Below are 72,089 nucleotides of genomic sequence, written 5' to 3'. Positions count from 1 at the left end.
CCATATTGTCACAGGCATGGATGTTGACTGGGGCTTCGGTGGAAGCTGCACTTTACTCTGTGCCAAGAGATGGACTCAAAAGTACTGTATCCCTCAAGAAATGACAGCAGGCATTCCAGCAAGATATAGCACATATTTTAGAGTCAGAAGGTCGAATGGTCTGTATCGCTATTGGCAAGGCTTTTGAATGGGTAGATCATGGAAGACTACTGACGAAAATGAGGGCTATTGGACTAGACAAAAGAGTGGTTGAATGGGTGGCTATATTTCTAGAAAATAGAACTCAGAGAATGAGAGTAGGTGAAGCATTATCTGATCCTGTAATGATTAAGGTGGGGGTGCCAAAGCTCAATACTTCTGGATTTTTATAATTTCTTATATACACTGACTGACAGAGCAAATGCAACACCAAGAAGGAGTGGTTCGAAAGGGATGAAAGTTGGGGAAAAAACAGAGACGGCACGGACGAATAATTGATGTTTATTTCAAACCGATATGCAGGTTACACAATGCGCACGGCATCGACTCAGTAGGATGTAGGACCACCGTGAGCGGCGATGCACGCAGAAACACGTCGAGGTACAGAGTCAATAAGAGTGCGGATGGTGTCCTGAGGGATGGTTCTCCATTCTCTGTCAAGCATTTGCCACAGTTGGTCGTCCGTACGAGGCTGGGGCAGAGTTTGCAAACGGCGTCCAATGAGATCCCACACGTGTTCGATTGGTGAGAGATCCGGAGAGTACGCTGGCCACGGAAGCATCTGTACACCTCGTAGAGCCTGTTGGGAGATGCGAGCAGTGTGTGGGAGGGCATTATCCTGCTGAAACAGAGAAACAGAGCATTGGGCAGCCCCTGAAGGTACGGGAGTGCCACCGGCCGCAGCACATGCTGCACGTAGCGGTGGGCATTTAACGTGCCTTGAATACGCACTAGATGTGACGTGGAATCATACGCAAAAGCGCCCCAAACCATGATGCCGCGTTGTCTAGCGGTAGGGCGCTCCACAGTTACTGCCGGATTTGACCTTTCTCCACGCCGACGCCACACTCGTCTGCGGTGACTATCACTGACAGAACAGAAGCGTGACTCATCGGAGAACACGACGTTCCGCCATTCCCTCATCCAAGTCGCTCTAGCCCGGCACCATGCCAGGCGTGCACGTCTATGCTGTGGAGTCAATGGTAGTCTTCTGAGCGGACGCCGGGAGTGCAGGCCTCCTTCAACCAATCGACGGGACGGGAAATTGTTCTGGTCGATATTGGAACAGCCAGGGTGTCTTGCACATGCTGAAGAATGGCGGTTGACGTGGCGTGCGGGGCTGCCACCGCTTGGCGGAGGAGGCGGATGCGCCGATCCTCGCGTGCTGACGTCACTCGGGCTGCGCCTGGACCCCTCGCACGTGCCACATGTCCCTGCGCCAACCATCTTCGCCACAGGCGCTGCACCGTGGACACATCCCTATGGGTATCGGCTGCGATTTGACGAAGCGACCAACCTGCCCTTCTCAGCCCGATCACCATACCCCTCGTAAAGTCGTCTGTCTGCTGGAAATGCCTCCGTTGACGGCGGCCTGGCATTCTTAGCTATACACGTGTCCTGTGGCACACGACAACACGTTCTACAATGACTGTCGGCTGAGAAATCACGGTACGAAGTCGGCCATTCGCCAACGCCGTGTCCCATTTATCGTTCGCTACGTGCGCAGCACAGCGGCGCATTTCACATCATGAGCATACCTCAGTGACGTCAGTCTACCCTGCAATTGGCATAAAGTTCTGACCACTCCTTCTTGGTGTTGCATTTGCTCTGTCAGTCAGTGTATATACATTATATGAGTATTCATATCACATTGTCATTGACCCCAGGGAAAAATGCTAATTTAGCAAAAATTCAAATCGCTCTCGCTGTGCATGAACCCCTATTGACGTTACTACTCACCCCATTACTTTTTTTTTTCAGCACAATCTTGAGGGGCAGGAAACAGTATGTAACTTATCAGCAATTTCTCTCTCATGATAACATAATTCTGAATCCCCTCAGGGTTCAAACCTCGGACCATTGCTAGTTTCAGCTTTTATAAATTACCTGCCTGAAAGGATTATGTACTCCCATAACATACCGTATGTCCATGCTTTCAAAATATTTAAGCCCATTCACTCGATTACAGACTGTTCTCAACTCAGAAATGATCTAAACAATGTAATGCAGTGGACCTTAAACATACCCAAGTGCGTGTCGATGTGTCTTACTCGTAACAAAAAATTCGTACAAATTAGGAGTGGAATCACTACAGCCAAAAACGGAATAAAGATCACTTGGAGTAATGTTTTAGCATGAGCTAACCTTCATTTCCCACATGAACAAATTAATTAGCGAAAGTTACCGAAACCTTGGATTTCAAACGAAAATTATTAAGTATTTCACGAAAATTATACATGTATTCAATATTATACAATGTTATTGTACGAAAAAACTCGAATATGCTAGCTAAATTTTGAATCCGGGCAGCAAAATTCTTATTAAAAGCATAGAATAAGTTTAGAAACCCTTTTTCATATTTATTTATTGAATGATGAACATAAAAGGCTTTCGCCCATATCCAATGTTCACAATATACAGTACAATACAATTAATAGTTACACTAATAAACATTAATTGAAAAAATAACAATACAAAGTAGGTAATACAATAAAAATACACAGTTAGTACATTAAAAGTTATTTTTCAGTGGTGACTAACACAAAGTAACACATTCAGTTATATAGTTCAATTATTAAGTCTTAGTCTTAAAGCGAGTAAGAAGTAAACATGACACATTATGCAAAATAATATTCTAAAAAGCGAAATAAAATGTGTAAAGCATAGGTCATTTGAAAACTGTGGATTCAAATACAGGAAGAGAAATGAAAGAACAACTATAAGAATGAAATAAAACATGTACAGAAAACGGAGATAATATTCAACAGTATGTGTATTATAGGAACGCAATGCACGCCAATTCAAAGTTGATTTGATTCATGAAAAAGATATCCAAATTATTCGTACGGTATTTGATTTATTAAGTTTCAGAATTTTACTAAGAAGAGATTTCTTATGGGCTTCTATCAGGCATTTCTTAATGTAAACATAAATTCTTGAACATGCCAGACTTCCTAGGAACCTAAAATGGTATACTTCCAAGTAACTATTCATCATCAATTTTACTATTCAATATTTTATACAAAAATAACATCATGTACTTTTTACGTCTTTGTTCCAAAGTTTTAACACCAAAGTGTGATAACATTGTGGAGTAGGACAGAAATATCGGGTATTCGTGTGACTGTTTCCAGTACACGTACTTCAAGAACTCCTTTTTTACTCTATCATTTAATTTGATGTACTTAGTGTCTGATGTACTCCAGATAATAGACCATATTCTAGTTTCGGTCTTACTAATGAGTGGCATAGAATAAATAACGCTGTACGTTGAAAATTGAACGAATTTCGAAGTATGAAACCCAAATTCCTATAGGCTTTATTAACTATATATTCAATATGAGTACCAAATTTCAAACTATTATTGAACTGAATACCTAAATCCATATTTTGTTTGACTTCTTTCAAGACGGAACTGTTGATGTAATAAATATACCCGATGTAAAAGACATTTTAACACGTTTATTTACATTGTATGATAATTTATATTCTTACTCCACAATGATATAGCATTTGGATCAATTTGTAAATTCTTACAGTCATCCGTGGTTTCAATTGAAGAAAATACTTTCAGAACATTGGCAAAGAGTAATACTTCAGACTTAGACTCGACATCTCCAAATTCAATAACATAAATTAGAAACAGTAAAGGTCCTATGTTTGAGCCCTGAAGTACACCTCATTTGGCTATAAAGTTGTGAGATGAACACCATTTATAACACACACATTGTTTTCTGGTAACTAGGTAAGATCTTATCAAGGAGTAAAAGCCCTGAGAGAAAATCAAGGAATCGATTTCATTCAAAAGTATATCATGATCTAGTTTGCCAAGAGGTTTTTGGAAGTCAGTAAATACAACATCAACTTGGCCTGTCTCATCCAAATGCCCTGAAATATACTCTGAAAACTGAATTAAATTTGTGGAGGTAGAACGCATTGGCATGAAATTATACTGAAGAATAGAAATAATAGGTTTTACATGGTTCAGTATACGTTCAAAAAGAATACTTTCAAATGGTTTTGAAGAAGTTGACAACATAGTTATGGATCTATAATTACTGATTAAGCTAAGGTCACCCGTTTTGGGAATAGGAGTAATTTTCGAATATTTCCAAGCATCAGGAAAATTCGAAGACCTAACAATCATATTGAACAGTATTGCCAATGGATGCAGTAGCTGATCTTTTCATCCCTTGAAAATAAACGGGGGAACACCATCTGGTCCTGACGATATCGTCGGCTTGAGTTTCGTTATTGCTTTTTCGATCTCATGGATTGTTATTCTACTCAAGAGAAGCAAATCCAACTGTGCGTTTGAGTTACCACTTGAACAGAACGGATTATATGATGCAGTATTTTATGTAAACACTTAAGAAAAATATTCTGCATAAAAATTCCCAATACATTCATTACTATTGAATACTTCAGCATATAATTTCATCACTGTACTTTTATTCCAGTTTTTCTTTTGTTTTTATAAAATTCCAGAATAAATATATGTTCGTTGGTATTTCTAGCTCAGTACTTTCAATGTATTGTTTGAACGCAATATTATTCTCCTTATTAATATTCGCTCTTAATTCTTTATACATAAACAAATTCATTTTTTTATTTTTTATTTTTTCTTTCAGCTTCAGTTTACGTATCAAATCCTTAGTGAACCATACCTCTGTTTTTAGTGCTTAGTTTTTGGAACGCATTTACTAAAAATTGGATCAACTTATCGTAAAATACATCTACAGCTAGATTTACATTATTACAATTCAGAATATCATTCCAGTTTTCTTCCCTGTGCAGAACAAAAGGTGTAAAAATTCTGCTCGTTTTAAATTAAATCTATTTTCACATCCGTGAATTTTACTTGTTTTATTTTCTCTATATTTCATAGGCGCTAACAAAGGAGGATGGTGTTGATCAATGGGAATAAGTATCTGGTCTTCGCTCAGATCAATTGTATCGAAAGCACAAGGTCAGGGATTCTTCCATTTTTATTACGTACATAATTGATTTTAAATTAAACAGGTGTAAATATTTTAGGACTTCTTTTTTTTTCGCTAGGGGCTTTACGTCGCACCGACACAGATAGGTCTTATGGCGACGAAGGACTTCTTTAACCTTATTGCTACCTTGACTCATATCATAATTACTGCCTGTTATTTCAGGTAAATTAAAATCCCCCATTATAATAAAATTCGGTGTACATATACCTTTGATTTGAATTAGGCTTTCAAAGAAGAAACTATAGTCCGTCAGGTCTGAATTTGGTGGAATATAAGCTACACAAATAATGTACCTTGTTGTGCATAGAGAATCCGCATTTCCTGCAACTAGACTTTTTCTTTCAGTGATGGTACTCTTCTTTACACCAATCAACACCCCTCCACCTTTGCTTGTACTAGTGAGTTGTATATTTCTGTCCTGGCGATATACATGATATCTATCGTCAAACACTTCTGAATCATAAATAGAATTATGGAGCCATGTTTCAGTTAATACAATAAGATCGTAAGCATTACACAGTACATTGTTGTATAATAAGTTTGTTTTTGACCTGAGACCTGTGACATTCCGATAATAAATATCTTAGAGCAAAGTTAACATTTAAGCTTATTTAAAACACTTTCGCCTTGAATTCTAATTAGTTGTGAGCCATCTTCTTTGCTCATAAAAATTTCCGTTTCTGATCCACTGTTATTTCACATTTTTGGAAATCTTGACCTCCCTAGCTTTTGAAAACAGTTTCCTAAGAGTAGGACGAAGACTTTCGTTTATATAGATAGGGTTACTGAATGTGTGACCAACATGCAGTGTAGAAAAGTTCCGTTTTATTCTCCTTTGACGGAGAAGTTCTTCCTTGAAGTACCTACGGCAGAATCGAACAGTTATGGTAGAGGAGTTTGTACTGTTGCTGTAAGGGAGCCTATGGCAAGCATCAATGTCAGTTTCTTCAATACTGACATTGTGTTCTCTACCACTTTTTCACTCATATTCTCGTTCTGTTGATGAGGAACTCCATGGATTTCTAAGGTGTTCGAATATTGTTCACAGCCAGTAATCCTCTCGCTTAAGTTTTCAATCCTTTTCTTTCAACTCATTATTTTCATTTTTCAGGTACTCGATCATGAGTAGAAACGAGTCAAATTTTCTCCCATGGTCAGCAATCATAGCAGAATTACAGTCTGCCCCTTTCCCTTTCCTGAATTTTCTTGGTGTCCTTAATTTGTTGAATTTCTTTCCTTATCAACCATTCCTTTTCTTACATCCTTCAGAATTGTTAACCCTTTCTTCAAAGTCTCAATGTCTTCATTTTTGACTTCTCATCTCTACTAGAAAAACATTCCGGCACAATTACCGGCCACCAACTGCTCTATCGTGCACAATTTCCCCTTTCTTCAAGCTTACACACTTAGCATGCGATGTTCTTTTGCATTCAGAACACTGTAATTTATCACATTTATCTGATTTGTTTGGGAGTTCCAAATTACACACACAGCAATCGCTCATCGTAATTTAGGTTTATGGGATATTCCCAAGTAATTTCTAATGTGCGTTCCTATTATTTAACGGAAATGCTTATTGAAGAACAAATCCCTAATGACAAGAAACACGTCACATGCAATGTAAGTTAGAGTAAATTTAGTAACACGGAGTATACATTGACATCTAGCGGGCATTCAGAACACTGTAATTTATCACGTATATCTCATTTTTTTGGGAGTTTCAAATTACACACACAGCAATCGCTCAATGTAATTTAGGTTTATGGGATATTCCCAAGTAAATTATAATATGCTTTCTTATTATTTAACGGAGATTTTTATTGAAAAACAAAGCTGTAATGGCAAGAAACACGTCACCTGCAATGTAGAGTAAATTCAGTAACACGGAGTATACAAAGACATCCAGCGGTAACAATTAATACTCTACCTTGCGAGAAAAATGACGTTTCAAAGGTGGTAGATTGCGCTAAGTTGGCAGAATGATCGCTGTCGATAGTCTTCCATTATCGAGATCATATAACCTCAAAAAATTACATTGTTACTACACAAGGCGAATTTTGATGTCATGTCTTTTTATATCGAGGTTAACCACATAAGCCGATTACATTAATTTGTTATGCACTACTTACAGCAGCAGAAGACATCATTTACAGCTAATGAACAGCACATGTTACATCTAAAGTATACATTTTAATCGGAGCACTACCCACATACGTCTTCACATCGCCATTGTTGCCTGCATCTCAGAATAACAGACTTTTCCCCTTCATGGTTTATGTTACGGAGTTATCCGTGGAAGTCAGAGGTGAAAGAAGGTGCGGGCTGGAATGGGTCTAACTACTAGTCATAAAGATGAATTTAAAATTTAAATAAAGGTTATATTTTCAACAGATAACAATGGCTAACAATTCTCACTAGGTGAAATAACAAAGAACAATCAGGTACAATGCAACTTTACAAATTTTGGGCTACGAGCCCCAAAGTCTGAGCTCTCAGCTCACAACCACAAATACCAAAGGGCAGAAAACCCTTAATTACAAGGAGCGTTTGCTCCCACCACGTAATGTCAAGCCTCCTGGAGGCACCTTTTAAAATACCACAAAGAGCTGACCCGCTCTCAATAGTTCAAGCCTATCAGAAGGCCATAAACAAACTTTACACTTGACTGCCCTTAAAGCATACTTCTAAATAAACAGAGGTAACTAGTACCCAAACCTACAGGGCCTTCGCATGAAGAAAAAATCCATCAGGTTAAGTTACTGGCCCAAAGTACAGAAGGGACTGGAGGCGTGAACTTGCACTCCTAAATACATATTTTGAAACCTTAAGTGACGCTAGGCCGATACACAGGGGCTAATCCCAAGCTAGGGAGGTGACTCGTATGAGAAACTTTAATACATTAAGGAAGAGAAGAAACGGTCACGAAAACGTAGTCACCTCAATTTCAAATGAAGGGGAGCTCGAGAGGGTAAAGCATTCTCTATCCCCGTATTAAAGTTCAAGAAAACTGAAGTTTAGCAGGAAAAAGGGTTTACATGTTTAATAGTTTACATATTAAAGGTTTCGAACCTTCCCCGAGAGTTACACTGCTGAGCTAGCAAGAAATAAAGATGTTAAAAGGCCATTACCTTGTTGAAGAGCTGCTGCTTGAAGAAAGAGGCGCTTCCCGCCCCCTGCTACATATTCACACACTGAGTTAGATGTTATACGGGTGGCCCGGAGACAAGAAAATCAGCAGTTGTTATACCCTGGTGGAAAAATCGAGACCTCTCAGGAATGAGTAGACACATCCACTCAATTTTTATTGGTTGACTTAGAATTGCACATGGAAATTCGAAGAAGAAAGCTATGATTGGAGGAAAATTAATTACAGAAATTACTGATTGGCTAAATTCAAAACAGGCGGAAAGAAAGGATTAATGTTGCCCACCCACAAACCACAGAACAAAATTTAGTTAAGACAAAACTTATGAATAAAACATTTCTCCAAGAAGGTTCATTCCTTTACACCAGAGTGCGTTATCATAGTGTTTGGTAGAGACATATGTTAGAGAATGTCCACACTTCTTGATCACTGAAAAACAAAAGCAAATCAAAAACACAGAGTGACATCTTCTGATAAAAAGGAGAGTTGATTCCGTTTTTAAAGTTGTGAGTTTCTCCTGTAGAGGAGTTTAAATTGGCGCAAGATTTGAACTTGCGTCGTAGAGGTGTACCGCCCGGTACAGACCTTCCCCCCCCCCAAAGTCCTTCCAACGGGTGACACAGAAGAAAAACAATTTTTTTTCCAAAACAGTTGAAGAAGAATTTCGAAGGGAAAAATACAACTTTTCAGTATACGGAGGTCTCTGAAGTTGATTAATATGGATGGGTAGCACTAGTTTAAATCCAGCTTTAGAGTTTCTTAGTTGTAGTAGAATTGCGAAACAAAAACATTAATTAATGGAAGTAATATTTTTCTAAGTCCACCAAAGGTTAATTTGAAGCAGAAAATTATTAATTGCAGAAATAGAGTATCCATGTAGCTGAAGAAGTACATTAGCTGTCAATTAATTTTGACGGCAGACCAGTCGCCCCTGCTAAAATTCTGTCGAGGTCGCCCGGACCCCTCAAGTACCCTGAGATACACCTCTCCCGCTACTATGAGAGGGGTAGTCGTGGTGAAGCACGCCGCAGATACGAAGTTTGTTTACAGTCCTCGAGTAACTTGCGGGTGGTGCGCCGCACATCAGCCTTGGCCGGAAGGAGGGCTCCGGCTCGCCGTACACTGGTTTACGTCACTGGAGTGGAGTGGGCCCGTACCCCACCTCAGTAGCGGTACGGCGCCGCACGGCTGCGGGGGCATTGAAACAGTAAGATCTCGGCGGCAGAATTTGTGTTGGACATTAATGTTTTAGGGTACTGTCTTTGTGGTGAGTCTGAGGGGCCAGCGGCGTGGAAACTTTATTTTATTTGCCACTGGTGTGGTTTAGCAGGAGACGGGAGCGTGGTAATGGCCGAATTGACAGGACAGCAGAGTAACCATGGGAAGGTTGTACAAGGTAAATGAACAAACACAGAGCAGAAGGCCTTAAAAATACCCCCCCCAAAAATATAATCCTTGGGGTTCTTACAAGATGTTAAAGATCCAATGAGCAAGTAATTTACACGGGTTTCACCTGAGACAGGTGAACCCTAAATGTTCTCTCGGTGGCTGGATTGCTCACTAACAATGTGACTGGCGTAAGAAAATCTAAAATAATGCACGGCCCATGAAATCTGGGGGCAAGCTTGCCCGCGGGAACAAAGTTCTTGACCATAACTTGGTCTCCTACCTTTAAATTGGTGGGCCTCCGTCCACGATCATATCTTTCCCTAACCTTTTCATGAGACACTTTAAGATTGGCCTTAGCCTTCTTCCAAAGATCTTTAATATTATCTGGATCTATTGTCTCAGGTAGAATATCACTAAGAGACCAAAGGTTAGAGAGCGGCGTGTTGGGTACAAACTTGAACATTAATGAAGCAGGGGTGAATTCATGCGATTCGTGAACCGCCGAGTTCAAAGCGAAGGCTAACCAATGCAGGGATGTATCCCATCTGGAGTGATCGTCGTGATGATAGGCAATCAGAGCCGACCTCAGATTACAATTGACCCGTTCAGCCAGAGATGATTGAAGATAGTATGCAGAAGTTGTTACATGTGAGATAGATAGATCAAAACAGAATTTACGAAAGGGATTAGAGGTAAAGGCTTTAGCATTATCAGACACAATATATTGACACGGACCAAAAGAAGCAAAGATAGAATTTAAACAAGAAATGGTGGACTGAGCGGTAGCCAGCTTAGTCGGAAATAACCAGGAAAATCTTGTGAAACCATCTACACATACAAAAATAAATTTATTGGCGTTCCCCTTTGATAGGGGGAAGGGTCCTACGTAGTTGATGTAAAGATGTTCCATGGGGCGCGACGCTTGATGAGAAGACAATAAGCCTAGCTTGGTGGACATAGTAGGGTTGCTAAGCCAACAAGATTTACAAGCCTTTACTAATTCACGAATTTCGCCGTCCATACCTTTCCAGATCAACATTTCTCGGATCTTTTCTCGAGTTTTAAAGATGCCTAAATGCCCCCCTAATGGGATCTCATGATAGTACTTGAAGATCATTGGTACAAGAAGAGCTGGAACTACAACTTTCATTTTTTGATCATGCCTCGACCGGCAACATAAAACACCATTCCTCAATACATAAGGGACGACGTGTTCCCCAGAAGAAAGGGTTTCCATAATAGGAGCCAGCACTGGATCTTCACGTTGATATTTTTCAAATATCCCTAAATAACATGGGAGCATCCGTGAGAATGGCATTTACACCAGGCGATATGGACTCGGGAAGAGAAGAACTGTCTTCCTGTTCAGGGGTCTCTACTTCATTGGCAAACATACTGCTAAGTCCGTCAGCCACAACATTTTTAGTACCTCTAATATGCCTAACGTCAAACTGGAAGGCAGAAATTCTGATGGCCCAGCGGGCTATACGACCCGTACGATGCGGCCTAGCCAAGACCCAGCTTAAGGCTTGGTTATCTGTTTCCAAGTCAAACTTGACATGTTCCAGATAGAGGCGGAACTTCTCTAATGCAAATAAGACAGCCAAACCCTCAAGTTCATAGATGGAATATTTGGATTCTTGAGCCGATAATATCCTGGAGGCATAGGCGATGGGTCACCTCCCTAGTTCAGTCTCTTGAAGAAGGACTGCAGCTACCGCCGACGACGACGCGTCGGTTTGGACGATGAATTTCTTCGAGAAATCCGGCATAGCAAGAACAGGGGCATTACAAAGAGCTAATTTCAGGTCTTCAAAAGCGGCTTGTTGAGAAGGCCCCCACTCAAATTTGACACCTTTCCTACGAAGTAAGTTCAAGGGTGCCGCTCTCTGAGCGAAGTTAGGAATAAATTTCCTGAAGAAATTCACCATACCAATGAATCTAGCAATTCTTTTGATGTCCTTAGGAGGTTGGAAATCACGGATGGCCTGTGTTCTAGAATGATCTACAGCGACACCATCGGGCGACACAATGTGCCCTAGAAATGACATGGAAGGTTTAGCGAAAGCTACTTTAGACAGCTTAACTGTTAACCCTGCCTTACGAAGGCGATTAAGGACCTCTTTGAGATGATCAAGGTGTTCTTCAAAGGTCTCAGAAAATACGACGACAACATCAAGATAATGGTATAGATACTCAAACTTGATGTCGGAGAAGACCCTGTCTAGCAGTCTCGTAAGCACGGCTGCTCCCGTGGGGAGCCCGAAAGGCACGCGGTTGTATTCATACAAGTTCCAATCAGTGGCAACGCTGTAAGATGTTTAGATTCTTCCGCCAGAGGGATCTGGTTATAAGCCTGATTGAGGTCTAAAATGGTGAAGAATTTAGCCTTTCGAAACCATGAAAAACAAGAGTAAAGGTCTGGAAGGGGCACAGATTGTAACACCACCTTCCAATTGAGAGCCCTGTAATCAATCACTGGCCTGAAGCCACCTTGGTGTTTCGGGACTAGAAAAATAGGCGAAGAATATGCCGACTTAGAGGGGCGAATAATACCATCTTTTAGCTTCTGATCTATGATTTCTTTCAGAGCCTTCATTTTAGGTGGAGATAGCCTATAAGGTGGAAAGCGGACAGGAATCGAATTCGTAACCTCGATCTTGTATTCGATAAGGTCAGTAACCCCAAGAGTATCAGAGAAAACATCTGGAAACGACTGACACAACTTACGAATACTCTCTGCCTGCTCCTCAGGTAGATGTCTAAGGTCTAACAACATCTCATCCTGGGTAGGCGAAACAGATGAACATGATACAGAGCTACATTTAAGTAAGGGAATTTTGAAATTACTAGCAAATTTTAAAGTGCACGACTTGCTCTGAAGGTCGAGCACTATACCAGTGTGGGACATGAAATCCGCTCCCAATATAATGGGGCAAGACAAGTGTTTTGCCACCAACAATTTAACTTTCCAAGTAAATTTAGAAATGCGAATTTTGTCATACAGAAAACCTAAATTTCTAATGGAGAGGAGTTTTCCGAAACGCATGGAACCAAAGACGAACAATAATCAGGAAGTTTACAAACAGATTTTAATTTGGAGTGCCACTCGGCCGAAATAATGGAACACACACTGCCAGAATCTAATAGAGCTGTTACAGGTTCATTATTTAATTCAATTTTGAGAAATGTGACCGGTGCGGGAGTATCCGCCGCAATCCTAAGACATTCCTTGGGACCTTCAAATGATAAATTAGAGGACTGAGTTTTCCCAGAGATTTCGGAAGGTTTACTTGGGGCTGAGCCTCGGAAAGAAGAGTTGGTCGACTCAGCCGAAGCCACTAGCCATTTTTGATTGTTGGTGGAAGTTGCACCCGAAGTTGAGCAGGAGGGAGTGCTATTCGAATTCGGGCAATTTTTGGTAATATGGGAGATAGCGCCGCATTTAAAACAGCCTTGAGATGACCCTACTCCATTCTTTGTCAAGCTAGATTTAACTAAAGGACACTTGTTGCGGGGATGATCGGCCGAGCCACAAGCATAACATTTGCGGGCAGTGGAAGTTCGGCGAGGAGGAGGCCGAAAATTGCTAGCGAACGGAGGGGGCTCCTTAGCGACCCGTAAAGTGTCAGCGTATCGAACTCCCTCGGCTGAGACAGCCGTAGCCTCTAACTCGGCAAAGGTTTGAGGACGCGACGCAAAGCACAAATATGACCTGTATGATGGAGAAATGCCTTCCACAATGGCTTGTACAATTTCATCTTCAGGAAAATGGAGGGCAAATACTCTGGTGTAGAATTTGATGTCTTTGATGAAGTCGGCAAGATTTTCATCCAGCCGCTGTACTCGGTAATAGTACTTCTGAATTAATGATGACCTAGCTCGAGCCGGAATAAAATTAGCTAACAGATGGGCGTGAAATTCTTCTATAGATGATTGATCAGCAATTGCTCTTACTATTTTGTCAGATAAAACACCAATTGAATAGGGATAAATGATCTGCAAAATTTGATACGGAGAAAGAGAAAAAACAAGAGCATGATCCTGAAACTCAACGAAAAATCTTAGAAAAGCAATAACATCACTGGTGGAATTAACGGAGAACTTCGAAATACCTCGGAGCAACATTGCTAAAGAATGGGGCAAACTGCTGAAGCCAGGTGACATAGTAGGTAGAGGCCTAAGTGGCGGAGAAGCTGTTTCAGAAGGTGCATTATTCAACGAGGTGCGACGTTCGGATTCATTGTCTAATGGGGCAGAGGTTTGTTGAACTCCTACAGATTTCCTATTTTCTTCTCCTTTAGAAGTCTTCCTCGCTAACTACGTTTACCAGAGTGAGTTGGTCGGTTTTGGGGGGTACAGCTCCAGTTAACAATAGGGTAACCTTACTGGACAGTTAAGAAACGTTTTCGAGAAGAGCACTAGCCTCCTTACCTTGAATGTCATTCAACTTTAGAGACAACAGATCATTAACTCTATTAGAAAAATGGTACAATCTGGCCTGTACTCTTTTGAGTTGATTTTGGGATGGATCCCCTCCTTCAAAAAACTAACTACGGAAGCTAGCCCAGTAGTATTGTCAGTGATCGTGGAGAGAGAGTCCTCAATCTCTTTCTCTCCCAAAGTTGGGGCGGTAATCGGCAAATCAAGAGAATCTTTAAGCTTAGAGGTATCAGCCGCAGCCGTGTCTCCAGATTGAACGTTTATAATAGTTAATTCATAGATCAGTTCCTCCTTGCGCAAATAGCCGGGATGGAGGACATCGCGAGGGCCGGGCATGATGACAGAGTTTTACAAATTTAGAAAAATCGAAAAATGCCAGCGACTGAGAAAATTGTTAGGGTTCAAAACAAAGCAAGGTTTAGAAGTCAAAAGGGGATAAATTGAGACCCATTCAACCACGCTCTGCTACCACTTGTTACGGAGTTATCCGTGGAAGTCAGAGGTGAAAGAAGGTGCGGGCTGGAATGGGTGTAACTATAAGTCTTAAAGATGAATTTAAAATTTAAATAAAGGTTATATTTTCAACAGATAACAAAGGTTAACAATTCTCACTAGGTGAAATAACAAAGAACAATCAGGTACAATGCAACTTTACAAATTCTGGGCTACGAGCCCCAAAGTCTGAGCTCACAGCTCACAACCATAAATACCAAAGGGCAGAAAACCCTTAATTACAAGGAGCGTTTGCTCCCACCGCGTAATGTCAAGCCTCCTGGAGACACCTTTTAAAATACCAGAAAGAGCTGACCCGCTCTCAATAGTTCAAGCCTATCAGAAGGCCATAAACAAACTTTACACTTGACTGCCCTTAAGGCATACTTCTAAATAAACAGGGGTAACTAGTACCCAAACCTACAGGGCCTTCGCATGAAGAAAAAAACATCAGGTTAAGTTACTGGCCCAAAGTACAGAAGGGACTGGAGGCGTGAACTTGCACTCCTAAATACACATTTTGAAACCCTAAGTGACGCTAGGCCGATACACAGGGGCTAATCCCAAGCTAGGGAGGTGACTCGTATGAGAAACTTCAATACATTAAGGAAGAGAAGAAACGGTCACGAAAACGTAGTCACCTCAATTTCAAATGAAGGGGAGCTCGAGAGGGTAAAGCATTCTCTATCCCCGAATTAAAGTTCAAGAAAACTGAAGTTTAGCAGGAAAAAGGGTTTACATTTTTAATAGTTTATATATTAAAGGTTTAAAACCTTCCCCGAGAGTTAAACTGCTGAGCTAGCAAGAAATAAAGATGTTAAAAGTCCATTACCTTGTTGAAGAGCTGCTGCTTGAAGAAAGAGGCGCTTCCCGCCCCCTGCTACATATTCACACATTGAGTTAGATGTTATACGAGTGGCCAGGAGAAAAGAAAATCAGCAGTTTTTATACCCTGGTGGAAAAATCGAGACCTCTCAGGAATGAGTAGACACATCCACTCAATTTTTATTGGTTGACTTAGAATTACACATGGAAATTCGAAGAAGAAAGCTATGATTGGAGGAAAATTAATTACAGAAATTACTGATTGGCTAAGTTCAAAACAGGCGGAAAGAAAGGATTAATGTTGCCAACCCACAAACCACAGAACAAAATTTAGTAAAGACAAAACTTATGAATAAAACATTTCTCCAAGAAGGTTCATTCCTTTACACCAGAGTGCGTTATCATAGTTTTTGGTAGAGACTTCTGTTAGAGAATGTCCAAACTTCTTGATCACTGAAAAACAAAATCAAATCAAAAACACGCAGTGACCTCTTCTGATAAACAGGAGAGTTGATTCCGTTTTTTAAAGTTCCGAGTTTCTCCTGTAGAGGAGTTTCAATTGGCGCAAGATTTGAACTTGCGTCGTGGTGGTGTACCGCCCGGTACAGTTTATTACGAGGAATTACTGCTAAACAGGCAGTGGCGAAAGAAGACACACCAAGAAATACGGAACATTCGAAATGCCTATCCGATAAGCAAGTTATCTGTATATCTCGATCTCTCCCAAAAGCAATACACCACTTTGAGGTTGGTCGTCAACAGCATTCATACAGACTGTTTCCCTAGCCTATATAGTGTAAGAAAAGCAAAGAAAGAACTTCTGTCCCATTGTATTTCAGTCACCAAAATATCTGCATAGGTAGACCTACAAGAACTTTTGTATAAAACTGCTGAAAGCATTTCCAAATCGTTGAATGTAGAACGGGATGTAACAGCCAGATTGATCTGTTAATGGGGATTTGACGGCAGTGGATATCACAGTATTTACAAACAGAAATGCAATGATTCGGGAGTGGAATACACACATGGTTTTGATTGCCTTCATTCCTATTCAGTTGATTGATATGTAATATCGGGAACGATTCTGTGGAGAAACGATCGTCCAGGATCAACATCGTACTGTAGAACTATTAGAAAGAAAGAAAGAATGAATCGCTGGAGTTCGTTTTACGAGAAGAATCTGACATGAAGACTCGTACAGTGCAACTTGTGATTTGTACCTTGGTCCTTGGTGCCTTATTAATTTTTACCATATTTTTAGTGTTATTACTTATGTTTACATGTGCCTTTTAAAGTATGATACACGACTCTCGGACGAGATAATACTTCTTCTTATTCTACCGCTTTTCCCGCACCTGCGGGGTCGTGGGTGCGAACTGTGTCCCACATATGTGGATTTGGTCCTGTTTTACGGCCGAATGCTCTTCCTGAAGCCAACCTTATATGGAAGGATGTAATCACTATTGCGTGTTTGCGTGGTGCTTGGTAGTGATGTGTGAAGTCTGAATATGAAGAGGAAAATGATGGAACAAACACTAACACCCAGAGCCCGAACCAGAATAATTAATCAAACACGACTAAAATCCCCGGCCCGGCCGGGAATCAAACTCGGGACCTCTGAACCGAGGGCCTCAACAATGGCCATTCAGCCAATGAGTCGGACCTCTCGGATGAGATAATATTTTCTATATATTTACAGTTGAAAAGTTCAACGACGGCAAACAGGTCTAATTAGTCAGTAAGAGCCTTCACAGACAATAAACACATGGAGGAAACTTAATTTTGATTTTTGTCCACCACTCCAATATGATCGCCGCGCTGTGCGTCGGTCTGTTTTTCTGTACGGGAGTGAAAGCTGGTTGGACTCAGGATATGGTATTCTTAAATTAGGAGTAACAGACATGAAATTAGCTAGAAGGATTGCTGTGAAAACAGGTAGGAACAATGGGAGGACTGTTTTCGAACGGAGGGGAACCCTGAAAGGCATAGCAGGCTATGATGAAGATGTATGTATTGTACCCATCCCGGGCAAATCTGGGCAACGATTACATAATTCGGCTTTACAAACAAATATATAAATGTAATTCCTGGATGAGAACTTTCGGAAATCACTTCTCGGGTTCGAAGTCCCATCCTCCCTACTTTCATAGCGTCAACGGCTAAAGCTCAGAAGCATACGGGTAATGGAATGTTCGCAAAAGAAAAATAGGCACTACATTAAATATAACGTAAGTAGGGTTCTGTATAATGTAAGAGGAATACATTAATATTATTAAATGGGAAGAATCGCTGTTAAGAATATTTACTAAACATTTTATTAAACTGGTAGAGCCACACGATAAATGCATGAGATAATGTCATATTATTACGCACAAAAAATAATCAATAGTGTAGCAATCATGTATATACAGTATGCCTTAACGTCTTTCACTATCACTTCAAACACTATTGTGGTTATCGCTTGGCATACTTTAAATCCCTTATTAGGGCGCACTAACACTATGTACATATTTCAGGTACGCAGAGCTATTTATCTCTAAGCAATGATACTCGATGGTATCTATTATTTGAATAGACTGACCAGAAGTCATGATGACATTCTCTCATTAAATCCTATTATTAGTTATCTGTCATCCGTCATCTTATTAATACATTTTTTTCACGCACGAGATTGCATCGCCGTATATCAAACACGTGGTCTACTTGACCACATCAATTGCGTATTATACTGAACACATACGCGTATCCGGGATTTACCTGACCCTCTTATATTCAAAGTAAATCGAACAACGCTGGTATCTAACCCGTCACCATAAACACTTGGGAATAATGAAATACATAAATAAATTACATAGAGAAATATTGAACATATAGCAGATAATACATCTTGAAGATATGGCCTAGTCAAGCCATATAGTATCAGGTTAAATCCATCGTTCTGACGCGGGTCGAACCCACGTTCTCCAGCTTCCGAGGTACAAAATCTGATACTTCTATCACGAAGTAATTTGATACATAAAAATGGGGAGGAATACGTCCTTCGCAGAATCACAAAATTATCAACGCTACTCATAATGTATCATTAGGATGGGATTGATATTGTAGTGGGGAATTAAAGAAACTTACAAGGCAAAAGTGTGAGATCAATTGGAGACAACACGGCCCCCTCGGACCAGACGAATACTTTTACATCGTAAATCTTTCTCTTTCATAATGGCTAGTATCTTAGCCTGCGGCCCAAAGACACTTTCTATTTCTTTCTTTCTTTTTCTTTATTCTCATCTTGGCTCCTTTCCAAGTACACATTTATTTAAGGGCCGCCAATTCTTATATCTTATTATAATTCTGGCCATATACAGCCTAATTCAAAACATCGCAACAGCTATAGTTGTTCTAATTCTTAGTCATTCCATCATCTCAAACATTTCACAAGTTTCATATTCCCCACTCACACTACTGCATCTCAAAATCAATTTTATTCATTTATATAGAAGACTCTATTCTCACAAGTCATTTAACTAATTTTATTTCGCTCGCGTATCTATATAATTCACAAATTACATCACGGCTTGGACATCTTTAATGATCATATATTTTATTATATGGGATTTATAAAATACCTGAATCACCCTGTGAATCGAACACTTAATCTGTATTCAATTTATTATGAAGATCCTTACCGGTTAGTAACATTAGGAAGAAATTATAAATTTAACTGAAATGCCATTCTCCTCAAAATATGTGCTTCACACGCACTAAGAATTTATGGGATGTATGTACTAATTCATGCAAATAAGCCCACAGGAATATTAGTGATTATCCTTAAATCACAGAAGAAATCCTAATTAAATTAATAAAATAATCTTTCCCAGTCACACGCGTATAGTGTTACCTACATTTAATATTAATTACGACATTTTTTATTTACAAATAAAAGTTAACACTAGCATGCAAATGTCGTGGTTTAATATATTTAAAAATGTACTTATCAGATACTGCCTGTGGTTCGCTGCTATCTCGAGGGTACACCTGGAATTTTAGACCTTCATGACGACAGCGCCACTCTTAAATAGTACTTGGTTCTTCTTCCCCCTCACATCATCCATGTCCCGAATTGTGGTCTTCCGTTGTTGGAATCTCTAGACATTCCCTGAGCACTTTAAGCGCGATTCTCGTTGATTTGTCGCGAACTTACAAGCTAGGTATTTCACAACAGTAGTTGCACGATCCAGGGAAACAAATTAAATAAATCAGTACTAATTTTCCCAAAGGAAGATCGTAGCAAGCGTGGAAACAGCTAGGCTAAACAGAGGTCAAGTGGATAGAAAGAGAAATAATACTTACTGACTAAAATCATAATTCATTTTCGGATTACAACAACTTTATTGAGAGAAGGTTAAATAATAGTAATTAAATTTCAATTTCAGTCAGGCAAATAAAAGGGATAAAATTAAAAGATGGTAATTAAAGCTTAACCTCAAATTAAGAGAAGAAAATAAAGGGAAATTAAATTAATAAATCGTAATTAAAGATTAATTTCAAATTCCATGGAGTAAAATTGAAAGGAATTAAATTAATTATACGACCTTCTGGTTCTTTAAAATTAAAAACATGGAAACCAATTAAAATGAAAATAATCTGAGCTCACAAACCAGTACTTTCAAGAAATCTTCAGAGAGGGTAAACTGGGAATAGGAAACAACCCAAAGAAATGAACCCAAGAAAGGGGTACTTAATTGATCACTTTTTCCAAACCAGGTTTTCACACAACAAAATTTTTCAGAGTGAAAAATGTTCCTTAATAACCACTTCAACTGCAGAACCCGAGCAATAACATGTGAAATCCACAATAAATAAATTCCACCAAAAACATTAGGAAGGAGTAAACAGATAAAATATTTAAGTGATCCACAGTTAAAACAAGTCGTCAAGGACCAAAATTATCCGCATTAAAATTTTAGTAAATCACGACAGCCAAGCATACGGAGAAATAATAGACGCATTACAGAATCACGTCTCATCCCAAGAGCCGAATTCAACAATCTCTCCGTAAAACGCCCGTCAGCTGCCTGCACGTAACAAAGAGCAGAGACGGCAAATGTCAAAATAACAGGGGCAACGCCCACACTCATGTAAACACAGCTGTCATGGCAACGGGGTCACGAAGGACCACAAAATGGCTACCCACCCAGAAAGAAAAAAACACGCAGCCGAATGGTGACAAGAAACAATTTCCAACTCATAATGACTTCCCTGATGGGTATTTTCAGATTATAAGGAATTAACACCTTGAACAACATTACAACCAGTTACACAAAGCCCCAAATAATTGATAATTAATTTACAATTAAAAAGATCTAGATCACAGTTTTTCATTGGTAACGGCAGAATACCTTTCTTGTGCACGAATATGTTTTAGACAGTAGAATATTATCCTTTTAAGTACTTCATTAAGGCAAACGAATTTAACTTGGGTTTATCTGGTTCCCTTCTCACATCGTTAGATTTCCTGGTAACAAAAGTGGATGCTTACTTACAGATTGTACTAAGGTCGTAGAGAAAAAAAATTAATTAAAGGAAATAGAACGGCGACAAGGACATCGCCCCTTGGCAATGTGATCACCCAGGGTCAATTACAACCCACATCCTTTCTTCTTTCTTCACTTAAAACCGGTCAAAATCCAACAGTAAACACAGAAGCAGCTCCGTCGTGTCTTCACTTTTCAAAACAAAACCAGTCGCCTATTATCGTGCGTGCAAGGAGTAAAAGTGAGTCTAGTTCCGTGGTTGCTCCTAGGTGGCAGCACAGACTCCACAGCATGCCTACCGAAAGCCGGCGCTACAGTGGCGGACAGCGTAACTATTATCTCAAGACATAAGACACTCCAAGATCAATTTCCATGAGTCGAAATAATTATCAAATTTAGCCTTGATGAAAAGGCAACTTGGCAAGTCTCCAGGCACACTACAATACGCGTCCGAATTCCGTGACAGATTCCAATTCTTGAGTTCGACGATCACTTACGAACATACAAGCAAAAATGGCAAAATTGGTTAATGAAGACTGTTTATGTGTTTTCAAAGAACTTACAGGTGATTAGATCCACTTATAAATTCAAATGGACTAATGCAAATAGTGGTAAGTTTGTATAAATTAATATTATTTTCCCATTTAATCACACAGTCTGACTAATTGTTATCACGAGTGTCCATGGAGTATGCAAACGTTCTTCCTATCAAGAACACCGTCCTTTTAATTTTACTGAGTGTCACTTACTGTTTAAATGCTTTAAACTCGGCCACCATTAATTACTGAATGTAATCGGCTGTCTCACGACTTCTAAACAACCTGAAGCGTTTGCCATTTCTCTGATGATTGCATCATAAGCCGACACTGATAACGTTAATATTTAAAGGATTAAATGTTGAAATAACACAAGTGAGATCCTGTATCTAGGTCCGGGTCTTATTTATAGTGTTAGGGCTGAGTGGTTGGGGAGGTGGTAGACCACGCCGATAATCGAGATTGGGCTCCGGTAAACGGAATCTTTCAGCGACGTGAAAGTAATCAAATTATAGCTCGTGACCTCTGTTTTATACTGATCTGAATCGAAGTCCATCCGATCAGCGGGTCGTTCCCAATCTCAAAAGCGTCACTTTATAAATTCACGGGTCATGGTTTGTCTCGTAAGTACTCCCACCTTTCTCCCCACGTTGCCAGATCTTAGCACTCAGTTTCAGACTGCACGCCACCATATGACATGCGTCATTACCGATCCACTATTAAAGTATTGCGTTTATATGCATCAACAATTTGCATTAAATACGTTGGTTCGAATGAGATCTGACTTATAAATTTCCATAGATTATCTCAGACAAAGGTGTTCTTCTTCTCCTTCTTAGTTAAATATGGTGAATTGCACCAATGAATGCGGTGTTGAATCAGTAAGGATTTTTATTTCTTCGGGGTTAACACAACTTAATTCTCCCCACTCTATGACAACATACATTTCCATGCGTAGCGTCATCTCTCCTCCTCTCTCGCACCAAGTGAGGGCGCGATTTAAGATTCCGTGGTAATACGCTATCCTTTTCTCGATACAGCGCAGAAACTGCTCCCTTCGGGCCTGCGTATCGCAACTCGTATCACGGTTTGGAACGTAAACTGCTAATTACGACATTATATATCGCATAATGTTGCTGAAAACGGCATATAAAATTGACTAAACCTTCTAACATGCCTATGGCATAGTGATGAACGGTTTCAGTATGCATGTATGTAGATATGTATTATTATTATTATTATTATTATTATTATTATTATTATTATTATTATTATTATTATTATTATTATTATTATTATTATTATTATTATTATTATTATTATTATTCTCAACTTTATAGTTGGTAATATAGCTCGTATTTCGATATTTTGCATATAAGAAATATTACTTTGAATATTACAAAATATGCCTTTATTATTCTGTTCGTTACAAAGGTTCCAGCCTTTTCTATTTATGGTCCGTACTGAACATTCAGGAACGTTCTGACAATGTTGCAGAACTTCAAAATTGCAGCCTCTTGTGCCACGCTGTGAGTGTAGATGGGGAGCTGTAGAATCTTGAGGTTTTCTGGAAATGGTTTTGGTGTGAGACCAGTGAGAGGAAGGAGAAAAGGAGAAATTGAACTTTGTCTTGTTTCAAGATCCTTTCTACTTCCATAGCCAAAGGAGTATATTTATCGACCTTCTCCCTGTATTCCTGTTTCATATTATGGCATTCGGGATAGCGATGTCAATGAGATATGTGTGTTGATTTTTACTGTTTGTTAATGTTATGGCTGGTCTATTGTGCGGAGCTGTTTTATACGTTTGTATCGTTCGATCCCAGTAGAGTTTACATTTTCATTTTGTGGAGAGTATTTGTAATAAGGTACTCTGTTCTGGATTAAATCTCGGGTCAGGGCTCTTTCTTTATGTATAATAATTTTAGCAACATATTTATGTATGTCGGTGTGTGATGTCGGCGCTAGTAATCTGCAGTTGCTGATGACGTGCTCAGTGGTTTCTGGACTGCTGTTGCATTTCCTGCACTCGTCATTCTTAGAAGTGGGATCTTTAAGGATGTGTTTCCTATAACTCTTCGTTAAGATCACTTTATCTCGGATCGCTTGGTTGAATTCCTCTAAATAGCCATGATTTTTAAAGTTGTTTGTCAATGCTCTTGTCCTTGATCTGGTTGTAGTACCTTCCATGAAGTTTTTACTAGCCCATCTCTCTATCTCCTCCCTGTGCAGGATGTTCGTGTCTTTTATATTTACGTGGCGTTCGTGTAAATTAAAAGGGATGTACAATACATCTGCTTTAACCACTGCTGTGTGTAGAATGCTGTCATCTGTCCGGCAATGAAAGCATTTTCTCAGGTTTATTACTTGTTGTGTGTATTATTATTATTATTATTATTATTATTATTATTATTATTATTATTATTATTATTATTATTATTATTATTATACAGATAGTATAACACCGAGCGTTGTCACGCAAGTTCATTGTGTTATTTCTCCACAGTTCCTGAAAACATTATCCCAAATGTAACGCGTGGCTTCCTGGTGGATACTCGGGGATGCAGAATTCCCGCTCTTGAACCTTTCGACCCAGCAGTGCGCAAATACGTAGAACATCCAAAGCCTATAAAGTGTCAAACCACGAGACGTCAACTGGTAGCATCCAACCTGAGTTCCATTTACGTGGTGGAAGATGTCCTTCCAGACTACAATGTAAAATCAGTGGATGCGATGAAATGCTGTTACAAACCATTCTGGAGGGTAGTGGGCAGCATGCAGCACTACTCTAGGGACGTCGATGACCACATAAGGTAGGTATAAATTTACACTTCCTGCAGTACCATGGTTTAGAGCTAGCGTTCCTGCCTCTTACCAAGAGGCCTCGGATTCGATTTCCGGTTAGGTCAGGGATTTTTATCTGGATCTGATGGCTGGTTCGAAGTCCATTCAGCCTACGTGATTACAATTGGGGATTTATCTGACGGTGAAATAGCGGCCCCGGTCTAGAAAGCCTAGAATAACAGCCGAGAGGATTCGTGTAATCTGCAGGTGTTAGGGCGAGCAACGGTTGCTTGGTAAGCCAAGGCCTATCAAGGCTGTAGCCTCATAGAATTGGTTGGTTTATTTATTTTCAGTGCAATAAGACGTTGATTATTTATATAAATAAAGTTGTAAGGCGTCCGCTGTCTGTAATTTTTTTGTTTCGCCAATTTTTCAGCTATTTATCCGTTTTAGGTCAACTCAAGATCGAATCAGTGGTCTTTACTTTTCGTGTCTGTTTATCTGTTTGTCTGTTTGTCTGTTCCACCATCACGTCGAAACGGCTGGATAGATCTCAACCAATCTTCATATTTAGAGTATACTCACCCCGAGGAAGGTTTCGATATGCATATCATTTTTAAATCTTCGAATAGAAAACCAGAACGGTTTTCCTCCATTTCCTCTTATACTATTGATTTTCTGCAAACTCCGTGGACCGTACGTGAAACGTTTCTTCATTATAAACAACTATCATTATGTTCATAATTTACATTACTCTTCACATGACGGAGAAATTTACTATTTTCTGCGAGTATTGAGTGACCGACAGACCGACAACGAACCTACAGGTTACCATGGGAACGTCTCTGCTTGCCAGCAGGGAAGTACCGTATTGCCATTTTCCTAATCATGCTTTTAAATTCGTGGTTGTTCCTTGGGCAGAAGGCAAGAGAGGCGTCAATTGGCCTACCTGCGGGTAATTGCGGAATATCGTTGGAGGTTATAACCGCCCTCGAATAGATTAATAACACCATTTGTCATCTTCTTATCTGTTTACGTAAGAATCACTGCGCCTAAATGTCTCCTCTGTTACCGCTTTACTATATCCATAACTCACACCAGCAAAATTTATTGAGGGGCATTTGATTTTCCAATATATTCACTTGGCATTGACATATTATTTGTCGTTATCCGGCTGTCCTCAGTTGTAATACATTTTCTATAAATTTCAACTTTCTTAACTATTGTTTTCTTTCATAATTACTCCGTATGTGCGCGAGTGCTAGAATCTACTGGATATATTTCCACCAGACTTCATATTTAGAATCCACCTGTCCTCGGGTAGCTTTTAGGTCAAATATTGTTTCTAAATCCCTGAACTGACTGGGGGTTTATACGAAACCGAAACCGTGATTTTGCACTCCCACAAAATATACACAACCAAACTTAATGGAAATCTATCTGCCTTAATGGAAATTAATTTCTAACCTTTTTTCTCATGTATATCATTTCGATACGAGGATTAATAAGGGAGATATCATTAACGGACCACTTTTCGGTACAAGTCCCATCGGACTTAACTCAAGAGCGGGTGCGTGTAAAGCGTATTTCTTACAACTTGAAAACTACTGAAGATATTCGAACCAAACTTTATATTTAGCATCCACCTGTCCAAAGGTAGGTTTTAAAGGCCAATAAAATTTCATGTTCCCGGAATGAACTGGTGGTTTATAGGGAACAAAAATAGTGATTTTAGTATTCCACAATATATACAGTACAAGACCAACCTGACTGGAAATCGACCAAACGTGATGGAATTCCATCTCTAAAACTTTTCTTTTCATGTGCATTTTTTCGTCAGGAGGATTAATAAGGGAGATACCATGAATGGTCAGTTTTGCAGGTTAAGTCCAGCGGACATAGCCCAAAAGATGTTTTACGTGGAACAGATTCTTTATCTATCTATATAAATAAATAAATTCGTAACGACTATGTTCCTCTACATTGGCTATTTTGGTGAAATTTTCGCACAACTACCCGTTTAAGGGGTAATAATGACCATCTGCATACTTTTTTTGGGTTTGTTTCCTGAAGGTCCTAATTTTTACCCTCCTCGCCCAAAATCCAGATTGCGGCATAATTTGTCAGACGAAAAAGGAAATGGAAATTTGTCGAAATTATACGTTTTAGTATGAAACGGACGGAAAACTTCGAAGATCTTTAAATTTTTCACTTTTTATCCCCGAAGAATATCGAAATATGGAGGCAATTTTAATGACGGTGCGGACCTTCGGGAAGTCCTATCACATAACGGATTGCACAATCTCCGTTCAATTTGGAAAGCAAATTTCTGTAGTTGTCTTGCGAAAATATAATAGTCTCTAGAATTGCTGTTAAGTAACTTCAATGGAGTTTATTCTATCCTTATGAAATTCTGTCTAAATTTTTCTAGTAATTTTAAAAATTTCTTCCAAATATTTTTAGGTTGATAGCATTTTCTTATGATTTATGGGCTTGAACATTAACCATGCCTTATGTTTCCCTTTATGAATTTCATCACTTTCTGTCGTCCACCAGGCTTGTTTTTACGAGGGTTCAATGGAGCTAAATTTGCAGCTTTTTTTTAGAACTTCAAGGTCGTCTGTCAGTTTTATTGTGCGCGTGACTTCCTTATATTTGTAATTTTTTAACTGGCGTGGGTCATAATTCTTCTTTACTTTATTAGTTTTGATATTCTTCTTCTTTACTGGCGTGAATTTAAGTTTCATTTTGACAATGTAGTGATCAGAACAAGTAGCCTATCTATTCCTCTTAACACTTTTACATTATAAAATTCCTTATGGAAACATACATACAAAAAACATCCATAAAAATGGTCTAGCTCCAAGTTTTAAGCTTGTTTGATTTCCTTCTGAAATATGCCGGTCCGGAAAGTAGCCATCTTGAGAGTTGTTTCCCCTAGTTTTTCCGCATTCCTGCCAGGAAAATCACGGGATGGTACCTTGTTTGAAGTCCTGGGGCACCTATTCAAATCCTAGACCCTAATAGCTAGTTATACACCGTAGGTTATCAGACAAATTCAACAAACACCTAAGTATACCCGGATGATGGCCAATATCTCCCAAGCCCCTCAAATAAATTTAAAACAACAAAATTTATTTAATATAAGATGGCCGGGCAAAGTAGCTCAGACTGTTGAAGCGCTGGCCTTCTGGCCCCAACTTGGCATGTTCGATTCTGGCTCAGTCCGGTGGTATATGAAGGCGCTCGAATACGTCAGCCTCTGTCGGTAGATTTACTGGCACGTCAAAGAATTCCTGCGGGGCAATATTGTCAAGATATGCAGTTCTCATGTTTTCACAACATTTCTGGAGAAGAATGGTGTATGACTTACAAGTAAATAGGCCTATTTGTTTCCTGCATTGTATCATACATTTACTGACTAGCTGTTTTGGTGAGTTATAGCCTATATGGGTTCCTGTTTTACATCATATTGTAAATTATGTTACCTTTTAAGGATAGTTTTGTGAATGGTCATCGCATTAGGCTTAATTAACTCAGTTATGGTTTGATATAGCCTGAGCATTTAGAAGTATTGAACAATTTGTGGTGTGTGTGCTTATCCATATATATTAGTGGCTGATAACCTAGATATTAGTTTGTTGTATGTGCGTTCATGCATGATAATGGCTGATAACCTAGATGCTAGGTCCTGTAAAACAATAATTATCAACATGCATGACTGTATGGTACATCCATAAACTAAATGTGAAGGTCTATGAATAAGTGTGTTGGTGGTGGGGAAGGCTGTTCTTAGGGGCATAACCTTGAGGTTATCAACTGCATTAAATATTAGTACCTGCAAATTTTCTTTGACAATAATTATTCTAGGTATAATGTGGCCGACTGCGTAATTCTCGGCCACGTTTCTCGATTTATAAGACTTAACCAGCAAAATATCAGAATTATTAGAAATGCAGGTTATTGGTATATTTTGTCGAGTTTATTATTTCCAGAACTGTAAAAATATTTTAAAAAGAACTATTTAGGCAAATATTACGGAGTAAATTCAACTTATGACATAAGACAAGTAATTAAACTAGGTTAACCACGTAAGGCCTAATCACCCCACCGTATCGCTTAACTCATATGTATACTGAAACCGTACAGGGTCCTGGGTAGAAGTATGGGCGATGGGGATCGAGCGGCGTCCGGCCAGAATGGAACCGACGAAAGAGCGCCTAGAAAACAAAGGGAAGACTGGGCAGGAGCCAAGCCCCCGCGAAAAGACCCTCTCAACTTGCAGAGAGAGCTAGAAAGATGACGCGATGCTGGAGTAGTCAGATACGCCCCGAGGCGTGGCCTAGCTTCCCAGGGTTCCAAACTAACAGAAGGAACTTCGGGTTTTTTATGCACGTTTCACAAGTGCCAACGTCGGATTTTGGCGCGTAAAAATGGGATGATATTTTCATCCAGACATAGGAAGATTATGTGAGACACGCCAATGAATAGAGCTGAATTTTCTGCGTTTCCCAGACTAAAAATATGTAATACTTTATTCAGGGGAAGAAAGGAGGTCATCAGATGTCCAGATTTAACAGATTGCAAACACATGTGAATACAAGAGCGTCACCCAAGCTAAGAGTCGCGCTCAAAAGATGACTCCACCCCCGAGGGACGCTAATGAAATAATTAAAGGCGGGAGTCGAATTACGGGATAATTGCCGATCGTTGGTTAAGCGCACCTGGATCAATTAGGAGAGGAAAAAGAGGGCTACAATATCCACTATTTAAATGTCTTCAACTCCTGGAATGAAAGGAGCTCTTGTCCTTAATGAACCGTGAATCGTTTACGCCCATTATCTTCCGGTGCGTATACCATAAAAGCTCAGCTGACCCTCGCTGAAGAGAGTTCTTAGCGGGTCGTTGAGAGGGGACATTGTGTCACGTCGTGCCCCAGTTTTACAGTCAGAACCCTACTAACCACATATTAAGTCAGTGCTATTGTGTCCGTCGCAGCCGTGAAATACGAAGCCTTTGTGAAGTGCGGACGGGAAGCCAAGCGAGCCTAGGCGAATGGCTCTGTGCCGCGTGTCAGTAAATAAGCTGCGAGTAGAATTTATAAACGAGTAGCGGTTTCGGCTATGTAGAATGCCAGCCTAAATGAGTCCGTGATATTAGTAAATTGGTATCACCCAAGTCGCTAATCTAAGTCAGGGCGCTCAGGTGTTGTGAGCTACCCGATTCATGCTGTGAACGCGCTCGCTGTCTCCCAATTACTCAATGATCACCCAAAAGAATTATCATTTCCATCATTATCATGAAAATTATTATTATTCTGACCGCGATGATTTATCATCGTCCTAACGTTGTTATTATTATTATCGGTTGCATATTATCATTTAGATTCCCTTTTAACATCTTATCATCGCCCATTTAATTAACACTGTCCAACCTTTTATCTACAATCCTTATTATTATTATCACGATATCATAATTATCATCACTTGTCATTCTTAACTAACGTAACATACGATCATTTATGTGGAATCTGAACTTTTCGCAATCATTAGGTCCGTAGTCTTCCAACGAATATCTGCGCAGTCTATTTATCTCGTACGTATTACCACGGGTTCAAATCCTGCCGTCTACGTAATTCAATTTTACTCTCTTTCATTTGTCCGTACCTGTACACTCATTTTCTCTGTGTTTATCATTACTTCCACACTTTCTTCGTATCTCCTTATCTTTCAACACAGCTACGTTTTGCGCCAAGTGTCCCATACGGAAATCTATATTTTATTCATTTATTAATCACAGAGTCCTCAACTGACTTTTCTCTTTGACGGCGTCGTACGACATTTTATTATCTGACTGCAGGTTCTTTATAACTTTTCTATTCACATTCGATTTACGTCTTAGTTCATTCTCCACAAATAATCGTAATAGTCTGAAATTATATTTAACAAAATTGACAATCATGATTACGTGATATTAGTCCTACGTATTCCGGCTAATGAATTGCAAATTTAAGACCCGACATTTATTCGTAAAAAAATATTGGACCGTAATGTAAACAACACGTTCATTAACATGTACGGATTCTTAGCACCGATATTATTATTCAATATTATTAATTCATCAAACTAAATTATCACACACTTTAATTCCGAATTAAAACGACATCCCGTCATTACCAATTCCCGATAATCTCAACACATTATCACACAAAATTCACTATAATCATTGTCACGTAAGTACGGTATCTCATGAATTACTATTATTATTAATATCACTTCTCACAAATTTAACAACCTCACTTTGAAAATACGAACACACTGATAAAAACAAAACACAGCTGGCATGACAAGGCTGAATTTTCCTTCAACATTATTATATAACTCGTCAAATGACTGACAGAAAAGCACACTTCGGGTCTACTTAAATATTACAACAAAATCAAATGTCAAGAAAAAACCTGACTATAAAGAAATTAATGAATGCATGCATGACTTAACTCACTACCCTATATCTACAAAATTTACATCTACAACAAACTGAATAGATAATTAGACCCGATATTTACTTGATTATTACCTAATCCTGTCCGTGCTACAAATTTAGGATGGCATCGTGACGCGACCCATCTTGTTACATAAGGTAACCAAGTCAAATCAAATTATTCCCATTTTCCCAATCACGCTATCACTTCCCAAATATTATTTACATGTGGCACTCATCTGGTTATTTGATATCCATTGCAGCTTTAGCAGATGAGAGACCATTATGACCCCATTCTTCCGTTCTACTCGCCCATACTTGCTGGCGTTACTCCACAGAAGATTTCCTGGCACATCGCCATTTTCACTCTACTATATTAAATATCACACTAATTCACCACTGACATTGTTAACACTAAAAAGTTGATTTCTACTTGAATAATACAGAACAAATTAACACCCTAGACCCAATTGATTATTATTTTACACTGTTTGAACTTCGTCCTTTCTACCGCACAAAAGGACTTGGACACATACGACGGAGTGTCGAATTATACGCCCGGCGCAATTTACGTTGTCCGACGCGGCACGCCCGATTCATGTTGCACCCTTGAAGTGTTCATGATATTGGTTCGATCTCCTAAAGTACACGCTATTATTCCCTCAAGGTACTGTTCGTCACACAGTATTCTAATTCTGCACCTACTGCTGTGCAATTGAAACTTTTATTTCTCTCTCTTACAATACGATTAATTGACTTCACTACGATATTTTATAACTGGCACACACTGTCCTAAGTTAACTACTTCCAGTTCATGGTGCTCGAGCGCGATCACATTTTATAAGTACCGGCGGATGCTCGCACCAATAAATGTTGAGTTACTGTAAGCACGACGGATTTGAAGTCAGCTGCGGACGATAGTTCAGCTCCAGAGTTTAATTTCACGTCCAGTCGCGAGTGTCCCTTGCGCTCGTATATATGGATGAAGCTTTCCCTTGCGGATTAACTGACGTCATGTCCCTGAGGGAGGGGGTGGATTTTTAATATCGGCATTTGCATTCCGAACTGGATGTTATAATTAATATCAAATGAATCCACTCCTCTGAAATATACGCTGGATTAAATATGAACTCCCGACGATCATAGATTTCGGAGATACGGGTGGATTTAGCTCCTGACTTTTGGCGCGCTTGACGGCGTCCATCTCAACGTGGTTCTCGTCCAGCCAATAACATTCAAGATGTTTGGTTTCCAAGAAATCCAGTCTTCCATTTATTTAATTTGCCAATAATTATCGATTATTTTTCCATGCATGACATCTAATAAGTTCATTACGTTGATTCGTGTACTCATAATAATTTATTAATGATTACTTTTGAAGTTACGTTAATATCTCATCCATCATCTCTCAAGATGGTATACCTGGGCCTCCCAACTAATTTTTGTGATTGGCCGAGAACTCATCGGGCCATTTGAATGTTCACCTGCGACAACCTTATATGCCTCCCGGCGTTGTACTTTTCCATCCAACCTTTCCGAGAATTCGTGATGCATCGGAAAGTTTGTGTTCGCCCAGAATATACTCTCGCAGCGTTCAAATTGCACCATCCCCATTGTTCGTGACTAGCCTTTCTATTCCTATTTGTGGACATACGTATCTGCTGGTCGCTAAATTTAAGGGCCCCCTGCCGTGAGGCAGCTCTATGTTGTTGTGACGAGCTAATCTTTCCGGCTCCAGTCTGTCGTGTACTTAGCTCATATTTCAACACTACACAGATTAAATATTTTCAACTACACTTCTGTATTTCAATAAATGTACTATTTCCCTTCATAAATCGAATCATGATTAATTTTGGACCTGAGTCACTCGGGTTCAATATCCTAGCGAGTAAGGGAGACAAGGATAGGATAATATTTGAGTTCTCCTTAGGGGTGGGTGGAACAATAATAAATTAGCAGGGAAAATCATGTCCATAGGTTGCTAATTAATGTCCAAGTTGGCGATCGTATTTGCTGGGGAAACTCATGGGTCAGTCAGACGATGCATGCGTAATTTACACATATGATAAGTGCATGTACAACAAGAGAGAAGAAATCCTGACCGAGAGAGAGGTGCATTATGTTATTCAGGTATAATAGTGAGGGACAGTTCGCGAGTTTCCCGTGATTCTTGATTATTTAACCAGAAAAGGTATGGATTTTTATTTCGGTATGCAACTGGCTGAGATCCAGGGAAGCCAGAGTCTTATGTATGGTAGAGATGTAAATATATGCAACTCTGGGCGGTAAGCGAAGAAATCAAGGAACGTGGAATCAAGGAACCATGAGAGTCCGATGCCCAAGGAAAGAAGATACGCGATATGAGACGTAATGAGAGGGCCGAATGCCCAGATAGTTTCTGATGAGATAATTCGGAAGTGATGGTGCTCATGAAAAGAATGAGAAGGTATAGAATAGATGAGTATTTCATGGGAATTCTACGGTAAGATGAATAAACAAATGAAGTGGGCCATAGATATAAATCCCCGAGATGAGAAGGCTGGACGTGTGAGGGAGAGAAGAATCTGGCGTGGCCAATGAATGAGAAATGGTCGTGCGAAGTGAATGGCCGCCCCTCTTTTTTTCTATGTGTGTGAGTGTTTGGTTCTCGCCCTCGTGACAGAGGGGTCTTGCTGTACTATTGTATTAAAACTCGGGGCTCTGGGTCTTCACCGTGCTCTTTTGTTTGGTTTAAATGGCTTAGCTAAGAATACTTACATAATGTTAATATCACGGTGATTTAAAAGGTAATTAATAAATGAATATGGATCCTCCCCCCAATGTCCGATGATATGAGACCGTAGCTAGTTAGGGATTCCCTTTCAGGAATGCACCTCTCGGTCGGAGTCATATGTTCGAGCCCAGGTCAGATGGGCTGAGGCAGGAGATACTGATGACCATGTTTTTCTTACAGGAATGGCCTCCTTTCGGCATGAAGTGTATATATCTTTGTGTGTTTAGTATGTAATGTGCATCTATTTTGAGTTCAAACAGAACCGTTGTCAGCGTTGTCTGGTCTTGGTGACAGATAAGGGAAGTCCGGGGTTTAGCTAGATGATATGTGTGTCTTTGTTGTGCATTATGTAAATATCTCTTTGATATGTCAATTATGTAGCTTAGGGACCGGTTGATTACGTGCTAAGAATAGAATGTATTATGTAAGTGGACATCATCTCATATTACACGATGTGATCGATAGAGGAAAAAAATGTAATGAAACGGCATGAACTTATGAGGGAAAGATGGACGAAAGTGGTCGCAAAACCTCAATTATACCGTTGTGCAGACGACGCCCTTAGGCGAGTCAGAGTGCTAATTATTTTTCTTTTTCTCCCGTATGCGGAGAGTTCATTGTATAGGGTTGTGTATTTTTCTTTTCTTTATTATGTCATATTTTGAATAAATTAGTATTCGTAACCCCCATTATATGATTCTTGTCATTTGTAGTTATGCTAAGCAGTATCCAGTAATAGTTGAACCCGGAGAATCCTACTTTCATAATACATAAGGCTCCATCTTAAATATTTGTTTTCTTTTCTTTCTTTCGAACGAAACCACTCCCCAAGTGCTCGAGCTGCCGCGGCTAGCACAGCAAGTAGGAAGGGAATCGGTTCGAAGCTCGTTAGGCAAGTCGAGCCCCCTTACTCTAGTCTCATCCGTGGGTGTTTACCCAGTTGTGTGGAGGCATTCTTATGCGCGGGACTTCCATTCGAGACCCGAAAGGGTGTAATACACACCCAAATATCACACACATAACTTAAAATGATACCTAACACTTTTCATGCAAAAAGGAAAGAAAATATTCCAGGGGAATTGCGTTTATCACCATCTTCAATAGATTAAATGAATGAATCATTTGGAGCACACTTAAATCGGGATTTAAGGAAGACCACCTTGTTTTGCCATATATAAACTGATCGTTCAGAGCTTGATGTAGGTGCCACGCTTGCAGGGTAGAAACATAAGTAGCACCATATCTATCTGTTTGTATGCTCGAAGGTTAGTCCACACCATAGTTATAATAAACAATGTTAATGAAAACATAAACATGTTAACAACTTCTTCAACATTGTGTCCACACCAAAATAGCTGTTTGTGCGGTTACAATGGATAGGGAGAGGAAGAAGCTGCAGTTTCCATTATTTTAGCGAGTACAATTAGAGAAAACGCAGACGGAAAGTGTGGCAAAGAAAACTATTGGGAAAGCTTATGTCTGAACTTTTAATTCATGACGAAGCAGGCTTTCAAAATTTTCTTGAAAATGCTCCTACATGATTTTCAGTTTTTGTTGACAGTAACTAGGCTTAAATTGCAAGAAATCATACAGATTATCTGAAAGCCGGCTCCGTGAATGACAGACTATATTTTATAGGCACAACTTAAAGATTCCTAGCAACTGGTGGTTCGAAAATTTCACTTATATATGTCTAGAGTATCAAAAAAGCAATTTCAGATATTGTGCCTGTCCGCCTCTGTAGCGTAACGGTTAGTGTGATTAGCTGGCGGCCTCGGGGGCCCGGGTTCGATTTCCGGTACTGCCAGAAATTTAAGAATGGCAAGATGGCTGGTATGTGGTTGAAATGGCACATGCAGCTCACCTCCAATGGGGGTGTGCCTGAAAAGAGCTGCATCACCCTGGGATGAAGACACGAGTTTACTTAGATATTGTGCCTGAGGTGTTTGAAGATTTATACAACTATCTCAAGGAATGGGTAAAGGTACGACACAAAGAAAACCTTAATTTAACCTAGTTACCGGGCGAGTTGGACGTGCGGTTAGGGGAGCGCACCTGTGAGCTCGCATACGGGAGGTAGTGAGTTCGAATCCCACTGTCGGCAGCCCTGAAGATGGTTTTCCGTAGTTTCCCATTTTCACAACAGGAAAATTCTGGGGCTGTACCTTCATTAAGGTCACGGCCGCTTCCTTCCTATTCCTAGTCCTTTCCTGTCCCATCGTCGCCATAAGACCTCCATCTGCGTCGGTGCGACGTAAAGGATCTAGCATTTAACCTAATTAGGATAATATTTCGATGATTTCGGTGATTATGAAAGGTTGGGTTATTCAGCGAAGAGCTAAGCTGGTAATGAAACTACATTAGAACACAGCTAAAAAGAATATCATAAAGAATTAAAAATACTGCATACTAGAACTTTGCTTGCGATTTGATAGTCAATTTTTAGAAGAAATAAGAAAACATCGTATTCCACGCTACGAATTTGCGTGCTTTAATTACGTCCTTGCGCATGTGCGAACCGAAATGTTAACGAAAACACGAAAAGTTAATGAAAAGTTTCATTCAAAAAAGTTAAAGATATATTGTTTATCAACATGTTCGAAAAGTTAATGAACACGCTATTTTTGTTATTAACATCCAAACATGTTCATGTTTATTAACAACGTGTATTAACAAAGTTAACGAAAACTTATTGGTGTGGACGCTGCATAGTGTTCCCCATCTGTTGCTGCGTCGTAGCGCATTCATTTCTCAATGTCTGATGAGATCATTGTTTTAAGATAGGAAAGAAATCTACGCATGGTAACAGGAAGCCATAGATGGTTCCTTCCATGGTTTTCTGTTTGGTAAATAGGTCGATTTTCTCGTTGCGTATTATTCCTACGTGACCTTTAAAGAAAGTGACTCTGTAGTAGGAAGCATGCTATCTCTATCTCCCTGTAACACTGTAGTATTTTATCTATGAATATGACAACTACAGTAGAATTAAACTAACGTTGTGGTTTTGACAGATGCGCGAAGGCATGTGTTTAGCGGAGCCGACTGGAATTTGTGGACAAGAGGGCAAGGGAGGGCAAGTTGGAACTAAAACCTCATTGGTTGCTTTCAATAACAGCTCTGTTTACCTAGGCAAGGCTTCACTTTCACGTACATTCGGGCTGTCACCACTTAATATCAAGATCACAAAGTTACTTTTATAAAACTGTAGAAATAACATAAAGAAAAATTAATTGGATTAAAGCCACTATATTTATTTATTTATTTATTTATTTATTTATTTACATATTTATTTATTTATTTATTTATTTATTTATTTATTTATTTATTTATTTATTTATTTATTTATTTATTTATTTATTTATTTATTTATTTATTTATTTAATAATAAAGCCAAGCTTTCAGCCAAATTGCACTGGCCTTCATCAGGGCATGTGAAGTTTTGCCTCCGACAGTGAGCAAAGAAATTCACCGAAGGAACGTGGAAGTCATGACCGTACTATCCACGGCCTACTCCACTAACTCGACTCAAGGATCGTGGCGCTGTGCTGAGGTGGTTGGGAGGGAAGTTACTGATTCACCGCCCTCTGTCGACAGTTTGAGTGCGTACCGCTGTGCCATGGTGGTGTTATGCATGTATTTCTGCAGTACAGGTCTCCATGTATTTGATAACTGATATAATTTATTTGTGTGATCTCTTTGACATGTCTTAATCTAGTTTTAAAGTTGCCTTAATTGTATATTTTCTCTGACACTTTCTAGTCAGATGTTACTGTTGCCACTGAATTTGTTTATGCACCAGTTGGTCGTCTTAAGTTTAATAAAACCTTATAAAAGGTGATTACATATTCCTTTACTTCAATTTATTAAACTTAAGAAGAAAGCAAGATAATGGAAAAATTACTTCGTCTGGAACGTTTAAACATTGACCCAGAATCCAGTAAAGCTCAACAAGAATGTAAACATTGGTACAGCACGTTCAAGAACTTCATTTTGGCGTATCAAGTAAGTGACGCTGACAAATTACGCATATTGATCAACCATGTTTCACCTACCGTTTACGAATATATCAATGAAGCCAAAACTTATAATGACGCCTTTAGTATCTTGGTTAGTATTTTTTCCAAGCCTGTGAACGAGATATTTGCCCGACACAAATTGGCAACTAGGAAGCAGCTATCTGGGGAAACTGTATCGATATGTATACAATCTTTAAAGTTTCTGAGCAAGGATTGTAATTTTAAAGCTGTGACGGCAGAAGTGAACAGAGACGATTGTATTCGCGATGCTTTTATTGCCGGCCTTCTCGACTCAAGCATTCGTCAGAGGTTATTGGAGAATCCTAATCTTACTCTCGAGTAGGCTTCGATGAAAGCAAAGGCTTTAAAGTCGGCACTGGAACAATCTATTCAGTACCAAGGACCTGCTTTAGTCAATACTGTCCAGGAGCATCGTTTCTCTAGTTCATCTCATTCAATCGGCGAAAGACGTGAATGTAGCTCGGCGGGTAGTGAAATGTCAGGTGAGGTTGTCGCCGCAACAACAAAGAAATGCTACTTCTGTGGACTTAGTTATCACAACAGAAACTTTTGTCCAGCAAGGGAGGCCATTTGCCGTGCCTGCTCAAAAATCGGCCACTACGCAAACGTGTGTAAGAGCTCAAAATCTTCAAGCTCCAACAAATCTTGCCATTGTCATAACATACTTTTAGCTTCTATTTCTCCAATGGGTTGTTTATCTAAAGCTATAATACCCATCCGTTTGAATGGAATGAAGACCAACGCTCTAATTTATACGGGCAGTTCAACAAGTTTTATTTCCGAGAAGCTGGTCCAAAAGCTCAAAGTACCTATTTCTGCTAGTGGCCTCACTGTTACTATGACTTCAACGTCGCTTAGCTCGTTAGTGAAAGGAGCCTGTTCTGTAGATATAAAAATTGAAGACCACATTTACAAAGATGTTGAACTTAACATTTTGGCAGACCTTTGCTCTGACGTCATTTTAGGACATGATATACTTGGCCGTCATTCATCTGTAGAGATTAAGTTTGGGGGTCACAGCGAACCTCTGAGTATCTGCGGATTAACAGTAGCGAAGGTCGAACCTGTTCGACTTTTCCGAAATACACCTCCAGATTGCAAGCCAATCGCCATAAAGTCCAGACGCCACACAGCAACTGATACCAAATTCATTGAACAAGAAGTTCAACGACTTTTGAATGAGGATGTTATAGAAGAAAGCTTTTCTCCATGGCGTGCTCAGGTTCTTGTTACCCAATCAGAAAACCACAAGCGCCGTATGGTAGTTGACTATTCACGAACATTAAATCAGTATACCGAGCTGGATGCTTACCCACTCCCACGTATCGAGGATATAGTCAACAAAGTAGCAAATTATGAAGTGTTCAGTTCAGTTGACTTGAAAAACGCCTATCAGCAGATCCCCATCTGTGAGGAGGATCGCCCTTACACAGCATTCGAGGCATGCGGTAAACTTTGGCAGTACAAACAGATTCCATTTGGCCCCACAAATGGAGTACCTTGTTTCCAAAGAACAATAGATACGATCGTTTAAAATGAAAGACTTAATGGGGTTACTGCTTACCTAGACGATATCATTGTGGGTGGCAAGACCAAGGAAGAACACGACTTCAATTTGAAGAAGTTCCTGAAAGCCGTGGAAAAGTATGAATTCACGATCAACGAGAAGAAGAGTGTTTATTCTGTCAAAACAATAAAGCTACTAGGTTATATCATCTCCAATCATGAAATTCGTCCAGATCCCGACCGATTGACACCTTTACAAGAGCTTCCATTACCAACTGACACTGCTTCTCTTCGAAGAGCTATGGGCATGTTCGCTCATTTTGCCAACTTCATCCCAAGATTCTCCCAGAAAATACATAACCTTTCAAGTGGTAGTTTTCCATTAAATGACAAAGCTATTGAAGCATTTAATGCGCTGAAAGATGATGTGAAAAATGCACTAGTATCAGCTATAGATGATAACGCTCTGTTTACTGTAGAGACTGATGCTTCAGAACACACCATTGGAGCAACACAAAATGGACGCCCCATTGCGTTCTTCTCTCGCACACTAAACCGATCTGAACAACGACATTCATCCGTGGAGAAGGAAGCGCAGGCTGTCATTGAATCCTTGAAAAAATGGAGACATTACCTGCTAGGAAGACATTTTCGACTCATCACTGACCAGAAGTCAGTAGCCTTTATGTTTGATACTAGACATCTTGGCAAGGTGAAGAATGAGAAGATACTGCGCTGGAGACTTGAACTCTCGTGTTTTGATTATGAAATAGTTTACAGATCAGGACAACATAACGAAGCTGCAGATGCCTTCTCCAGAGTTTGTTTGGCTATTGAGTGTTGCGGACCTAAACTGAAAATCCTCCATGAAGCTTTATGTCACCCTGGTATAACACGGCTTAATCACTTTATTAAGTCTAAGGACTTGCCTTATTCGCTAGAAGATGTAAAGAAGGTCATATCAGCTTGTAAAATTTGTGCTGAATTGTAACCTAGATTCATCAGGCATGAAGGTAATCTCGTCAAAGCTACCCGTCCCTTTGAGCGCATCAACAAGGACTTTAAGGGACCTCTACCATCCAAATCTAGAAACCGTTATCTCCTCATATTAGTTGATGAACATTCCAGGCTCCCCTTCGCCTTTCCTTGCCCAGATGTCACCTCGTCCACTGTTATTTAAGCAACTTTTCTCCATATTTGGATTGCCTTCATATGTTCATTCCGATCGAGGCTCAGCATTCATGTCCCAAGAACTGAAGACATTCTTTACGGCTGTTGGTGTGGCGACAAGCAGAACGACTCCATACAATGCAAGAGGCAATGACCAAGCAGAAAAATATGTTGGAGTTGTATGGAAAACTATAGAACTAGCTTTGAAATCAAGGGGAATGCATATTCAACAGTGGGAAGAAGTTGTGCATGATGGCCTCCATGCCGTCAGATCACTGCTGTGTACTACTACCAATGAAACTCCCCACGAGCGGATGTTTAAGCACAAGAGAAAATCTAGTTATGGACACTCAGTCCCCTCATGGCTAATGACTCCAGGTCCAATACTCCTAAGGAAGCATGTCAGGCAATCTAAGTACGGACCACTCGTGGAAGAAGTTACTCTTCTTGAAGCAAATCCCGAGTATGCTCATATTCAACACCAAGATGGAAGGGAAACTACTGTTTCGACTAGAGACCTGGCACCATTGCCTTCTTCAATAGGCATTTCTGAAGAAAGGGGCGAAGAAGATGCCGGAGGAGTAATAGATGGACAGCATTCCCATGGAAGCCCAGAACATTGCCACACCCCTGTCTCATCAAACGGATCTTCAGATCCAGCTCCATGCGAGGCGGAATCTCCTGAATCATCAAGGTCAGAAGAAAGGGGTCCAACCGCCTCTTCCACTCCTGACCAGCTACCGAGACGGAGCACAAGAATCCGTCGCTGTCCTGCCCACCTTAAGGACTATTATCTAGGTGGGGGTGAATGATATAATTTATTTGTGTGATCTCTTTGACATGTCTTAATCTAGTTTTAAAGTTGCCTTATTTGTATATTTTCTCTGACACTTTCTAGTCAGATGTTACTGTTGCCACTGAATTTGTTTATGCACCAGTTGGTCGTCTTAAGTTTAATAAAACCTTATAAAAGGTGATTACATATTCCTTTACTTCAATAACTTGTAGCCGTCTTCCCTATTGATGTTATTTGGGCGCAGCTCTATCTCTGTGGCTTCCCTCACAAGACGAGCATAGAAGTCTTTTACAGGCGCGATGACCTTCGCCGGGTCAAAGAGGATTTCATGGTCTGTACTGTAGAAATGTTCTGCTATGGCAGACTGGCTTATAGCGTTCTCCGTGGAAGATGAAAGAGCGACATTCTTTACCGACCTGGTGTGCTCTTTCACCCTGGTGCTAACAAGCCTTTTTGTCTTGCCAACATATGAACAACCACAACCACATGGAATTTTATATACGCCCGGTGTTTCAAGATGCGGTTTTTCTTTGACTGGTCGAAAAAGGGATTTGAGCTTCCGGTCTGCGGTGAAAACTGGAATTATATTGTACTTCTTAAGAATGCGCCCTATTCTGTCAGTTATACCTGACACGTAAGGAAGGAATATTTTTTTCCTTTTGCTGTAGTCCTGGTTGGTACTATCCAAGTTAGGCTCCTTGATCTTCACAGCTATTGTTATGTCTCCTGATGTATAGCCGTTTTTCTTTATGGATGTTGTCAGTTCTCTCATTGCACTCGAGCGGTTATCATCGTCTGCAACATTATTCACCCTAGTATATAACGTTCGAAGGAGAGCTGCTTTTTGGGAGGGGTGGTGATGTGAAGACTTATAAAGGTATCTTTCAGAATGTGTAGGTTTCTTGTACGCTATAAGCCAGTCTGCCATAGCAGAACATTTGTACAGTACAGACCATGAAATCCTCTTTGACCAGGCGAAGGTCATCGCGCCTGTAAAAAACTTCTATGCTCGTCTTGAGAGGGGAGCCATAGAGATAGAGCTGCGCCCAAATAACATCAACAGGGAAGACGGCTTCAAGTTATAAAATACATGAAACCTGTACTGCAGAAATACATGCATAACACCACCATGGCATAGCCGGACGCACTCAAACTGTCGACAGAGGGCGGTGAATCAGTAACTTCTCTCCCAACCACCACAGCACAGCGCCACGATCCTTGAGTCCAGTTAGTGGGGTAGGCCGTGGATAGTATGGGCATGACTTCCACGTTCCTTCGGAGAATTTCTTTGCTCACTGCCGGAGGCAAAACTTCACATGCCCTGATGAAGGCCAATGCAATTTGGCTGAAAGCTTGGCTTTATTATTAAATAAAGCTTTTAATCCAGTTCATTTATTTCTTTATGTTAATACAATTATCCATGAAAACCTACGTTCATTAAGTGTAGAAATATTTGACTTGACGCAGATCTGAACTGCTTTTTACGAGCTCACATGCTTTCTAATAGATGTGAGGTATTTTAAAATAAAACATGAATAAATTTACATTCATTATAGTTTTTCCCTTCATTTTTCAGAAACTTTGCTATCTATTTCCTCCGCGTAAGACTGACTCTTACTAACAACAATTCTGTGAATCTTTCTGTTTCAGACTGGCGAATTACTGTATCCCTTTTCATCGTGACATGGAGATAAAGGAGGAATTCATAAAAGTAGAATGCAGAGTGAATAATAAAGAAATATATAAGGATTATCATGCCTTTATCATTCCGAAGCCGGAGGTGGAAAAACGTTGTAAAGAAGCTGTGTCGAAAAGTGGGGTAGATACAGAAGATCGACCAAGCGTGCTCATGTTAGGTCTCGATGCTGTATCACGTCTCAACTTCCACCGACAGATGCCACATACTCTCCATCAACTACGAAAGCTGGGAGCCATCGAGATGTTAGGCTACAATAAAGTTGGTGACAATACTTTCCCAAATCTAGTCGCTGTTCTAGCGGGTCTCAGTGAAAAGGAACTACGGAATTCGTGTTGGCCCAAGGACAAATCTTCGTTTGACAGTTGCTCTTTTATATGGAAAAATTTTAGTGAGGCTGGATACAGAACTGGATTCGGTGAAGACGCTCCTTGGATGGGAATGTTTCATTATCAAAAGGTTGGTTTTGTAAAGCAACCAACAGACTACTACATGAGACCATATAGTAAACATGCCGAAGATAGCCTTGGTAATACGAAACCTTCAGGTGCGAAACTGTGCATTGGCTCGAGATTGACGGCTGAAGTTCTTCTTGAATATACTCGTAAGTTCGCTCATTCGTTAGCGTCAGTGTCGTCTTTTGGTCTGTTCTGGGAATCAAGCCTAACTCATGATTATTTGAACTATGCTGGTTTAGGAGATGATCTATATGTCAAGTTCCTGACGGATATGAAAAAGTGGGAAGTTTTAGAAAATACTGTGCTGATAGTGATGAGTGATCACGGTATCCGATGGGGTGGTATTCGTGAGACATATCAAGGTCGCATGGAGGAGCGACAACCTTTTCTGTTTCTTATTTTTCCTGCCTGGTTCCGCGAACGGTATACGGCAGCTGTGGCTAACGTTCAGCGCAATACCGAGCGTCTTACCACACCGTTTGACCTGCACAAAACCCTTGCAGATCTCCTTCATCCAGAGGAACTCCTCAATCAAGCGATACGCCGTCGTTCGAACGAAGTGTTATCTGCTAAAAATCCTCCACGGGGCATCAGTCTCTTTCTGCAGCTACCCGTCAACCGCACTTGTCGATTAGCTGGCATAGATGCTCACTGGTGTACCTGTCAGCAGAGTGAACCTGTGGAAAAAGACAGTCCACTGGTGCTAAGGTGATGCTTTAATTGATTTGTTTATGTATTCATGTATTTTCTTTAATTAATTAATGTATTTATTTAAAGTACGTTGTGCCCTCTTTTGAGATATTATTGGAGACCTACTAGACGACATCCATCCACACGGTACAGTAAATTTCCGATTATTCGAACTAATGAAGGGCAGAACATGCATGAAAAACCGAAAAGTATAGATAATCCAATGCAATAAAAATGGATAGAATAACTTCGTCTGTATTCATTAATTCGGTGATAAGTTCTTTCGCCTTCTTTATTTTTAGTTAAAATATTGTAGGAAACTCTTCATATCTAGATTTTCTAAACGTTTACGTTTTGATGGTTCACCACCGACACTGTTCCATACAAAATCCCACAGGATTCTTATTCTTAAAATTGTAGACAGTTTATATTCCTGTTCCATCATCTGCATTCTCCCTGTGTGTGGGGGCGGTAGAATACATCCACGGTATCTCCTGTCTGTGTAAGTGGTGACTGAATGAGGTACCAGGGGTTTTTAACCCTTAAATGCGCAATTTATTACTTCTTTCAAATTTTTTGCCATTTTAAGAGTAATGTAGATTATTTTAAAATGTTATATAAACAAGATTTATCAGTTTAAAGTTTAAAAATATAATGAGCTTCGAATGCTTTGCATATACAAGTAACTAAAGGGCTTCTACCACACTTCAGTCTTGGGGAATGTCCAACAAATACGACTGCTCTGAGATAAACAACATTTCAGTGCTGACATTTGCCTTTACACTTCACTGAGGTTGATTACCGTGAAAAGTCTTCAAACAAAAGGTTTATTAATGCTACAATAGGCTAGCTAGTTTATCTTCGAAGGAGGAGTAACGCACATGTTTACAAAGAGAAATAAAATAACAATGCTCAACTATCTAAGAGGCCCGCCTGCGTAGCGTAACGGTTAACACTATTAGCCGCCGTCCTCGGAGACCCGGGTTCGATTTCCATTACTGTCAGAAATTTAAGGATGGCAGGAGAGCTGGTATATGGTTGAAATGATACATGCAGCTCACCTCCATTGGGGGTGTGCCTGAAAAGAGCTGTGCCACATGTTGATGAGGACACGAGTTCACTCTACTTAACTATCTAAGAGGAAGTATAGCAAGAAAGTAAACTTCCTTTGTACATATGCAATGGTCCGCATTTAAGGGTTAATTTGGGAGTGTGGGCTAGTGACCTAGCCGAGGGGGCTGTGGACAGCTACAACGGAGGGGAGTGGTGGAGGGGTGAGCTCGAAGTGGCAGGTGCTCTTGCGCTCTACGCCACGTTTTGTGCATCTCTGTTTTAAAGAATGACACTCTTACAGTATCTCTGCCTGTTTGTTAGGTCATCAGCCCAGAGGCTGGTCGGATCCTCAAATAGCACCACCAAAGGCTATGCAGTTATAGGGAAACCACAAAAACCAATGACAGTACCAAAATGAGGCGTACTAGGCAAGATGAGGAGTGAGGTAGTTTGCCATTGTGTACCGTACCCAGGGGTAAATACCCTCTAGGACGATGCCTCCATTCCTGTATGAACATCCGACTAACTCAGGGTTGGGCAGAGTGTGGGTTGGTTGTCGATTGGGTCAGGATAAAAAGTCGAAGTTCTACACTAAAATAGCAATCAATAACAGGAAATGGAGGTATAACACGAATGAGAAACAATCATAGGGGGTAAGATAGATTTATTAACAAATATCCCCGATTAAATCACACGAAAATAATAAAATCAAGAAAAAATATTAATTTATAAAAAAATAAACTCAAAATGTAGAAATAAGTTGAAATCAGAAACGGTAATTGAATAATTGTACAAATTTGACATTAAAAAGAAAAACAAGTTCAACAAAGAACATTAATATAAATCAAGAGTGAGTTTCTTCTTATAGTCCAATGTTTATGTTATATGGCAACAAGTGTACGCAAACACTGCCATGTGGTATTTCCTTATGGAGTTTCACACTATCGCATCCCAACGATACGGTTTCAAAGCTAAGTTACTCCCGAGAGTCGTTAAACTATTTCCGTAAAATAAAAGTTACATAATAAGAAAAATTACGACGGAAAGAAAAATAATTAAGACGCACCGGACGCTATGTAAGGTATGCAAAATACTAGGGGCAAATCCTACACTATATTTACAGCAATTCAAATAATCAAACTAAACATATATATATACATCGGATATCGAGTAAAGTCTTAAATGCTACACTGCTTCTAATGTGAATCCCGGTTCACTACAAAAGATCTAGACAGAACTAGATAAACCAACAATACTTCAGCACTCGGGCTGTTCCCTTTAAAAAACAACGAGACAAGGTATACAATCACAAATAAACAATGTAAACACCATCCTGTAAGGGAAAAACATATAAATAATCCTTGATATCATGAAGAAAGCATGGGCAACATTGCCTCCTTCTGCTGCGTTTGAGCGCTCAACAGCGCGGTCATCCGTCATGTACTTCCGGGTAGATTACGAGCTGTAAAAAAATATTGAACTCCACTTTGCTAAAGATTGGATTTTGTCTCCCGAGGCTGCCACAAGGAAATACTGTCTCTTTCACACATGCCGATAACACAGGCCAGGAATCAGCTTGCCATGAGATAATGCCCATCAACAACTACACGGAAACTCACGTATATTCATTGCTTCTTAGCATGCTTGGGCCATTTAACAACATCAGACTCAATAGTCTGGAATTAACACTGTCCATTCTGATCACAATATACACTCAGAAGACACTAGGCAGGCACACACACATCTGCACAATATTCTTATCTTGTCAGGCATACCATCAGCCTGCACCAATACATTATAATTCAGCATGCAATTATTATCTCATTACTCCTCATGAATCCCACTGGCCTTTCCACATAATGAGACGCAGTTCGAGTCTTTGGCAGACCATCAGGCAAACCGAATCCAACTTAACTTCAAAGATCTTAATTTAACAACGACGTTCTGCAGCTCCTTCTGGCAGCTTCTGTAAAACCATGCATCATGCAAAATAGCTATACCTGTCTCTCTGAATAACCGAAATAAAATGAATTGATACGTGTTTGACGTAATATAAAATGAACCTGTCGATCTAGCCCTTCTAGCATATATTTAAGGAAAACTCGGATTATCCTACACTAAGTACTATATTTACGACAATAACTGATCCTATCAATCCCTCATTTTCCCAAACATCTACTCATAAAGCAAAATGAAAATTAAAAAAAATGCATTAATCTCGTATCCAAATCTATTATAGTAACAAAGTTAAACAAACACATGCCGTCAGGCTTACTTTATATGAAAATTAAAATTCTATCTACACTGCCCTAGTACCTTAACATAACTTACATATCATGCCGTAAATAATACATGCGTCATACTTTACATTCTACATGACTCTCGGGAAACCAGGATAGCAGCTTACATCCCCACTACTTATGGGTTTACTTCATGTTAATCACAGCATTAACATGTGGAAATGCACTTCTTCCTCTTCAGGCGTATCCCTCATCTTGCTGGAAAATAATTCACTGGAACACAGAAGACTATTATTGATAACCTCTTCACTGCTTAATGCTGCGAGCCGAGATACCCTTTCTTTTACCAGATCAGCAAACACACTGATTCACATATATATAACACACTTCACTTAAAGGGTAAAAACACAGTTTTTAAAGCAGCCCACGGTTCGTTACGGAAGTTCCACGCGAATACGCGCCCGTCGCGAAATAGTGAAACAATAGCACGTTTCCACTACACTTGTTACTCAGCGGTCACTAAACACCGTCTTTATCAATTGAAAGTAAACTCTGCCAAAATTATACTATTTCATTTGCTCAAGCACAGTAAATATTGCGACTGCACAATTTGAAGTATCAATGAAACTCAGTTACTGTTACAGGAATGATACCACGTTAATCACGATCACCAGCCACAGAGTTAATACATCCGCACTGTGCAAATCTTTACCACGGAGATAAAAAGTTGGTGCATCCGCACTGCTCAAATTTCAACTACGGAATACAGAGTTAGTATAACCGTACTGCTCAAATCTTTGCTACGGAATGACGCTCTCCAGAGCTAGGGTTATTGAGGAGGCTTCGGTACGCCAATAATGTTGGGGTTCCCGGGTGTCTGAACCAACCACCAATCAGAGAGTTCGTCATGTATGATGGCATAATACTTATTGTGATATATTTACAAAACACAGTTCAAACACTAGCAAATCTCTTCCACCAATTTTTATAATACATTTCCAAATATATCTGACTTCAGAAACTGTGGAAAACCGATCTCTTTCAGAAACTGACTTTATCCACAGAGCACGTTGGTCATCCTGGAATTAATATTTGGCGCGGTGTAGCCTCCAGGTTTGCCAAATCCCTAAGCTCCCATTGGCTGAAATATCTTGCTTGGTCAGCATCTAATACACGTGTCGATCCTTGCCAACGCTTGGGTACGCTATCCTTTCTCACGGTCATACGGAAATATGAAGCAATATCCAGCGAACCACTGTCTTGCTCAACATCCGGTATCAACTATCTTAGGATACGATGCTTTCACATATTAGACTGTAACGTTTCTGAATAAATTTCACATGTTTGGTCAAATAATATTCCAATTATTATTATGGGCCGGTAGGATACGGCTCATCCCTCTCTCACCCAGGGAAAGAAAATGAATATGGAGTATTTTTTTCTTAATGTATTATTTGACTATTTATTAGCATCTGGATGTATACAATCTCTTCCCTTTAGTACTATTTGCCGTCTCGCAAATTTGTATTCTCTTCCCATAGTCTATCATTATCTTGGCGGATGTTGTAGTAGATATCGAGTAACGCGTGAAAACGTCGCTGCATACCACCACACTCTTCACAATCTTCTTCTCCTGAATAATTGTCTCTTTCCATCTGCGCGAAGTTGACATTCTCCGTGCCTTCTTCGGGGTCATCTGCATCCACCATCACAGGTTCATCATTTGGGTTTTCCTCTTCTTCTCCATCATCTTCAGTCTCATCTTCTGCCATCTCTCCTTCTTCTTCTTCTCCTTCTGGGATGTCATCTATTCTAATTTGACCTCTGGGATAAAAAGCTTGAGGTTTGAGGCATTGAAAACTTTCTCCGTAGATCCGTCTAAGCTACAAACTTTGTAGGAATTATTTCCATATACCTGAGTTACTTTATATGGACCTATATACAACTCAGCAAACTTCTGACAGAAGCGCGCTGACACATCTGAGCTCTGAGGACGTTTTACCAGCACAAGCTCATCAACCCGCAGTTGTCGATGAAACCGCTTGTTTCTGCTTCTGCGTAGCCTCTTGTCTGCCTGAGCCTTTAATTTTTCTGCAGTCTCTCGTATGCATAATTCTGCAGACGGCCTTGGGTCATTCGGACATTGAATTTTCTCGTACCATGGACGCTGGGGGTATTCATTGAGATGAATAATACTGGGAATCTGTCCGGTACTTTCATGCTTGGTAGAATTAATGCTTTCCATAATAATTGGAACCACATCTGGCCATTTCCAGTGCTCTCTTGGTATGAAGATCCGACAGTACTTTGCTATCTCTCTCATAACACGTTCGCTCGGGTTAGACTCCGGATGTCTCACTGAACTCAACACATGTCTTATCTCCATCCTATCGAGCTCCCTCTTGAAAGCAGGCGAGGTGAACTGTGGACCGTGATCACTTAATATGCTTTCTGGCTTGCCCATTTTCGGAATGATCTTATTTTTAATCTGGTGTAGTGCGGATTTCGTGTTGGCCTTTTGTACTGGGCACAAAGATACATACTTAGAAAATACGTCCATGCATACTAGAATATATTTCACACCACGACGTCCTGCAGGTAACGCTCCAAAATAGTCAATTGCAAACAGTTTCCTGGGCATTGTGGGCAATACAGCTCTTGGTTGCTGTTTTAATAGGAAAGTGTTAGGTTTGATACGCTGACATGTGTCACAGGTTCGCAAGACTTGTTGAATCATGCGCCTCATCCTTGGCCAAATAAAAGTCTCCTGTAAAGTAGCTGTAACTTTCTCAATACCCGCGTGTCCAGTGGTATGATGCCCTAACCATATCAAGTCCATCTGGAACATTGGTGGAACAACAATACGAAATTTAGTGTGTTCTTCGTCAATAAATTTATGCAAAAGGTTATTGAAGTAGTGATATTGGGATGCCTTCTTTTGTGCCTCGATGAAACCTGGGGTGCCGGGTTCGAGTTCCTTATTAAAGTAATCAATCAGTAATTTGGTTGGTCCGTAATTTTTCTGCTCTTGGCCTAAACTTGGTAATTTGTCTAAAATGTTTTGGTCCTCTTTTCCCAACATTGCCAAATTTACAGTAGCCTCAACTTCATCCGGGTTTCGACTGAGTGCATCTGCCACGGTGTTCAATTTGCCTGGGCAGTGTTCTAGTGTTAGATCGAACTGTTGTACAAATAATGACCATCTGTACACCCTGTCGCTACCTACATTGGATTTTAGGATGAAAGTTAATGCCTTATGGTCCGTTCTAATGATGATCGGAAATCCATAAATATACTTCTTCCACTGACCTAGGGCAACTACTATAGACAGCATTTCTAGTTCCGTTGTAGTCCACTTTATCTCATGGTTACGTAACTTCCTGCTTGTGAATGCCAAATAAGTGATCCTGGGTTCGTTCTCTGGATTTTCCTAATACAGAACCGCTCCTATGCCCACATTTGAAGCGTCTGTTTGATTTATGAAAGGACGGTCATATGCAGGATAGCCTAGCTTCACTGCCTTCGCCAGCATTTCTTTGGTCTTTCTAAAAGCCACATCTTGATCCTCTCCCCATTTCCATCTGTTATTCACCTTCAAAAGCTCCTGTAAGGGTGCTACAGTGTCTGTATATGATTTACAGTGGTCCGAAAAGAATTGACAAAGTCCTAAAAACTGCCTGATATGCTTAATTTTGGTAGGTTTCGGAAAATTTTGTATTGCTGATATCTTCGCCGGATTAGGCTTGATTCCTTTTCCATCGATGACATGGCCTAAAAATAAGATACTCCTGCTACAAAAATGAGATTTATCCAGATTTACCTTGAAATTGCAGCGATTAAGATCTGCCAAGAGTCGGTCAATTTTGTCCAAATGTTCCTCGATTGTTTTCGAACAGAAAATTATGTCATCGATATAGATGATAGTAAATGATTTTATGTCTGGACTTAAATTGTCTTCCAATGCACGGATAAGAGCGGAACTTGAGTTCTTCAACCCGAAAGGCAAACGTAAGAAGTGATAGGTCTGGTTGTTGAACATGAAACCAGTTAGCATACTAGATTCTGGATGTAATTCAATGTGATGAAATGATGAAGTTAAATCAACGGTGCCGAAGTATTCCATGCCTCCGAACCTCTTTAAAATATCCTTAATTGCTGGTGCCTGCGTATACTCGGGGACTAGGCGCTTGTTAACCTCACGTGCGTCCAAACATACCCTAACAGAACCATTTGCTTTTGGAACAGCCAAGATCGGACTCAAAAATGGTGTGGGCGATTTGGTAATGACTCCATTCTTTTCCATATCATCTATGATATCTTCTCGGGAATGGGATATGGTCTCTGTTTAAATGGCTCCCAGTTGTTCACAATAATTTTGTACTTGTAGTTAGGTATTTTTCCTGGTTTTGATCCGAATACATTCTTATGTTGTTCTAAAATTTCTTTCATTTTCCCACGGGCTTCTTCGTTCACTGGTGCTTCCGCTAACTTCTCTGGCAACAATTTTGAAAATTTTTCATCCTCCTCGGCTTCTAAGTTTAACGTCATGGCCTCAAAATATTCTGCGAGCTCATTACAATTTTCCACAAAATTTACTGGAAACTCAAAAGATTACTCTTTTCCCTCGGTTACAGTTGCTGTCCAAATTCTTTCATCTCCAACATTCTCTTCAACCTGATCTAATCTCAACTCTTCACTAGAATTTTGTGTTCGGAAAATAATGTTATTGTTTCCCATGTCTATCAAGGCATTGTATTCTCCAAGAAAATCTGCACCAAGAATTAAATTAAATTCCATCTTTGGTAGAATTACGCAGGGATGTGACATAGTTAAATTTCCAATTTGAATATCCAAAAGAGCCTGCTCCTTACACACAGCTGTCTTGTCCGGTACAATTCCCCTGACGTTCAATTTTGATATAGGAATAGTGAGTACCTTCATTCGTGATTTCAATTCGTTAATTAATGACTGAGATACCACACTAATCGACGCTCCAGTGTCCACCAAAGTTTTTACTCGTAAATGACCAGCTCTAGTATATATTACGGGTAAGCGCTTTACAGAATTATAATTTTGTGATACTTCCTCTTCCAATAAATCCTCGGGTCTTACAATCCAACTGTCTACAGAGACTACGGTCCAACCATTATTGTTCTCATTGGTCAAATCCAGGCTATCTTCCTCATCATCTATTGTGCTTTTTTTGTTGTCCGTCCCTCGGCCCTCATAATTAGGAGCATTGGGATTCAACCTATTTTCCTGTTGCCTTACACGGTATTCCCTGTACGCAACACTTTCAGCTCCATGACATTCTTCATTACCAGTAGCTTGTATGGCTCCTCTCCACCGGTCTTCCTCCTGCCTTTTTCCTCTCAACTCTTCAACGTACTGTCTTGATTCTTCTCTTCTTTGGTCACGGTTCTCCTGGTAATTGCCTCTTCCTCCTCTGGGGTTTCGCTCCTTCTCGTCCCAACGATAATATGGTCTTCTGGGTCCACCATAGTTTCTATACTTGTATCTATAGGTCCTCCCATTATTTCCGTTTGGATAGCTATATCCTCGCTGATTTAGGCTGTTACTTTGATAATTATTTCTTCGAAACTGGTCTCTTCTGTCTCTCCGCTGCCAGTTACCATCCTGATGTACAGCACTCCTGTTGGCTTGCTCATGTGTCGCTGTTTGAGTCCCTAAGCTTTGATACTCATTTCTCTTCCTTACTTTCGGTGGATTACTTCCTTCTTCCACCCCTACCGTATGAATAGCCTCTACATGCCTCAACCTTGGCTGGTTTTGACTTGATGTTAAGTCTAACTGTCTTAAAGTCAACTCCGCCTCTGCTGCAGTTTTGGCATTAGCTGCAATTAATGTCCTCTGCACTTCAAGAGGTAGTTGTCGAGAGATTGCTGCTATAATTTCGCTCTCGCTTGGGGGCATGTCTAAATCACGAAACTTGAGCATCTGAGAAATGAAAAAAGGAGAATACTTTGTTGGCGTCGTAGCCGGATATCTACGTGAATACAATTCCATCCTCAGTGATTGCTGCGTAGATACGTCCCAGAACTTTTTAAGAAATGCCTCCTTAAACTCCTCATATGTAGTAAATGTATAACGGAAAGCATTCGCCCATTCAGCCACGGTTTCGCCTAGAAATCTTTCTACTGTCCTCAATTTACGCTCTGGTGGTACTGGGACCTTTCCCACCGTCACCCATGACTCATGGGACCATGTGACAACAAACCAACCCTTTCGGGTCACGAACACATGGGACCATGCTCCACGGAAGTCGATAGTCAAGGGATCTTTTTGGTCTGTGCCGATTTCTCCTCATTGGGATTGTATACTTAATCCACTCACATGAAAAGTTATCGACCATTCGACTCAGCTAGATCAAAGCTACTCTCCCGTTCCTGAGGTCTGAACCCGGACTCCTCAGGGCCGAAGAACGTTCGCGGCAAATAGAGGCTATCAAACATAAACTACCTTAAAGGCCTACAATGAACGGAAGAGGATTTTTGGATGCTCGTTTTTCGGCAAAGAATAAGCACAAATAAGTTTTCCAAATTTACTAAGGCGCTCGTTGAAATCTACACATACACTATGACATCCTTGGTAAACTAATATAAATTGACAAGTTGAATACAAATACTTAGCAACGGTAAAATCCGTGCTACCATCCATCAGCGAAACTTCATCCACATTCCATAAGAATATTTATTTGGATGACCACAGTTCCCAAGGATATTTCAAATGCAAGAATACTTCCATCCGAACTAACAAGCTGATGGATACCTGATTTGACATACACAGAAAAATATACATCCCCGAGGGATGACCAATCTCGTTGACATACTACGTTCATACCATCGGTTTTGTCTGTCTATCTCCCGTTGGATATCAAAACTGTTGAGTGTTACACAAACAAAATATAACACAGATTACCTATTTACAGTTACAATTCGAACCATTTTCCTCCAAATATCAGTATTCCCTGGGACCGAATCCCATATCATGAAGTTAAAATTTACTTACACTAATTCAACTACCCCGGAGTGGTAATTTTATCTTATATCTACCGCCACTAAATATCTATACGTGAATAAAAAGTATACTGGAGAAATAAACATATGTTTACGTAAACCATGGAAAAGACAATAATATTGCGCGTCTCCACCAATTGGAAGACAAATGAAATAAAAATCACACGAACACAGGCTCGACAACGAACCCGTCACTTCCAACAACTACCAGTGAAATTTCACGAAGTCTAAACTCGCCCAGAACAGTACATAACATAAAACAAGATCACACTCTGAAAAGGAACACACATTATACAACAACACGAAGTATAAATGGCTGTATTTCATCTCGTAGCGCCCGCTACTTGAGCGAGCTATCGGTCCCTTCTGTGCTCTATTGAGGTTCGAACCTGAGACTCTGGTCGTCTCCATCAGGGACACTGAAATAAAAACCCTAATTAACCTAATCATGTCATTGACAGTCGTAAAAATATTCTACATTGCTTTCGGGTCATGGGTCACGGACTGGGTGTGGTGGTTACATCAATATTCTGTCCCTCTTCTCACAGAAAACTGCAACGTTTTAAAAGAAGCATTCTCTGGCGAGTCAAGTTCTCTAAGCTGCTTCTCACTCTGACCTGCCTCCTCGGGCAATAACTTACTGCTTGTCAAAGCTCCCTTCCACAACACGGGCGAAAGGACATTCAGCACGCACAATAGCGGCAGTCACGGGGCCGATAAAACCATACAATTGAGCTAATGCAGGGTACACCTGCTCGAATTAACTCATACTATCATTATGATCCAACAATACACTTCTCAAATTAAGCAGCCATATTATCGCAAAATTCCCTAATTTTGCCAGGAGTCTGGAGTTCAACCACACATTTCTTCCCGTAGCCTTCATCGTACATTCGTCAGCCTTTACCAAAGAGCAATGTCTCCTAATCTCTCCCCTTAGAGGCGAGATTGTGTACCTGTCAGATACTACCCTATTGTTCGAGATCTATCGGTATCAAATCACCGATCAAAATACTTTAAGAAATTAATAATAGTAATAATAATAATAATAATAATAATAATAATAATAATAATAATAATAATAATAATAATCCACTAATCTGTTGCTTAAAATGTATCGGTATAAAACACTGATCAAGTTACATTAAGAAAATAATAATAATAATAATAATAATAATAATCATAATAATAATAATATTCAGACATGATCAAACTCAACTAGAAAAATCTCTACTTTATTAGCCTAGCTAATGTGTAGGGTGGGCCAGGTTTGAACCTCCGCACGTATTTTCTCGAACGTCTTCAGTTACAGCCAAACTTATACACTAGCATGCAAAAACAAACTACTGTCTCTCCTTTTATGAATTGAGTGATGTCACTATCCCACATTAACTTCTGTATAGGCACATGTTAATGATACTGACACCTACTAATCCCTGCTCGTATTATGCAGTCACGCAGATGAAATTATGGCATTAACCTGGCCAAATTTCTATTCATTTCCCCCCCTCAAATCTTTCTCAGCACTCATGACAAAATATATAATATAGCATGCGCATGCAGCTTCTAAAAGGGGTCCCAAACTCTATACATCCTTCCTGGTTCACTTCCTTCCCATATCTACTTACAAAAAAACAAATTAAACAAGGGTCATCCGACCACTCCAGGTAATTAACCTATAAATTACCTCATCATTAACCCTATCCTTACAGTAACTCTATTTACAGGGGAAATACTAACATTGGAAGAAAATAGCTCAATACTCAACAGTTTATGATGTTTTTCTGGCCCCCGCCCGAAGTTTTCAGGGGCCTGCCATCGGTGCTCACTCCATGTCGCTGGCTCGTGCAGTCCTTGGTTCTAGGAGTGTGATGACTTTGCTGGAGTAATCCATCTTCCTGGTAAACAAATCACTGCAATTATATTTACACAATCTTGCACACTTGTTGATCACTCGACACCATCCAACTTCCCCTCTATCGTTCTAGACCGATGCTAGTTACGTGATGCTAATTATTATGGATATCTCAGCTAGTCTATTTCGTTAAATCAGGCGAGCTGTAAATTCATGGCCTCCTCCTTCCCAAGTCTATCGCCTCCTACGTCCGTGACTTATATCAACCGTCCTTTTCTTACTTTCTTGTCTCGATTAAATCAGATCCTGTACTTATCATTCCCCTTTACTTGGTGTTATAATCTGTTCCGGAAATCCTGCTCTCAATGTTACATGGATTTTAAACTGATAGTATTTCTTCACACGATCTGGTTTTCTTTTGAAACAAAGTTTACCAAATCCCAAAGTTAGACTCCTCGACAAATGAGCCCCCTTACTGCTATAGTCATCAACCTCGCGATGAGCGTTCTCCGTCTAGAGTTCGTTCCCCCACGACGTACTCACCCTTTCGCAGTCACTACCTACGACATACTGACAAATATTCAGAGTTTACTTCGCGATCGGATGTCGCACAAATACCTTTGATATATAGTTACATTTCCTACTATCACTGCACACTGGAAAACACTTTTAAAACTTCACTCCCGTTTATTTGTGTCAGTTATTCAGACAAAGAAGAGGTAGACCTTGCTCGCGGACCGCACGTAGTTCCACCTTCTGAAGCTCGTTTTCGACTACTCCCCCCTTGAGAAACTGCAACCACTTATAGCCAAACCGGGAATAGGGGTGGCTAGCGTGTCCTTCCCCCACTCTGATTCTGGCGTTTCCTGGATAAACCAGCCTGTCGAAATTAGCAATACGCTGGACTGTGTGACTTGGTTATGCACAAGTACGCTATGATATGCGGAGTTGAATATGTTCGGCGGATCTGCCGTAATTAATTAATAACATCGGAGGGGAAGTGGTGAATCCCCAAAAGCATCTGGTTTCAGCCATCGCGTCCGTACGCTATGGGTATTATATAAGTTGTCTACCAACGCCTTTCGCTTGGAGAGTATTTTCTACCAGAACTCCTGACTTTATAATTCCACCAAAATTCAGCACACTACTCTAACGGGTGCAGTATTGTTAATTAAGCCTTATTTATGCCGAAAATGCATTAAAATTTGCCCGATTGCTTTGGCATCGCTGTACGCTGGCATATGTTTTCCAATATGGAGTCGCTAAATAGTGTTCTTCTCCTGCTTCTTCTATGACGTGTGCCTAGTTCGGGGATTCTTTAAGCCACCCAGTGGGCGGGTGAAGGCGCCTCTCTGGCGGGCTTCGTATTGCGCAACCTGACGATACCCCCAGCATCCACACAAAGAAAGCTTGCTGCCAGCTTCCTTACCAAGCATATCACTTGAAATAAATACTAATTGTGCCGGTACGGTCACAGTACCTTGTAATCTGCCAAGAAGTCATCAATTTCCCGCAAGAAAGCTTTAGGTGTTCTCTCATAATTTCCTGTAAACTTCCGTGGTTTTTCTTCATTGCTCCTCAGGATATTGTAAATAGGAACATTATGTGTTTCATTCGGAGTTGAACAGTGGACCTCCTGACGCGGTAACTGTAAAAGATCGCTCAACGCAACGTTATCGCTAACTTGACTGGGTGCCTTCTCTATAATAGTTTGTTGAACTGTACATTTCAATTTACTAAGTTCTTTGTTCGTACGTAAATCCAACAATTTTAATTTATCCTTCATGTAGGCTATTTCCTTCTCAACAACCTCTATCTTCACTTGATTTTTCTGTGAAACTTCTGTCCACGTCTCCAGACTCGAACCAAGTACCTGTAGATCTCCCTTGTTCCTTTCCCGATCAGCCATTATCATGTCTTTGACTTCCTTGCCTGTCTCCGCGATGTCCTCCTTCATTTCCAATCGAATCTGAGTTTCTATTTCCTTCATTCTTTCCTCAGTCTCCTTTTGCTTCATCTTAAGTTTCAAATCAATTTTGTCTTCCGTTTTTTGCTGAGCTTCAGTAATTTGTTTACTGATGTCCACGGTGAACTCTTCCAACCTCGTCTCCGTGTCAATCCGTAACTTGTCAATCGCACCTCGCTGAAGTGTAATCTCTGCTGTAGCTTCTTCTAATGTAAGTCTCCCAGCCGCTTATCTGTGCTAGTCATGTGTTCTGTCACCCGATCGGCGATTTCCTCAACAGAATCTCTAATCTTTTCAATTTGCGTCTGTGTTTTAAATTCTACTGTCTCTAGCTGTTTCTCTAATTTTCCCATGCCTTCTAAACAGCATGTACGAACGAAGTCAATGTTCCCCTGTAACTCATTGGTCGCCACCTTGAGTTGCTCCTCAGTTTTCTCCGCCGCCTGTGTTAATTGTTCCTCAGTCCTATCTGCAGCTTGCTTAAGTAACTGTCTAGTCTCTCTGGACTGTTCTTCGCTTTTTTCCGCAGCCTGTTTTAACTGTTCATCTGTCCTATCTGCAGCTTGTCTAAATTGTTCATCAGTCCTATCTGCAGCTTGTTTAAATTGTTCTCTAGTTTCTTCCATTGACCTATCCGCCGCTTGTTTAAATTGCTCCTCCAACTTACTCGAAAGTTCATTCATACGATCCTGCTCCCTTCTGTCCATCTCCGCCATACGCTCCTGCTCCCTTCTGTCCATCTCCGCCATAAACACCTGTTCCCTTCTGTCCATCTCCACCAACAACTCCTCTATCGTCATCCCCATACCAAATACGTATTCGAGAAAACGCAGGGATGCTCGCCACTACCTAGTATCCTATACCGTATCTTGTGTACTCCATACGAAAACCATTTATTTTACTGAAAAGTTTCTATGATTTACGTTAATCATATACCAAAAAAACATGGCCTCAAAATTCGCCATATAGAAGCTTCCTATGATTTGGGATATTTATCTTCTACCGCGCATAACAAACAAACGCGTTATCATAACTTTAAAAAGAAATTACAAATATTGTGGCCCCAAATTCTTTTAATCCAAACAGTAATTTTCCTGTCTTTTGGGCTCTAATCTAAGTACTAGACAACAGTACTGGACCATATTTACGATAAATACCTCCGACTCCAGACTAATATTCCAGCATAGGTTTACCAGTCCTGAATCATCAGCATTCATTGTAAATATCACTACCATTTTCTTAAGACTGAGGCGCTCTTAAGTTCCTAGCCTTACTCTAAATCAAATAAAATTATCATTACTGGCAATTGAAATTTGATCTGCACACAAATTCCAGGCTATGTCAAGATCAACACATGTCTGAAGGACACGTCATCGACCACTCTACCTCATTAGAGAAATCTTTTTATAGTTCTCTGACTCAAATAGAGTTCCTTTATTACTACAACACGCCTTACTTATCGGCTATGTTCCTCATTCTTCCTAACATAATTTAAATCAAACTTTTTGCCGATGTCCCTAACGTAATGCATTTAGATTTTACTCTGTTTTCTAAACACACGATTTCCGATGAAATCTTGCCCTTTCATGTCCGCCTACTATCATTCGTAGTACTGAACATGGGACTCTAGACTCAAATTGTTTGAACGTTAGGTTGCCAGATTCCTAAGTTGCGCCTATGGTTCGAAATTACCTACCTACCTCTCTTAAATTTAATCATTATCTGGATACCAATTATTGGTCTCTTCCAGCTTTCGAACCATGATCCTAATCCTATCTAGCCTTCGGAATAGCTTGTCAAATCACATTCACTCTCGTAAATCTCAATTTGACCTGCCCAAGTTTGTAAGAACAACCTAGACATCTTTGGGTAACACAAAAATACTCCCAGCGGGATACGAACATACGCCAAAGTGTCTATTTGCCCTTAGTTGCGGCGCCACATATATATGTACCGTACCCAGGGGTAAATACCCTCTAGGACGATGCCTCCATTCCTGTATGAACATCCGACTAACTCAGGGTTGGGCAGAGTGTGTGTTGGTTGTCGATTGGGTCAGGATAAAAAGTCGAAGTTCTACACTAAAATAGCAATCAATAACAGGAAATGGAGGTATAACACGAATGAGAAACAATCATAGGGGGTAAGATAGATTTATTAACAAATATCCCCGATCAAATCACACGAAAATAATAAAATCAAGAAAAAATATTAATTTATAAAAAAATAAACTCAAAATGTAGAAATAAGTTGAAATCAGAAACGGTAATTGAATAATTGTACAAATTTGACATTAAAAAGAAAAACAAGTTCAACAAAGAACATTAATATAAATCAAGAGTGAGTTTCTTCTTATAGTCCAATGTTTATGTTATATGGCAACAAGTGTACGCAAACACTGCCGTGTGGTATTTCCTTATGGAGTTTCACACTATCGCATCCCAACGATACGGTTTCAAATCTAAGTTACTCCCGAGAGTCGTTAAACTATTTCCGTAAAATAAAAGTTACATAATAAGAAAAATTACGACGGAAAGAAAAATAATTAAGACGCACCGGACGCTATGTAAGGTATGCAAAATACTAGGGGCAAATCCTACACTATATTTACAGCAATTCAAATAATCAAACTAAACATATATATATACATCGGATATCGAGTAAAGTCTTAAATGCTACACTGCTTCTAATGTGAATCCCGGTTCACTACAAAAGATCTAGACAGAACTAGATAAACCAACAATACTTCAGCACTCGGGCTGTTCCCTTTAAAAACAACGAGACAAGGTATACAATCACAAATAAACAATGTAAACACCATCCTGTAAGGGAAAAACATATAAATAATCCTTGATATCATGAAGGAAGCAATGGGCAACATTGCCTCCTTCTGCTGCGTTTGAGCGCTCAACAGCGCGGTCATCCGTCATGTACTTCCGGGTAGATTACGAGCTGTAAAAAAAAATATTGAACTCCACTATGCTAAAGATTGGATTTTGTCTCCCGAGGCTGCCACAAGGAAATACTGTCTCTTTCACACATGCCGATAACACAGGCCAGGAATCAGCTTGCCATGAGATAACGCCCATCAACAACTACACGGAAACTCACGTATATTCATTGCTTCTTAGCATGCTTGGGCCATTTAACAACATCAGACTCAATAGTCTGGAATTAACACTGTCCATTCTGATCACAATATACACTCAGAAGACACTAGGCAGGCACACACACATCTGCACAATATTCTTATCTTGTCAGGCATACCATCAGCCTGCACCAATACATTATAATTCAGCATGCAATTATTATCTCATTATTCCTCATGAATCCCACTGGCCTTTCCACATAATGAGACGCAGTTCGAGTCCTTGGCAGACCATCAGGCAAACCGAATCCAACTTAACTTCAAAGATCTTAATTTAACAACGACGTTCTGCAGCTCCTTCTGGCAGCTTCTGTAAAACCATGCATCATGCAAAATAGCTATACCTGTCTCTCTGAATAACCGAAATAAAATGAATTGATACGTGTTTGACGTAATGTAAAATGAACCTGTCGATCTAGCCCTTCTAGCATATATTTAAGGAAAACTCGGAATATCCTACACTAAGTACTATATTTACGACAATAACTGATCCTATCAATCCCTCATTTTCCCAAACATCTACTCATAAAGCAAAATGAAAATTTAAAAAAATGCATTAATCTCGTATCCAAATCTATTATAGTAACAAAGTTAAACAAACACATGCCGTCAGGCTTACTTTATATGAAAATTAAAATTCTATCTACACTGCCCTAGTACCTTAACATAACTTACATATCATGCCGTAAATAATACATGCGTCTTACTTTACATTCTACATGACTCTCGGGAAACCAGGATAGCAGCTTACATCCCCACTACTTATGGGTTTACTCCATGTTAATCACAGCATTAACATGTGGAAATGCACTTCTTCCTCTTCAGGCGTATCCATCATCTTGCTGGAAAATAATTCACTGGAACACAGAAGACTATTATTGATAACCTCTTCACTGCTTAATGCTGCGAGCCGAGATACCCTTTCTTTTACCAGATCAGCAAACACACTGATTCACACATATATATAACACACTTCACTTAAAGGGTAAAAACACAGTTTTTAAAGCAGCCCACGGTTCGTTACGGAAGTTCCACGCGAATACGCGCCCGTCGCGAAATAGTGAAACAATAGTACGTTTCCACTACACTTGTTACTCAACGGTCACTAAACACCGTCTTTATCAATTGAAAGTAAACTCTGCCAAAATTATACTATTTCATTTGCTCAAGCACAGTAAATATTGCGACTGCACAATTTGAAGTATCAATGAAACTCAGTTACTGTTACAGGAATGATACCACGTTAATCACGATCACCAGCCACAGAGTTAATACATCCGCACTGTGCAAATCTTTACCACGGAGATACAAAGTTGGTGCATCCGCACTGCTCAAATTTCAACTACGGAATACAGAGTTAGTATAACCGTACTGCTCAAATCTTTGCTACGGAATGACGCTCTCCAGAGCTAGGGTTATTGAGGAGGCTTCGGTACGCCAATAATGTTGGGGTTCCCGGGTGTCTGAACCAACCACCAATCAGAGAGTTCGTCATGTATGATGGCATAATACTTATTGTGATATATTTACAAAACACAGTTCAAACACTAGCAAATCTCTTCCACCAATTTTTATAATACATTTCCAAATATATCTGACTTCAGAAACTGTGGAAAACCGATCTCTTTCAGAAACTGACTTTATCCACAGAGCACGTTGGTCATCCTGGAATTAATATTTGGCGCGGTGTAGCCTCCAGGTTTGCCAAATCCCTAAGCTCCCATTGGCTGAAATATCTTGCTTGGTCAGCATCTAATACACTTGTCGATCCTTGCCAACGCTTGGGTACGCTATCCTTTCTCACGGTCATACGGAAATATGAAGCAATATCCAGCGAACCACTGTCTTGCTCAACATCCGGTATCAACTATCTTAGGATACGATGCTTTCACATATTAGACTGTAACTTTTCTGAATAAATTTCACATGTTTGGTCAAATAATATTCCAATTATTATTATGGGCCGGTAGGAGACGGCTCAATTGCTTTCCTCACTGGGCCAGACAGTGCTATTGTAGCACACCTATCCCTATGAGCAACACCTTTCATGACACTCAGACACACTGGTTGTGCTCTGAATGTCATTAATCAGCACCACCCATACCCCAGCAGCTTCCATATTGTCACAGCCATGGATGAGTCTGGGACTTCAGTGGAAGTTACACTTTGCTTTGGCCTGTGCCAAGAGATGGATGCAAAAGTACTGTAACCATCAAGAAATCACAGCAGGCAGTCTAAAAGTATCATATTTGTAAAATCGACAGTTGCAAGCCACTATCTAAAAGACCTCAAGTTCAATCTAGAGGAGGGAAGTATCACAACTTTTGTGCTGAAACCTAGTAAGAAATTCCGGTGGCAGAAGCGAGGCACTATAATAAAACCATATTAAAATAAAAGATGCTAGTTTTAACTCCAAGGCCCGAAATCCCTTGCGAAATCGGCAATTTAAATTACAACTTATTGGCTGGACTGCTTACCTGAAGGTCGGGCGGGGAGCAGGGAGAGTGTAAGAGATCAGCCAGCTCGGGTAGGAATCTAAGTGTGTTGACATAAAGATCGGCTATTTATTGACTTTCAGTTAACTTTGAACGAATTTGAATGCAAATTGTGAGGGTAGGTTAGAAATCGACAGGAGAGTCACTGTTCGCGAGCGAGAGATTCTAAATCCTGTTAATATATTTGGGTTTGTATTGAGGTATTTCCATGAAAAAGTGTTACTTCTACCGAAATATAATCTCGAAAGAGAGGGAAATAGGCTAAATATGTGATAGAACCCGCTTGAATATAATTACTCAGGAGTTGACCTAATTGTACATGAGTAAGCCAATGAAAATGAGTTCATTGATAGCGATCATAAAGCCAATTCTGCGATAGCAGGTGATATTGCGGGTTCGTGTGTGAGTTCCAGGCCAGAACCTGGTTATACAAGTCAGTCACGCTGCAAATCCTCTAGTTCTCATTACGTTGCGAGGCCATTAAAAATATTAATGCATAGTAATGATTACCAAAGGAACGCTGTGGATTTCCGGCTGAATGAACATGCAAGAAGCGACGGTCGTTATCTCATGTCCGCAGAAACGTGACAACGTTATTTGTGTTTTCAATGCTGCTGGACAGTGGCGTACGCTGAGTCCAAAACATGGGCTACCACTAGACTTAGGTCACCCTTTTCCGATGGTTGGTTTAGTGAATGTCAATCCTTTTAAGAGTTTTGAGCTGCAGCCAATAGCCAACGGAGTAGCCTGCTGTGTTGTCAAAGCTGTTTCAGAAGCTACTGTCCTGGCCTTTGCTACTGTCAGTAGTTAACAGCTGATCAGTGGACATGGTAGCGTATGGTTTAGCAAATTAGAGTCAGGCTTTGTGGCTAAATGGATAGAATGCTTGCCTTTGGTCCGATGGCCCAGGTTCAGTTCTCAGAATCAATCCCCTCGTACTGTTAATTCCCTTAGCTTGGGGACTGGATATTTATGACGTCTTCGCCGTTAATTTCATCCTCATTAGGTCACCACCAAACCTATACAGATCCCATGCACCATTATTATTATTATTATTATTATTATTAAATACAAATTTTGAATTTTACACCATTACCAGAGGTCGTACGTATTGTTCACTGATTTATTAACTTTCTCGAGAGATCAGTGGTGTTGTCCGACCCATGATCATGGGTTCGATTCCAACCAACAAAAGAGAACACTACACCTGAAAGATTGCATTTCATTTTATCAGATCTACCTATAAAAGGAAAACTATATTACTCTTATAATAGCAGCCTTGTAGTGTTTTTCTACAAGGATATAGAAGTAACGGGAGTGAAATGTCAGCATTGTGTTATCTGTGAGTATATGGTGAGGAAGTATACACTACCGCTCATTAATTTCAATACACCCAATAACTGACATGTAGTTCTTTGTAGATTAGGTCTAATACCGTGGGTACGGTTGAAGAAGCAAAGGAATAGTACAAGAGTTGATTTTTGTTTGTGGTCATCGAGATACAATAGTATCCGACAAACCATGTTGTGTGCATAAACGTTATGTACCTATCGGATATGTTTGTTTACCTATTTGCCGACGGACGCCGCATTTGGTGCACCTGTTTGGGCCCTGTAGTGATGTGATATCTGCAGCGAACGGCAAGCATTGCTACGATACGAGTACATGACATGTGGTTCCTGCATGTCAGTTCCTTCGTGACAGTTGAAGATTGCACATGGCTAGTATGGCTCCACGAGTGGAGATATCCATAGAAAAAGGTGCTGCAATTCTAGCACTTAGCCAAGCAGGTTCATCTATTCGCCAAATTGCGAAACAGTGTAGTGTGTCTATAGGGGGTGTGCAATACACCATTCACCTCCAGAAGACAACAGGTAGCAATAAGGACACACCGCGATCAGGACATCCTCGTAAAACAACTAAAAGTGATGATAAATATATCCGAATTACCAGTAAGAGAAATAGATTCAAAATAGAGCCCCAAATTCGTGCAGAATTGGTAGAAATGAACACGATAACAATATCTCTTGCAACAGTAAAAAGGAGACTGTTTGAAGCCTGCTTGAAAGGATGTGTCACTGCAAGAAACCCCGTTCTAAGACCCATAAATAAACAGAAGAGACTTGAATGGGCTAGAAAAAATCGTAATTTTACATCGGAAGAGTGGACGAAGGTGTTATTCACCCATGAATTGAAGTTCGAGATTTTTCGAACCAGAAGGAGAAAATTTGTTCGCCGATTTGTAGGGGAAAGGGTAGCCCACCAGTGTGTTCTACCTACAGTTAAACACGGTGGAGTTTCTATTATGGTTTGGGGATGTTTTGCCGGAGATAGAGTTGGCGACGTTATGAAAATAGAAAGATGTATGGATCAGAAGCAGTACCACCGAATACTTCAGTATCATGCAATACCAAGTGGATTGCGCTTAATAGGGAAAGGGTTCACCTTAAAACAGGATAATGACCCAAAACATCGGTCAGCATACTGTACGAACTACATTGCGTAAAAGGAGAAACAGAAAGTACTGAAAGATATGGTATGGCCGTCCCAAAGCGCCGATTATAATCCCATTGAAATGGTCAGGGATAAAGTACAGGACAGTAAAGGACAGACGTATCAGGGAAGTTAATATATCCAGCAAGGAACATCTCTGGAATATTGTTAAGGATGTGTGGAATCCTATAGATACACGATACCCATAAAAACCGATTGACTGCATTCCTTGAGTTTGTGAGGCTGCCATTAAATCCAAAGAAAGATACTTTGATGAAAGTAAAATATGATGTTTGTGATTGTATTATATATGTGTAAGTTGATATAATTATCTTTTGTGAGAAATAACGCTTGATTTGTGTTGTAAATCTGAAATACCGGGGTGTATTGTAAATAATGAGCGGTAGTGTACAGCAGGACCTCTCAGGGTGCATGCGCGTGGTGCATGCACTGTGCACGGTGCAAAAGACGACTTGGCTTGGTTGACCAGAGTGCAGACCCCCACTCCTCGATTTGGAGCAATAGCGCTGTCTCTCTCTTTCCCCACGCCTGTCTCGCTCGCTCCGCCTGTCTCCCTCTCCCCCACTTGCGCCGTAGCGCTCCAAATTCTGGCTGAGTTGAGCCGAGTATAGCCGAGTAGAGCCGAGCATAGCCGAGTAGCCCAGAGACGAAGCGTTGATCCGAGCCATACCGAGCGGCACCGAGCGGCACCGATGCACAGTGCACGGAGCTCTTGCGCCTCGCTCTGCACGCGTGAGATTTTGGGCGTTTGAGAGGCCCTGGTGTACAGTATAAGATGAGGAAAGCATGGCTGTTAGTTAGCAGTAGCGATCTGATCGCTCCGGTCCCCGCACCAATCGACATCAGCCAGCCGTTTGAGGTGGGTCGAGGGGAGAGGGACGCAGAGTCTGGGCTGCAATATCTTTCTCCGAGGCCTTGCTCCCAGAAATACGTCCGACGTTTTTTGGCATTGCTTTGAAGTTTTGTTAATGGAACAATGTGTCAGATGCTTGCATTATAATGAGCTTTAGATTTTAATCGTTCTCATTTGAGGTTTGGACTTCACCGATAGCCTCGGTAGCCCCCAGTAGACGCCACTTCTGTTGAGTCATCTATGATGTAAAATATTAATTTACTTTATAAAAACATTCTATCCCTGCTTTGAGGATTCTAAAAGAACAAAAGTATTGGTTATGAAGATATGACAATAGGTCTTCGCATTTTCATGAGAAATCAGCAGCGAAAATACATTTTTGTGCATCATAATCATTCTCGGATAAGCCGATCCAAGGAAAATAATATAAAATCAATAGTAGGAAAGTTATGAAATTCGTATCTCGCTTCCATCGTCACGATTAAGTAGAAAAGGATAAGGCTGCAGAGAGATTTCTTAGCGCTCTTGGAGAACAATTCATCCGTTACACTCCCTCCGCTTCAGCACAGACCTAAACGGATTTGAGTGCGAAGTGCGATCAAAACAGTATCTCAGTATCTCAGTTACTGCATTACACTATGCTATACTTTCTAAAAGGATTATTTAAAACCAACATCATTATTGCTACTGCCACACACGCCGGTAATATGGAAAAGGGAAAGTTGAAACAAAGATTTACGGAAGACTTCCTCCCCTTCTCTGAAGACAATTGTGCCCTAGTTTTCGATTCCTGAACTGCATGCAGTGACACGAAAGTATTTCTCCAGATAAAACCGTAGAGTTGCTGTTGATTACTCCTGCTACTACGAAAAAAATCCTTCCAGTGGATAAGTTTTCTATTTTCCGACAGTGGAAAGTGTTTTACCGTCAGATGAGAACATTTATGAAGAGATTTCCCACTGAGACAGCATCCTGAAATTGCCATCATTTATCAGTTTTCATCGCGAAGGTTCCAGAATGTAATAAAATATTCCTGGTTTGTAAGCAGATATAGCTTACAACAATATGACTTCCCGGGTTTGTACTGTAGTTCCTGTGAAATAATGCCTGAAACCAAAGCAAAAAACAGTGTGGAGAACAGTGTGGTGATAGAATGACTATACACTAAAGAAAACGGAAATTGCAACACCCAGAAGGAGTGGTGCCACATTACTGCAACTGGACATACAGGACGAGTGTTCGGTTGTGCTTTGATGATTACACTTTCAGGTCCCGCTGACCGCACGTTTGGACAACAATCAATACAGGATGTGCCCACCACGAGCTGCAATACATTGATGAATTCGTCGAGGCATGGAGTCAACATGGCCCTGGATCGCTTCCTGAGGAATTGTGGCCCATGCTTGCTGCACTGCACGGGTCAGTTGTTCGAGAGTTGTGGGTGGCTGAGGACGGTTGGCCAGTTGTCGACACATCATGTCCCACACATGCTTAATAGGACTGAGGTCCGGGGATCTGGCCAGCCATTCTAAGGTTTGATGTCGTGGAGAGCTTCTCTGGAGATGCGTGCAGTGTGAACCCGGGCATTGTCCTGCTGAAACATCCCACTACCAATGTTCGCCATCATAGGGATAACCACTGGATTGAGTACCCTATCAACGTACTGTTGAGTAGTCATAGTGCTCTCAACATGCACTAATTGTGATTTCACATTAAAGCCAATAGCTCCCCAGACCATAATGCTTGGTGTTGGCCCTGTGTGCCTGTCGATAATAAGATCTGGGCGGCCCCTCTCCCCGGTACGTCGGCGCACACGATTCCGGCGATCACTGCGGGCAAGACAGAATTGCGATTCATCACTAGAGACGACCCTATGCCATTCGTCGACCCACGTCGATCTTTCTCGACACCAGGCCAGCCTTACACGTCGCTGTTGTGGGGTCAATGGAACATCTTCTGCAGGGACACGGGTTCGTAATCCAGCTGCACGCAGGCGATTACCAACTGTTTGTTGTGTAACGTGGAATGCCACAGCTGCTCGAATTTGCGCTGCTGTTGCATGGGGTTCCATTCGGGCCATCCGAATGATGCGGCGATCCTCTCTCACAGTTGTCTGCCGTGCTGGGCCTGTGTCAGGTCTACGAGTGTGGGTACCTTCAGTTGACCACTGCTGCCATACACGTTGTACCGTAGATGCCTGTTGGCCAACACGTGCAGCGACAGTCCTTTGCGATAATCCAGCCTCACACAGCCCAATTATCCGAGCCCTCTCAAACAGCGACAGTTGTTGATAGCGTGCTATTCTCTGTCGTCGAGGCATGTTTGACGGGGAACACTTCACTGCACAGACGCAAGCCAACTACGCTACACCAGAGTCCGTATACTGGAGTTGATTCCTCCGCGACCAATCACGTGGGGAGACCTGTAGCAACAATCCAATGGCTCTGAAACTTTGATCGTTTAAATACTTACATGGCATCGTTCCATATCTTGAAAATCATCACAAACGACCAATGCCTTCATGGTGTTGCAATTTCCATTTTTTTAAGTGTGCGTTGGGCATGGTGCAAAAAGAATTTGTCTTTTAACCTCTCAGTTAACATTAGTCACTTTTCTTTTATCGCTAGTCGAAACCGTAAGGTGGTAGCGAGACAGAGCATATACACGTCGTGTCACATCTTCATATCTAGTACATTTGAACTCCGCTGCACATGAAACAGGGATATCCAAATGCATAGCATAATGAGTTATTGTTGCAGGATTCTGGCTTCGATTTCGCGGCCTTGCAGTTTAAAGTGACAGATATTTGTTTTAATGTAGCATTTTTATGGTACATCGCTTCTGCCAAATACATTTCCATGTAGGATTCGGCATAAAAGATGTGATACTCCTCTTGCAGCTCTGCCAAAATGGGTTCATTTATCCTCATGAGGATAATTCAGAAGTTATCTATTTTGAAAAGTTTAAGACAGTCCTGTGCATTATAGCGTTCCATCATTTCAATAATTTTGTGACATTGTGTAGGTTTCTTTCAAGTATAGTCTATTATAATAATAGAGGAGTAAAGGCACTTACGCTTCACCCAGAAGGACGTGGGTTCGATTCCTCGTCAGGAAGTCGAAAAATGGAACGGCACTTTGCTCTGAGATTCATTCCGCCTACACCAAAAATGAGCTAACCACGTTTTCCAATAAGTACCAAAGTTACGGAGAGTGGATACCTTTACGTCCTACTCTTCTAAAGGCCTTCGTGGTCTGTAGGGAAATGGTTTTGCGTTGCTTTTCTATTACCAATATAGAGAACCTGCTGTTTGGATGAATGTTTAGCGTTCTGACCTTTTGCTGTGGGGGCCCTGGATTCTATTTCCGGTCGGGCTGGGGATTTTAGCTGTGTGTGGTTAATTCTTCTGACCGAGCAAATGGCCGCGTGGTTTGGGTTACGTTACTGTGAGCTTGCATTCAGGAGATATCGAGTTCGAACCCCACTGTCAGCAGCGCTGAAAATGATTTTCCGTTGTTACCCATTTACTCCATGTAAATGCGCGAGCTGTACCTTAATTAAAACTATGGCTGATTCCTTCCCCTCCCTATCCCTTTTCTATCTCATCCTCGCCATAAGACCTATTTGCGTCGGTGCGATGTAAAGCAAATCTATTTATATAAAAGAACTTGTCCTGACTGACTGACTGACTGACTGACTGACTGACTGACTGACTGACTGACTGACTGATTCATCATCGCCGAGCCAAAACTACTGGACATAAAGAAATGCAATTTTGGGGATACATTCATATTAACATTTAGGTGCTCGCTAAGGGAGGATTTTTGGATATTCCGTCTTGACCGTCGTCAAAATGTGCGGACCGCGTTGGAAATGTTTCCTGGACGGGTAATGACTACGAATGCAGTCCGGCCGCGGGTTTAGTACCGCCGAGGCACCCAAGACGACACCACGCCGGATCTCCTCCAGGATTTGATCCATATTTAAAATGCTTACAGGAAAAGATGGCAAAGATTTAGGGATCCAACTGACCGAGTGGAATACCTGGACGTCGCCCGGGAAGTACAAAATAGATTGATGGAAAGGAAGATTGAAAAGTGAGAGGAACTTTGCCGTAATCTCTCAGAAAACGAGTCAGATCACGAATTTCGGCGGATTATATATAAAACGTAAAGCATCCAATTATAAATTTCAGTATAATACCGTAGCGAAGCACGGTAACCTGCTAGTCTATATATATATATATATAAAATAACTTGTCCTGCCTGCCTGACTGCCTGCCTGCCTGACTGACTGACTGACTGACTGACTGACTGACTGACTGACTGACTGACTGACTGACTGACTGACTGACTGACTGACTGACTGACTGACTGACTGACTGATTCATCATCGCCGAGCCAAAACTACTGGACATAAGGAAATGAAAGTTTGGGGATACATTTATATTAAGATGTCGGTGATCGCTAAGAGAGGATTTTTGGATATTCCGTCGCTAAGGGGGTGAAAAGGGGGGTGAAATTTTAAAATGAGTGTATCTGTATCTCAAAACTTTAAAAGTTTACGCACGTGAAAATTGGTATTTAGAATCTTCTTTAACAATAATGAAACACGTACTTTTTTTCGGAAAATCCCAATAGCAGGGGTGAAAAAGGGAGAAAAAGGATTGAATGCCTTTAATCAGGATATCGGTACTTATATCTCAGGAACTGAAGATAATACAGACCTGATAATTGGTACTTTTGATCTTTTAAAAATAAAGAAACATGTATATTTTGCTTTTCGAAAATCCAATTAATAGGAGGGTTTAAAGGAGGGTGAATTTTTAAAATGTGTGTATCTATATCTCAAAACTTTGAAAGTTTACAGATGTAAAAATTGGTATTTAGAATCTTCATTAAAAATAAAGAAACACGTTTTTTGTTTTCGGAAAATCCCAATAGGAGGGGTGAAAAGGGGTAAATAATGGGTTGAATGCCTTTA

The sequence above is a fragment of the Anabrus simplex genome, chromosome 4 (genome assembly GCF_040414725.1).
Source record: "Anabrus simplex isolate iqAnaSimp1 chromosome 4, ASM4041472v1, whole genome shotgun sequence".
Taxonomy (NCBI): Eukaryota; Metazoa; Arthropoda; class Insecta; order Orthoptera; family Tettigoniidae; genus Anabrus; species Anabrus simplex.
The sequence above is the reverse complement of the archived record's forward strand: the minus strand, read 5'-3'. Positions refer to the sequence as shown.